The sequence below is a fragment of the Miscanthus floridulus genome, chromosome 11 (assembly GCF_019320115.1).
Source record: "Miscanthus floridulus cultivar M001 chromosome 11, ASM1932011v1, whole genome shotgun sequence".
In the NCBI taxonomy this organism is placed as follows: Eukaryota; Viridiplantae; Streptophyta; class Magnoliopsida; order Poales; family Poaceae; genus Miscanthus; species Miscanthus floridulus.
The window spans coordinates 23,863,064-23,935,152 of record NC_089590.1 but is presented as its reverse complement, the minus strand read 5'-3'; the positions used below and the strand labels follow the sequence as shown (position 1 = coordinate 23,935,152).

The 72,089-nt window shown below is 47.4% G+C and overlaps 1 protein-coding gene and 1 pseudogene across 6 annotated transcripts; one reads left to right on the top strand and one right to left on the bottom strand.

Annotated features, from left to right (window-relative positions):
* Positions 1-24,848: 24,848 nt before the first annotated feature.
* On the top strand, positions 24,849-26,542 carry LOC136491715 (uncharacterized; annotated as a pseudogene).
* Positions 26,543-27,000: 458 nt separating this feature from the next.
* On the bottom strand, positions 27,001-65,826 carry LOC136494637 (protein TRANSPARENT TESTA 9-like). 6 transcript variants are annotated; one of them, XR_010768644.1, is made up of 22 exons: positions 65,421-65,818; positions 64,336-64,387; positions 64,175-64,251; positions 63,970-64,103; positions 63,785-63,881; positions 63,646-63,703; positions 62,872-62,980; positions 62,664-62,787; positions 62,397-62,583; positions 61,993-62,306; positions 59,774-59,862; positions 59,619-59,689; positions 58,761-58,871; positions 55,947-56,009; positions 55,111-55,248; positions 47,888-47,993; positions 47,724-47,795; positions 47,385-47,431; positions 28,743-28,902; positions 28,471-28,637; positions 27,890-28,307; positions 27,001-27,331 (listed from the first exon to the last, which is right to left on the bottom strand). XR_010768644.1 is itself a non-coding variant. In XM_066490810.1 (22 exons), the coding sequence occupies exons 1-22, from the start codon at positions 65,621-65,623 to the stop codon at positions 28,005-28,007; spliced, it is 2,577 nt and encodes an 858-aa protein (XP_066346907.1). In that variant the 5' UTR covers positions 65,624-65,817; the 3' UTR covers positions 27,592-28,004. The 6 variants fall into 6 exon arrangements, 5 of the variants coding, with proteins under 5 accessions (XP_066346907.1, XP_066346904.1, XP_066346905.1 ...); XM_066490810.1 differs by lacking the exon at positions 27,001-27,331 and having other exon boundaries at positions 27,592-28,307; positions 61,993-62,052; positions 62,158-62,306; positions 65,421-65,817; XM_066490807.1 differs by lacking the exon at positions 27,001-27,331 and having other exon boundaries at positions 27,592-28,307.
* Positions 65,827-72,089: the final 6,263 nt, after the last annotated feature.

Genomic DNA, 72,089 nt, shown 5'->3' with positions numbered 1-72,089 from the left:
GCGAGATTCTTTTTAAGGGAGGTTGGTTATAACACCTCTGGTGTTATGCACTCGCTAAGCACTGAGATTATGCGCTCGCTAAGCATTGAGTTTAATTAAATGTGTTAATGAAAACTCCTAACAAAAAGAATAGAATAAGTTGTGTTAATTGTTGGCATGAAAACAATTTCTATGAACAACGGCCAATTATAACTAGAGTATAGTGTGGAAATAAAGATTTGAGGGCGAGTTACATAGCTGGGCATGAAATTTTAAATCTTGGAGAATAATAATGTCAGCTAGTATTTTTGCGAAGCTTGGAAATCAAATTGAATTTAAATCCACTCTTCATGGTTAAGTCAGCAAACAAATGATTTAAGTTTAAAGTGCTATCTTTGATAAATTATATAGTGGAGCATACTTAAATAGTGCTTTAATATTTTGTTCCTATGAGTTAGTACAAAATATGGACTAGGTCATGGTATGTTAGTTAGTTGAAATTAACAATGTTTAGACCTTTTAAAAATTCAATCAAAAGTGTTAGGGGAGGTTAGTAGTAATCGAACATCGAATTCTTATAAGTCTGAAATGATAATTGACAATGCTATTTTATCATTTAATTTTTTACCAAAATGCCAAAACACTAGCTTCATGTAAGTGTACAACTGATTGCATCAAGGTGAGTACTTGAGTATGGTATAGGTTGTAGTCACGATGGGAGTCACGATGTGCCCACAAAAATTGCCCAAATTCCCTAGAACACGCGGTGAATCACGTTTCGGTGTTCTGTTCGGGAACGGGCGTTCGGCGTGAGAAGCCCATGTTGGCATGCATATAACTCCTCCTCGAGCTACTCCTAGGCCTTGGTGATTGCTTTGCCAGATAGTTGGCACTATGGGTTTGAGGTTAAGGAAAGTAGTTGAGCTTCATCCAGGGTCATTAGCGGTTTTTGGCTCGCTTTAAAAATCATGCGTGTTGTCGTTTTGGCCATTTGGATTCCGTGGCCACGACCACCATGCGTGTGCGTATGTGTGCCGGTGTCGAGTGGGGCCATGGCCAGTTGGACGCTGTTGGTTAGCCCTCAGGCCATGCCGTGTGTCACTGAGTGCGCGCGACGTCTTATCGTCGCCTTGGCCGAGCCCCTCGGGCCAGTCTGGAGGCTAGCCGGCGACGCGCTGAGCCTGGCTTGGTCACCGTAGCCGTGCTATATGTAGGTGTGGCCGAGTCTCACACAGGGTTGCGCTCTATCCTTTCCTTTCACCTCGTTCTGCCCTATGGTGCGTTCACAGCCGCTCAACTCGCCTACCGTGCTCCTACTTGCATTATCTCTGACTGCGTCGCGATGGTGGGCTGCCACCTGCATGTGTCCATGCATTGACACACAGGCTCTGGCCTTAGGAGTGCCATCCAAACACCATTTGAGGGACCATGGTGTTGCATTGTTTCCCCTACATGTACTCAGTCTCACCTTAACTAGCTGAGAACTCCACTACCTTCACCCCCGCCATGGCCACGCCAAGCTCTGGTCGAGCCTGATGCCGCCATTCATGCTTTCCCAAATGCCTTAGCTTGATTCCTTGCAACAACGGTTGGCTATGGAGGTTGGCTAGCTAGCTGACCCTCTTCGAGCCCCTCTGTTCCCTTTTGTTGGCCGAATTCGGCATTTTCTGAGCCGACCGTTGTCTCACCGCTGTAGCAAAGCACATTTGGGGTAAGGCCATAAAGCTGGTAGAAGTTCAATTACTTGTAGCTGTGAACTCGTCTTGACCTTCTCTAGCTAGTGCTTGCGTTCTTCTGGTTAGGGACCTCGCTAGAGATGTGGTGACACGCCGGTGTCCGCCTCGAAGCACTGCCACCCCCATGGCTCGCACATGGCCAAATCACCTCGGACCTCCCCTACATCAATGGTCGCCATAGCGTACACCACGGTGATCTCCTAAAGCTTCTTTGTCATGTCTATCTCTCCATGAGCGTGTAGGTTCACTGGAATGCTCGTGCCACCACGTGGGTTGCCCCATCGTCGAGACTAGGTTAGGTACTTCACCGCTGGGCTCTTCCACTGCCTCCGACCTATGCATGTTGGTCCATAGATTCATGTTGGCTCATTGGACACGTCAGTTTGACTTTTGATAGGCCGGCATGGCCGGGCCATGCTGGCCGGAGCCACGCCGTCGCACGTGGGGTCATCGGGGACCTCCCCGTGGTGAAGTCGGCAACAATCGGGGGCCCATTTGCAAAGATGATGACTAGGAGAATAGTGTGTAGGGAGGTTGTGCTATTATGAAGAAGAACATGGTCTCTTTTGCAAGATGGCGCGCATGCGCGGTCTCCCACGTATACCCTAATAGGAACAATGAGGGATCACGGAGTCATCTAGAGTATCGAAAGGATGATCCAGAGGATCATGCCACCATGTTGGAATGCTAACTTTTGATTATATCTTACCCAGGCAAGCCCCGGTGCAAAACCCCTATTATTCTGCACTTTATTTTATGCTTGTGCATTAAGTTTAAGGAGTTGAATGAAACCCACTTTCATGTATATATCCTTATCCTATGAGTCTTACTAGTATGACAGGATCATGTAGATTGCTATGCTATTGGACTCTAGTAGAAGTCGAGTGATTGCCTGTCACTCGCGAGAGATAGGAAAGGTATTATTGTTGTTATTATATCACTATCACATGGAATATATATATATATATATATATATATATATATATATATATATATATATATATATATATATATATATATATGAATAATAATTGGAGACCGGGCAGAATGGTACTTTGGATCTGGACTTGGTTTGGTATTCGAGCGAGGCTCGGATTGCACTTGTTCCGCCTGTGTCGGTTAAGGACCGGCTATTGCATTGGGTTCTAATCAGGTCACAGACTTATTATCCTGATGCACATACTTGTTTATGGGAGCAAGGAAGACTCATTGCTCTCTTATCGTGGGTTCTGGCTCTTTCCAGATCGACTGATTGGAGGCGGGGATGGTGGATGTCTTAGCATCACACTGAGTGCGAGACTCAGGTGTGGGGGCTTGGAGTCCAAGTTTGGATGGGGACCTAGACCCCTTAACAGGAGAGTGGTGGGTTGGTCCTAGTTGTGCCTGGGTACAAACGGGGCATGTGTTTTGGGGTACCTAGCTAGGCACATTGATTCGTGAATCGCCGGGTAATCCGGTACGACTTGGCTATGATCTAGCACGATAGTAAGAACTGGAATATGAAAGATGGGAAATGGTTCTGATTGCTTACCACCTGCTTGAAAGTAGCACATGTGCTTATATAGAATGGTCATATAAATGAACTAATCATGTCTGCTAATAAAATGAATATAAGGATGCACTTTTAGTAATGCTTCCTGCAGATGCAATAAACCCACAAGACAGATAGCCATGCATATCCTTTGAGTCTTTTATTTTCTCCTATCGGGTAAGTCTTGCTGAGTACAATTAAGTACTTAGGGTTTTATTTTCCCCTATTGTAGGTGACAGGCGGATGCTAGAGCTGACTCGTGTGTGTGGATTCCTCCTGGTGGGCTCAGAGAGGATTCCTTTACACTACGATCATAGTTTTTATTTATAACTCTAACTAAATGTTTTTACAAATAAAAGTTTTATAATATGTTGTCATAGCTTATATATCAATGCTTCATCATGTCATGAATAGATATTTATTTCCGCTGTAACTCTGATCACATGTTTATATTCCGCTGTTAAATTAAATTGTTCATAACTTTGATGTTTGTATTAAAAGTGATGTAAGAAATGCTTAAGAATGTTGTAAGCTTTATTCTCTCATTTGTGATCCTGATAGAAAAATGTGGATTTTTGGGTTCTTCCTTGGGGTGTGCTCGATGAAACTATATAATTTAGTGTTATCTCTCGAGTACTTAGTGTCTAATGGGAGACAAGTACTTCTAGGAGGAATTAGATTAGGCAGTTCTGACACACCTATGGTAATCACCTAATAAATCAGTAAGCACTATGCAAGTGGAGATCACTAAAATGGTGTATCAATACCCTTGGTATGTTTTCTCAGCTCTCCACCCTTCAAATAGTTGGTTGGGTGGTCTATTTATAAGCCCCATAGAGAAAGTAGCCATTGGGGGCGAAACCTAGCTTTCTGCTACTGACCGGACGCTGTTATCATCCTGACCGGGCGCGTCTGATCATCTCGACCGTTGAGCGCGCGCGTAGAGATCGGATGTACTTCAGAGTCCGGTCATCATCGATCGGATGCGTCCGCTCATATTGCGCCACTCTAGAACCTCTCTGGATATGATCAGACGCTACACTTTGTGCGTCCGGTCATCCAGTGCCGCCGCGTTTGGTCACGCTGAAAATATTACCGTGATGAAGAACAGTGTCATCTGCGCGTCCGGTCACTGCTTCGCTCAGCGTCCGGTCACAACTGTTGACACCTGCTGTTGCCGACCAACTGACCGGATGGGTCTGGTCCTCATAGGGCCACATCTGGTCACCTCTGCCGAGCTCGTTTCTTCGTGATCTTGCATCCGGCTTGGTGTCCATCTTCGTGCTTGGACTTTTCTTGATATCTTTAGGTCTTCTCTTGTGCTTCTAGGGTCTTGCTTATGGTGTTGGTCATAGGATCATCATGTCGCCTTCATCCAAGCCACGTCTTGCACCCAATTGAACTACAAAACAATTTTTTGCAAATTCATTAGTCCAATTTGGTTGTGTTGGTCATCAAACACCAAAATCCAAAGTAAATGGGCCTAGGGTCCATTTTCCTTACATGGTGGTTGTTCACCAACTCCCCTATATGGCATGGGCTTGTCGTGGTCATCGTGGCCTTCGTCCTAGCATCCATTTCTTCGGGGAGAAGTCATGATGTCATCATATGGGGAGAGTGGTTGTCCATCGCAGGTTGCCTTCTCTCTGGGTCGCGGCCCCGTTGCCCCGACCTCTTGTGACATCATATGGGGAGAGTGGTTGTCCATCGCAAGTTGCCTTACCCACTACAGTACGATCTCTGTTCATGGAAAACATGTCTCTTTTAATTTGTCCTAAAATCTCTAAAATGCACTATATTACAAGATATGTCCACTTTGATTTTTTGAGATATATAATTTTTTACACTATGTCGTAGTAAAAAAATGTATCTGTAAATATAAACATGTCTTATAATTTGGAACAGATGTAGCACAAGATAGAGGGAGTACTCCATTTTATTTTATTTTTTTTAGTTGCCACCGTACTCGGTTGAGCTAGACATTAGTCACAAGTGATTCTCCGGTACCAGAGTTGTAGAGCAGCACTTCTTCAACAGCGCTGCTGGTAGTAGTGCACAAACGAAATGCGACATCAAGCAACACATCAGTCAGACTTTTGCGACCGCTGTTCATGCCCAAATATATGTACCATGTCCAACATAAAACCAGAGCAGAAACCATTGTCACAATCTCCTGTTTCGAGGACAATTTCCTGTTTCGAGGAAGAACATACTACTGTGGCAACAATTTTCTGTCTCGCCACTCTGGTATTCATTACCTTTACCATGTGCAACCATACAAAATCAGGGAATGGGCTCTGGTCGTGAAGCTTCCCATGTAGCTTGGGCGTCTCAGAGCCGTCTCGAGACCCAGACCAAAATCTTGGGCTTCGAGTAGGTTTGTCCACCAAAAGTCTCAAATTTCCCAAGTCAAATTCACTTTCGTGCTCATCCACATCTCTTCTGTTCATCCATCCATCCATCCATCTTTCCCACCAATTTCAGTCCCAAGAAAGCTGGGCTCCTGGTGGCATCCATGGCGCACAGTAAGGGAGCGAGGGTGGAGATGGGGAGGTTGCTATGTGGCTTCCGTCGAAAGCTAAAAGCTCAGTGATGAAGGGCTCATGGAGGTAGAATGGGGGAGGTTCCGGTGGCGAGATGCAAGCGGTAGGAAAGCTCTTTTCATATAAACTTGGGAATGCAGAGGGCATTATGAATGCAATAGGTAACATTTGGTGTCCTCGCAAAGGGATTTAGGGTAAATTTTGTTTCTCTTCACTTTTCTCCAGCCGGCTAGTAAGAAGAGAGCCATTGAGGATAGTCCCTGGGAGTTTGGCGAAGATCTGCTCATCATGAGGGAGTTTGATGAAGAACCCGTTTGGTACAGCTTCTCGCTTGGCTCCTAGAGCTGTTTTTTTTTGCTCCGCCAGCCAAATGGGTGAAGGCAGCGGTGCTCCGTGTGTGAAGCTCCGCGTTTCCCGCTGACGGGAGCCGCAGACAAGAGGAGGAGTAAAAAAAACGAGCTTCACCCGGCTCCATCCTCTGTCTTTGTGGGCCCAGGCAAAAATACCCCTCATCAGACATGGGTGCCGGAGCATCGCCGCCGCGCTGGACCATCACCGTCGGTCCACGTAGCTCCAGGACAGACTTAGACTCGAGGCGGAGTGGCGTCGGGGTCGCCATCTCGCCGAGGCGTGGGTGTGCAGTCCGAGGTGACGCTCGAGTGCGCGGGTGCCGGAGCGCCGCCAGCAGAGGTGCACGTGTCGCTAGGCAGCAGAGGTGCGCCGCCAATAGCCGAGTCGCCTTCTCACCGAGCGCACGGGTGCGTCCAGAGGATGAAGACGCTCATGCGCTCGCGTATGGCCATGCGAGCGAGCAGGTAAGGCACTCGCGTGCGGCTGTTGCAACCACAAGCGAGCCGATAAGGTAGCAAAAGAAAAAAGAAATAGAAACAAAAAGAAAAAAATAAGGGTATTTTGAAGATTCTATCGTTTCTTACCAAGCTATTTTATTAAATGGTTCAAAAAACAGCTTTAACTCCCCAAGTAAATCTGCTCTACAATGAAGCCACAATTGAAGTTGTTTTGGCCGGAGCCGGAGCTCTACCAAACGGGTCCGAAAGCTATATGCCGGAAGAAGTGGAGTTTGTATTTGTATTGACGCCTATGTGGATTAGGGTGTTTAGACTCCCAGTTGGAATGATGAATGTGGAGATAGGGGAAGAAATGGGAACTGAAGTGGGTAAAACCATTGAAGTGGACATGGATGAAGGGGGTTAGCAATGGGAAAATTCCTGCATATCAAGGTTCAATTAGATATCCGGAAACCACTACTGAGAGGAGTTACAATAGTGGTTGGGACAGATGGTAGAACCCAATGATGTCCATTGGAGTATGAATTTCTTCCCAACTTTAGCTACTCCAGTGGTTTTATTGGGGCATGTTGATCTTGAATGTCCATCTCGTCGCTGGAAGGAGAAGAAAAAAACATTTGATCCAGAACTTCGAGACTGGCTGTCACGTCGATGAAGTATGGAGGAGGCAAGAAGCCGAATCTCAAAGAGTAGGGCTCAGGGGGGCCAAAAATCAGATGGGAACTCTGTAGTGCCAGCGAAAGTGGGGCGGCGAACTGCAAACGGTCAGTCTCTGATGGTTGTGGTGAGTTTGCAAAGAAAATTGGAGGGTCTGGTGGTGCGAGGGATGTGGAATGCAGGAGGGGCTTAGAGTGAGATGGAGAGAAGAGGGCTGCAGGTGGCCCCGTTCGCTTCGCTGAAAAAAAAAATCCAAAACACTGTTCCAGCTGATTTATTGTGAGAGAAAAACACTATTAAGGCTGAAAAAAACAAACTAAAAAATAAGGATTATATATTTTTTTGATAAGGAAAGCTTTATTAATTTCAAGATCATTACATCAAGATGATACAAAGACCTATAAACACTTCTGGCCTCTGTATAATAAGGATACACACAGCCTTACAAAAGATCTTAAAACAAAAGGCACACTAATAATGCTCAATCCGAAGACTAGACTACCACCCATGTGCCCGGGTAAAAAATTCCTTGGCCACCTGTGCCAAATGTTGAGATGCCGCTACAACCAAACCTTGCGAAGGTGGCTTCTGTAGGACAGCCCATGTACGAAGCCAGTGAATAATCGAGTATATAACCTGTAAAGGAAAAGAAGTGCATTTCTTCTCAAAAACTAGGTCATTCCTACATAACCAAAACGACCAACACGTAGCTGTTGCTCCTAACAAAGCTAACGACTTCTGATCTTTACTAAGACCATAGAGCCAAGACCCAAACATGTTTGAAACACTATGTGGTTGAGACAAGCCTGAAGCCGCATGAATAACAGACCAAACAGCATGAGCGAAACGACACTCAAAAAACAGGTGCTTAATTGTTTTATCTTTGTGACAAAAGCAACACTGTTTACTGCCATGCCAATTACGTTTAGCTAAGTTATCTTTGGTTAACACTACGCCTCTACGTAGGTACCACAGAAAAACCTTGATCTTCAAAGGAGCTTTTAATTTCCATAAGCCTTTATTAATATTGGGGACATCATTATAGATCATTGCCGGGTAATGAGATTTGACTGAGAACTGTCCATTAGGATGCAAGTTCCAACGAAATTCGTCTTCGTGCTGGCTTAACACAATATGCGTGATGCGTGGAAGTAATTTGTTCCAAGCCACTAATTTGTGTCCAATTAGATCTCTTCTCCAGGATAGAGTAGGTGAAGACGTGCTTAGCACTTCAGCTATAGAAACCTGTTTATGCCATGCTATGTTGTAAAGACAAGGATATTGTTCCCGCAGAGTTGACTGTCCTAGCCACCTATCTTCCCAGAATCTTACTTGTGATCCATCCTGAATTATGAAGGTCCCAAAATGGAGAAAATCCCGTTTAACCTTCATCAAGCTAGCCCAGAAATGTGAGTCCCCATATTTCCACTGAACTTGCGAAAGGGGCTTAGATCCTAAATATTTTTTGTGTAGCATTTGTTGCCATGTACCCTCAGTTGTGAGCAATTTGAAAAGCCACTTACTCAGAAGGGTTGTGTTCTTGATGTCCAAATTGTCTATTCCAAGTCCATCTTGGTTTTTGGGTTGGCATAATATGTCCCATTTGACTAATCAGTATTTACGTTTATGTTCATCACTTTGCCAAAAAAAATCCTGATCTGAAGTAATCTAATTTCTTGAGAACTCCTTTTGGGATCGCAAAAAAGGACATCATGTACATTGGTAAGCTGCTAAGTACTGAGTTAATCAGTGTCAAGCGCCCACCAGTTGATAAATGTTTCCCTCTCCAACTGCTTAGTCTTTTTTCAAAACGTTCTTCTACTCTTTTCCAATCTGCATTTGAGAGCCTCCTATAGTGTATAGGTATGCCTAAATACCTCATTGGAAAAGCTCCTTGATTACAACCAAAAAGATCTATATATTGGGGCAAATATTCTTGTGCTGCTCCAAAGTAGAATATTTCACTCTTGTGGAAGTTTATTTTAAAGCCCTGAAAGTTGCTCGAATGCACAAAGTAATAACTTCATGTTGCGAGCTTTTTCGAGGTCATGATCCATAAAGAGTATCGTGTCATCCGCATATTGTAGGATAGATAAACCTTCATCAACTAGATGTGGCACTATTCCACTAATTTGACTATCTGCTTTGGCTCTTTTAATTATTATAGCTAGCATATCAGCTATAATGTTAAACAAAATGGGGGATAGTGGGTCCCCCTGTCGAAGGCCTTTTTTGTTTGAAAGTAAGGTCCGACCTCATCATTAATATTGATTGCCACACTTCCGCCTGATATAAAATCTTGCACCCAAGAGATCCATCTAGGAGAGAATCCTTTCATCCGCATTGTTTGCCGCAAGAAAGGCCATCTCACTTTGTCGTAAGCCTTTTCGAAGTCTATTTTAAAAATCACTCCACTTTGCTTTTTACGATGCAACTCATGAATTGTCTCATGCAGAATGACGACTCCCTCAAGGATGTTACGTCCTTGCATAAAGGCCATTTGAGTTGGACCAACTATATGATATGCTATTGAGTTAATTCTAATGGTTGCCACTTTAGTGAAAATTTTGAAGCTGACATTTAGTAAGCAAATTGGTCGATACTGTTGAATTCTATTAGCATCTTGGACTTTTGGAATCAGAGTTATAACACCAAAGTTGAGGCTAAAGAGCGACAGAGTTCCTGAGTGGAGATCATGGAACATTTGCATCAGGTCACCTTTGATGACATCCCAAAACTTTTGATAAAACTCGGCTGGGAAGCCATCTGGCCCTGGTGCTTTATTGTGTTCCATCGCAAAAACTGCATCCCGAATCTCCTTTTCCGTAAAAGAAGCCGTTAGGAATTTGTTTTCAGCTTGGGTGACTTGCGGAATATCAAATGTTTGTGCCTCATCTAAGGTCATGGTATTATCTTGTGATGGTCCAAATAAGTCCTTGTAGAAACGTGTGATATAGTTCTTAAGGTTAGTCTGACCTTCTATTTTTCCATCTTCATGGTCCAGAGAGAAAATTCTTTTCTTCCTATGTTTACCATTGGCAACCATTTGGAAGTAACGGGTGTTATTATCCCCAAGTAGAACATCAGTGGCCTTTGCTCGCTGATAGAATTTTAATTCTTCCTCTCTCAAGAGTTTGGCCAGATCGCTTCTAGCTTGATCAAGTTGGCTTCTCTCATCCTCAGTTAAGTCCCGATTTTCAACGGCAATATCAAGGTTATGGATGGTAGACTGAAGGGTTGTTTTCTGTTGTTTATATACACCATTTGTATGTGAGGCCCAACCTCGGAGATATTTGCGTAGCGCTCCTATTTTTTTAATCCATCTCTGGATAGAATTTTGGCCCCTCACCGGCTTATTCCATATTTCTACAACTCGATTATAGAAATCCTCACGATAGAACCAACTGAGTTCCATTTTAAATGGTTTTGCTATTCTCGTGAAGGCTGGTGTGCCAATGTCAAGTAGTAAAGGTGTATGGTCTGAAACACCTCTATAAAGAGCATGTACAGTCACCATAGGATATTTAAACTCCCATTCAGTCGTCATTAAGATCCTATCAAGCTTTTGATAAGTGGGGTGAGGTAGAGAATTAGCCCAAGTAAAATGTCTACCTATCAAATCAATTTCCCTAAGATCAAAGCTGTCAATGACAGCATTGAACAGGAAAGGCCAGCGGCCACTAAATCTATCGTTATTCTTCTCACTGCTATTTCTCATAATATTAAAATCCCCACCGATTAGAGTAGGAAGCGGGTTTTGTTGGCAAGCGCGTACGAGTTCAGTCAAGAAAGGCGTTTTAAACTCCTCTTGAGTTGGACCATAGACTGCCATGAGTATCCACTTAAAATTATCTGATTTATTGCAGAGATGAAATTTGATGTAAAATTCCCCTTCTACAATTAATGATAGATCAAGAAATGAAGCATTAATGCCAAGGAGGATTCCTCCAGACCTCCCCCGAGGTGGTAGACAGTGCCAAGTGAAATCTGCCCCTCAAGATAGTCGAAAGAGATTTGATTTTGACATGTCCTGCTTCCCAGTTTCCATGACAGCCACGAAATCAAGGTTATGATCTCAGATTGCTTCAGCTATGTAGCGGTATTTAGCCAAGTCCGATAGACCTCTACTATTCCAATAGAAGCCTTTCATGGGGAAACTTTTTGATGAGAAACTTTCTAGTGGTTTTTACGCTTTTTTGATGATGCCTTAGATTTTCGACCAGTAACCATAAGGTCACAAATTTTTGTGTCTAGGTTCAGATCATCCAAGCCTACATCAGTTATTTCCTTCACTAAGTGATCGAGAAGGGTACCATCATTATCAGCATCCTCGTCCTCGCTTAATGCAAAAGGATTTTCACCTGCTCCTAACCTTTTAGCCACTTTTTGATTTGGCGTTACAGATGTCCTATCAACCTCGACCCTCTTAAGAGCATTGATGGACAAACTAATTGTATTACTATTGCTACCTAGAACCAGGCCTACATTGCTCAGATTTGAAATGCATCTTTTTTTAGGTATAGACATAACCGAAATAGAAGATGGTCGTGACTTGGGCGTACCTGGGGTCATGTTGGCTGAAGACATAGCCGAAAGTGGTGATAGAGTAGTAGTCTCTCCCATTGGCTTGTCCTTTTTTGTGCCATCCATGTTCCTTGATGCTGCTCTTTTCATCGCCTTTGTTAATGTGTCCTCATCAGCTTGGCATTTGCTCAATGTTGTATGTGTACTAGTAGCTTTGTGGTCTAAGGTTGTTGTTGCAGATAACGAAGCTTTTTGGCATGATGAACCCATGAGAGGCATGGTGGTTTGTGACTCAACCATGTCTAAGGGCAGCTGAGAATTGTTGACAGCCCTAGCTTTGTCCTGCAACGATGTAGGGATCTCCATGGTTTTTCTTCCCCACTCTGAGTTGCTTTGTATGCTATTCTTTGAATGTGCAGTAACAATATGTACCATTTCTGTTGTGCTGGCCAAGGAGCATTCCATTTTTTTATCCGATATAGGTGAAGTGGCTGACAATGGAACGCCAACTACAGCCCTAGTTCCTGAAGTTGATCTAGTCAGATCGCTCGTAGAAGAAGGCAAAATCTTCTTGCAATTGTTAGGGATCCTTTTTGATCCAAGAGTACCTTTTGGACTTGTTAGAGTTGAAGCAGCCATAGGTGTCACAGCAACAGGAGGTAGTTTGGCTAAATCTTCCCATTGTAAAGGTTGCATTAGGGACCTCAAACGCTGAATACCGGAGGGTGAGATTGTGAGTTGAGCTTGCATAAGTGCTGGCCCATTGTTTTTAGATCTGGTTGCAAATTTGGATCCACTTAAACCTTGGGCATTTTTGAACTTCTTGAGCACATTTTCTGGATCATTTTCTATAGGCTTATCTTTGTATCCATCATTGCCATCATGATCCATTGGATCCTGATCCCTCGGAGTCGGTGAAGATGGTACAAAATTTGTATCTTCTAACTTATAAGTTATGTCATATCCTTCTATCCCAAAAACTAAGTCAGTGGTGAAAGGAAGCTGACTTTTGTCTAGCACCCCAACCTGAACTCAGATGATCCTTTTTTCTGTAAGTGGACATATCTACCTCTAGCGTGGTGCCAATCACTGTACCCAAAGCCCAAAAGACAAGATAGTGCCTCCATGCATGAGGGACACCTGTGATGTGCACCCAAATTTCTTCCAACTGATAAGTGGGTTGCACGTCACTAGAGCTTTGCCATGCTGAAATAGTTATCGTGACACCATGATTCTTTAGATGATAATCAATGGATGCCATCCGCTGCATCTCCTCATCTGACAGAAAGGCCACAAGGAATGAATCCTCCTCATGGGGCAAGGCCTCCCACGTCCAATCCGCCTGTGAGATTTTCACCAATTTAGACTGAACCACGGCTGCTGATAGTTTACTACCTGTCACCTTGACCAATGCTGTAGGAGCCGGATCAGGTGTCTCTAATTTGTAGTCAATATCAGGGATCCACAAGAAACCAAATTCCTTCTTACCAGAGCCAAAAAAATTAGCATGTGGTTTTGGCATCTTCAAAATTGGACATTATATGACAGCAGTATTTTAAAGGAAGCTGCTCCTTCTAAATTTTTCCATGATGTTTTTAATCCTAAAGAGGGTATTGTCAGGGAGGACGGTATGGATGTGGATGTGAGTCTAGTTTCTAACCCTGAAAATCAGCAGCGAGGAGAAATTTGGGGGCTGCTTAATGATAAGCACATGCTCCAAAGGCTGAGAAAGGGAAGGAAAATGGTGAGGATGAGACCCTTTTAGTTACATTTCTTAATGAAAAACAACAAAAGCGAAGAACAATCAGAAAAGGGAAGATATAGAGCAAGGAGACAATCACGATGGATATTTCTGAAATAGAGAGGAAGTGGAGTTGGGAGGGTAGAGGTGAAGACAATGGAGTTAGGAAGAAACTGTGGAAGGTAATATGGAGGGACGAGGAAGGGGTTGTTGTGGAGGTAGAGACTGTAACTTCTCTACTGGAGGTGGGGCTGCACAGACAACTCCGCCCGATGAAATGAAGATCATAGCATGGAACTAATGGGGTTTGGACAATGCCACAGCAGTTTGTGGGCTTCTCGATATCTAGAAGCGAGAAACCCCAGACATCCTCTTTAGTGGTGGAGCCTGGAAAAATTTATAGCTGCTGTAAGTTTTAATGAAAAAATGAACCAAAAGACTCACCGTGTTCACATGTACAAATTAAGGAAAACTGCTAGAATCAAAATTTAAAGAATAAATTTAGTTTTGGTCCCATTGATCCATACATGATACATTGCAAAATACAAGAAACCGAGAATGGATGAACCTGTAAATTGTATGAAGATCTATTAGCAATTAGCATCGCTTCTACTCTCCTCCCTCTATCACTGCTCGCAACTCCAGCTGGTCACCGACGAGTCATGGGCCGCTCTTGCTCTAGTGCCCACGCACTCACATGGCCGATGGCCACCTGGCCGGCTACACAGCCGCGTGCTGCTGAGGCCTTAAGGGCTAACTGGCTAAGGCGCTCGGCCATGGGGCCTTTGCCCTCCATCCATCTGATTAGCAGTAGGTGGTGCCACAGCGACTCCTTGCCTGATACAACTGGTCGGCCCTCGGTGCTCCGTGCTCGCTAAGTGCTAGCTAGGGTTGGGAATTGGGATGCAAGAACGGAAGATTGGGAGTGATAGCTTAGGCCTCAGGGTCAGGGAGGGGTAAAGGAGATAAACAATTCGAGATTGAAAGGTAGCCTCCTTCCCCAAGTGCTCCCCAAGGGCGACTCGGGGGTGACCACCTCAGCGCCCCTAGGGCCTCCCCCTCCCTGTCTCCCCTCTGGCCGTCGTTTCCGCCCTCTAGTGTGCGGTGGCGGCGGTTCGCGGTGGCCTAAAAAAAGGTGCCCACCGCAGCCACTTCCTCCCCCTCTTTCTCTCATACTCCTCCACCTCTATACCTTTTCTCGGTGGTTCTCCGATAAGCTCGTTGGCCGGCAGGCCAGATCTGGTCTTCCCCTCACCGAATCTGTGACGACGAGCGCTGGGCAATCGGGGCTAGGGCGGTGCACGCCAGATGGTGTTTCTTGCTCCACCCATGCCATTCCTAGGCAGCCGGGGCTGGGGCAGCGTCACTCTATGGCTAGTTATGGTTGGGTTGTGGCTTGGGGCGGTCGGTCTTGTGGCCTGTGTCACGATGGCCGACGGTCGGCTGATAGTCTAAGGCCTGCCGCTCTTGGACTGCTCCACCTAGGCGTCCTAGGTCAGGGTGGTGGCTGGATTTGGCCAGCCACGGCCTAGGCCGTCTGCCCGACCTATGGCTTGGGGCAGGTGCCGTCTATACTGCTACTATGGATGTTCATCTTTGGGTGAAAACCTTGCCCAGTTTATCTGGGCCGGCGGTGGTGGCGCAACATGCGTCACTTACCTTCTTGAAGGCGTCGTCGAAGCTCTGTTCATGCTGGCGATGAAAATCCCTCATGTGCTTCTCCCAATGTTGTTGGCATCCGTGGATGTCATCCCCTTCTTGAAGGCTTCATTTGGTGCACTCTAGCTGCCACGACTATCCTCCCCCCTCCTGTGTCGTTCGTCAGTGTTGCTACCTACTGTGCTATGCCTATGTGTGCCTCAACTCTCTCTTCGCATTACTTTTTCCTTCAGTGTTTGGTGTTGCCACAGTCATTTGGTTCTTTGGTGGATGCTTATCGCCGTTGCTGCTTGGGCGGTTGCTTCGCCAACGTTGTCGCTTTGGTCTCCATGCTCAAGTTGTTGCAGAGCGTGTGATGGCCCTCATTGCGGATGCTTTGCCATGATGGTCCTTTCTGGCGGATGCTTGGCCGCTATGGTCATTTCTTCAGTGGATGATTTGCCGTTGTTGTCATGCCAGCTCCCTTGGCTTCCTTGGTGGATGCTGCTAGAAGCTTGCTTCATCACTATTGCGGCAACACTACACATAGGCTACCAATGTATTATTGTCTTCCTATAATAGGTTCAGTCTGTTTGGGTTTTGTGGTGGAGGCCCCACCCCCCATGCTTTCTTGCTATTTTTATTTGTGCTTGTGGGACTGTGCTGGTAATCCTTGGATTACCTGCTAGTATTGTGTAACCTTAAAAACTCTGCTTCTGTTTAATGAATTTCGTGCCTAAGGTATGTTCGAGGAAAAGAAAAAAAGAATGGAAGATTGGAGTCGGAGGTGAAGGATGACCGATGCGTCCATTAGGGAAGAAACCGGTCACTTGCATTATGTGGGATGGTTGGGCCTTTAGTAGGGCTGTTGTTGCCTAGTGGGCTGACTAAATCAAAGTAAGGCCCAGGCATCAGCCTTCTTCTATCGATGTTCGGCCATTCCTCACCATATCGCTGTGTCGGCGGATGCTCGGGTTAGCACTCAGTCGTCAGAGGTAAGGAAGGAGGGGTCTCAGGTGACCACGTCAATAGTTGTGGCGGCCACCCCACCACGCTCCTTGGGTGGCTCCGACCATGATTGTCGGGGGTCTATAAATAGGATACCCCAAAGCTCGACCTTAAGAGCCACTTAGGATAGCCTAGCTAGCCACTAGCTCGACCAAATGTAGCCCACCTCGATCCCTCACCCTCGAGTGTATGAGGCCCACCTCGACCTCTCCCATCTCTTGACCTTGCACCATGGTGCCCCCGACCACCTTCAACCTTAGCCACTAAGGAAAGGGAAAGAGGTGGGAAGACGCATGTAGTACGCCTGCCCGGATAGGATGCGCACGCACGCACTCCGCTAGGTACAAGAAGGATGGTGCCCCTGTAACAAGCCAGGTTTTCGAGCATCCAAAAATATGAGCTTTTTAAAAAAAATCCTGCAAATGTGTGAAGCATGTAGTCTCTAGGTCAAATCTAAGTCAAACCCGCTAATAAATTGTTGGACTCATATAGAACTGGTTGTAGGAAAGTGCCTCTTGACTGGTTTTTGTGTCTGAGTCTTGTTGGAGTTTGGAGTGCACAAATCCATAGGAGGAATCCCTTCTCAAATTTCCCCTTTGAATTCATCTCAAATCTCTTACCTCTCGAATTCCTTTTGATTCCATCTAAAAATCATTTAGTCATAATTGGGAAATCCTCTTCTTTCCTCTTGGGCCAAGCTCCTCCTTCCACCCTACCCATAGCCCATTCCCCCCTCTCTCTTTCCTTCTCACCAGTTGGCCCGCCCCGCCTCTTCCTCCTCGCTCTAGCCCAAGATGCTAGGGAAGGAGAGTTGGCCTACCCTGCGCTCTGTCCCCCTTCAGCCCAGCTCGTCAACGGCGCAGCCCATGTCCTCCCCTTTGCCTTGTTTGGCCCAGCAGCATAGCCATAGCCCAGCTCCACCCATCGGCCCCTGTAGGCCCACCAGCACACCTGCCTAGCCCCCGCAGGCCCACACGCGCAAGCCCGCTAGACCAAGCACTGCCCTTGTGGGACCAAATGGCAAACGCTACTCCTCCAAACCCTAGCACACCTCTGCCACTGCTGCTACATGTGCACCCACGTGCCCCCCTTCGATGCACGCCATGCATCCTATGGTACGGATGCCGAGGCACATCGCCATCCATGCCCGGGAACCCGCCTCGCCGTCGAGACTACGCGCGCAGCCCATCTCTTCCTCGCCGACGGACACGACAACCATGCCACCGTGCACTGCCTCTATGATCGTGACGCTGTGCACCCTTCGCCCGTGATGCCACACTCCATCTCATCCTCGCCTTGCCTACCTCAACGCTGGCCAACTCTCCTTCCCTAGCATCCCTCTTCTTCCTCACTGAGCACGGAACCGCGACGCCACATTCTACCTCATCCTTGTTGCAATCATGCCGAGCCATCTCCCCTGCATCAGAATCCATCATCGGCGATGTGAAGCAGCACCACCCTGATTTGCTCCTCTTCCTCACCTTGTCCAGTGCCTCCCGATGAGCTCGCCATGTCCACCTCCTCTTCCTAATCGAGCCACCCTCGCCTCTATCCCACCATGCCCGACGTCGACCCAGCCTTCGCCATGAGCCCACCATGGTCACCACACCACCACCTCCTTCCATACCATGATGACCATGGCCTCCTCGACTCTGTCCACAACCTAGAGCCACACTGTCCCAAGGCTAGCGACCCCGACGCCCACCGGCCCTGCTTCATCCACAACCACTACCTCCCTCATCCCCGCTAGGCAGTAGAGCACCACCGTGACCTTCTCCGCCTCTCCGTCACCTGCTACCAATCGAGGTCACCTCTACATCACTGTCATCTCGCCGGAGCCGCTCTTCTACCACTGGTGAGGCCACAACCCTAAAAGCTTCGCCTTTTCCTCATTGTCGTTGTTCTCACCTCCGTTCTTGTCTGAGACCGACCTTCATGTCGTGTTTTCTCACTACCGCAGAGGGGCAGACCCCCATGTTAATCATCGTTGGAGAGCCAAACGTCGCTGTCGACCTCACCAGACCCCCTCCACTGCTGTTGGTGAGCCAACAGTAGCCAAAGCTCATATCTTGCTCTCTTTCCATCACTATCATGCTGAGACTGACCTCCATGCCACTGTTTTCATCATCGTAGGAAGCCGTCGACCCAGCTATGTTGACCAATGGAGCTGGATGTTGTCGCCAACCTCGCCAGCCTTCTTCCACGCCACTAGGGTCACGTCTAGTAGCAGTAGCCACCTCTAGTAAGCTTTAGCCAGCCATAGCCAGCCGCCGACCAGCCGTAGCCAGCCAGCAGCAGGCCACAGCAAGCTGTAGCTAGCCATAGTTCACTGGAACATGCTGCTGCAGCCCTTCTTCCTCATCACAGCAAGGTCGACCCTTTTTAACCTAGCCGACGCCTTCCTCGACGTCGGCAAAGCTCTGCTTTTCATTTCATTCACTTGTTCATACATCATTTTACCATCTATCATCTATACTTGTTCATGCACTTCATACATGATCAACTATCTATATCTATGACTGCCTGTCATTGTTGTCGCCGGTCTATCTCTTGTGCTTTGGATATGTGCCACTCCGTCTGTCATTGTTGTCATGTTGTGGTTCCTTTGTGTGTTGTTTGTGGGTCATCTGGGGACCGTGCCTTCGAGCCGGTCGAGGGATCGTACTTCGTTTGATCGTTTTGCTTGTGGGTTCATCTTGCCGTGGCCGTAACATAGAGTGTAACTCATTCCCTCACTTCTTAGTTGGCTTTGAAGTATTCAATGCTAGCTCCTATCCACGTCCCTAGGACATGGCCATTGTGGACTTGATGTTGATATCGACGTGGTTCTTACCCACACATTTTGAGGCCTATGTGACCTAGTCTAGTGGGATACGAATTAGGGGCAACCTTCGTAAAACCATTGGAAGCCAACTTGTTTAGGTGAAGCTCATGGCCGCAAGTTGCCTCGCCATGACCATCGGACTTTAATTCTTTTGCTCGCTTGTTTATCCTAACCACCTCGTATGCTTGTACCACATTGACCATAGCATTCCTTTGGATCAAGCAGTGACAACTGCATCGCTATGGACCTTAGGGATAGCCTTGTGCTGATTTAGTTACACGGTCATGGTGCCCTACAAGTGGGTTTGGATCATGGGATTGTGTTTCCTTTCTTCCAACCTTCATCCGTTCCATGATGAGTTGGTTGTAAGAGTGCGGATTCCATTCTTCTCTCCTCTCTTGTTCTCAATCCTTGTCGATCCAGTAAGATGTGGATTGAGCCCTTTGTTGTTTGATGTTTATTACTCTCTTGATTCCATTTCTTCAATTCCTGTCGTTTGCTATGGCGAGTGGATCAAAGGAAGCTGAATCCCATGTCCCCCTCTTTTGGTTCTGTCGTGCTTAAGACTTTGTATGCTTGTACCTATTTAGACCATAGCATTTCTTTGGTTCTTGCGGTGACAACCGCACCGCTAAGAACCCTAGGGATGCCTTAGTGCATTTGGTGCACCTAGGTCATGGTACCCTACAAGTAGTTAGGCACTTATGTTCTCTTGTGTGTCTCTCTTTTCGATGCCCCATCTCTTGCCATGGCATGTGGATTGGAAGAAGTAGACCACCTCCCTTCTTTTCTCTCCCCATTCCACCCTCTCTTGGTTCTCATCAATTATAATGGTGGATGGATTGAGAGAGACTGGAACTATTTCCTTTCCCCCTTAGTTGCTCTTTTCAATTCCCATCAATCTCTATGACGCCTAGATTGGAAGACCGCGAGCCATGGTGTTCGCTTAAGAAGAGCTAGGGTCTATGCCATTATTATTGAAGCCGTATAGGTCGACACGATCGACCCGGGAAGTACTAGCTAGGCTATGACTTAAGCTTGTGCTTAGCGAGCAATCACTCCTGTTTCTTTGGCCTAGGGATCGGACATCCGCTGAGAGGGCTAAGTTGTTTTCCCTTTGGTGTTCTTTTGGTGCAGTTGTTCTTTTGGTGTCTTGTTGCTTTTTTAGAGTATTGATTGCTTTTTGCCGTGTTTGTCGCTCTAAGCGAGGTAGATGCATCGAGGATAACATTGATTGAAACAGAACCTGTTGGAGGAAGGACATGCAGATGGTAGCAGGACCTTGGAGGAAAATGACTATGAGTACATTGAGGACCTCGGAGGACCTGTTGACAGGTGCCACGTCCCACCCAACCTCGTAGAATCCTATTACACATGCAATAATGTAGCTGCTAGTGATTTACTTTCATGCAAATGATCTATGATAGGTTGCATGGTAGAATTGCTTGAAAGCCATTACCTTGATGCAACCTTTACCCCTACACACCCGCTGATAGGATAGACGCTCGCATACTACTTACTACTTGCTTCTACTACACATGATCTATGATAGGTTGCATGGTAGAATTGCTTGAAAGCCATTACCTTGATGCAACCTTTACCCCTACACACCCGCTGATAGGATAGACGCTCGCATACTACTTACTACTTGCTTCTACTACACATTATATCTATGATGTGATGCTTGGTGGAGGATTGTTTGTGAGTGGCTAAGGCACATGGTGCCGATAATATGGTAATAATGTGATAACAACTTGGGGAGATCTTGGCGTGTGTCTTGGGTGTGTGGTGAGGGTTGAGTCGACTAGACATGATTCTACGACGAGTCTTTGGACAAGTCTTGCCAGGGGGATGCAACCTAGGCATTCACTACGAGAGGTACCTATGTGGGTACATGTGAGATGAGGAGGTCTCGGGGTGGAGTGTCTTTGTGGAATGAAGCCCTAGGATGGAGGTGCCGACGAGGCACGGGGCATTAGTTGGCCCCTTGACAAGATGTCCTGTCTGGTCCCCATAAGGACTGGTATGTCAAGAGAACTAGATCATAGGATCATACGTACACACCACTCATCCCTGGTTGGGCGAGGGACGGATGTTGACCTACTAGGGCGGTGCCACTACTACTAGGTTGATAGTGGATAGTGTAGGAAGGTACGGGCGTATGGCCCACACCCTCCTAAGATAGTGTGGTGACCTTTGGGGGCCTGGTACTACGTCTCACAGTCTTAGCGTGCCAGTGGACTCCAGGGTGGCCTAGGGCTGAGTGACAGGGTGGTATTGCACTAGTTTGGAAGGCAGTCCAAAATCAGCCTAGACGATGACGGTCATCGATGACAAAAGATCTTGTGGTTCTAGGTGTACACATTCTACAGAGTTGATCGATCTATACATATAGCCGTGCCCACGGATATGGACATTCCTACCTACGCTTCCCTTGATTAGTGAGAGGTGTTCTTCTTCTCCCCCTGGGTTTGTTGGACTTTGGCTGTTAGCCGATAAGGCAAGGTACGAGAGGGAGTTGTCCTTGCCGCCTAGAGAGTGAGAGTGTGGTGAGATGTGTGTGATGGGATGGGTGAATGTGTGGATGAGATGGGTTAAAACTTGATGAACTATTATAAAATATTGATGAACTTGCATAGGAAACCTACAACCATATATAGGCCTTTTACTCTACCCTTGCATTCCACTTACCACAAAGCATACACAAAGCATAGGGTGGGAGCCAGTTGTGCCCTCTTTGAGGATATATAGCTTGGCACTCTTGACTGCCGTTGTGCCCTCATATGTTTTTTCTAATCTCTTCCAAACCTCATATGCTCTATCAAGATCTTTGATTTGCTCAAACACTTTTGGATCAATTACACTATAGATTGTGTTGATGGCCATGGTATTGCATTGCTTGCTCTCTTGGGGTTGGTCTTGTAGGATCTAGAACCACAAAGTCATTCTCTACCACCTCCCAAACCTTCTCATTGATTGAACCCAAATACATCTTCATCTTTCTCTTCCAATGATCATAAGATGTGCCATCAAAGAACGGTGGTTTGCCCCCAACATGGTTGAACACAACTTGAGCCATCATTGACATGAAGGTTGTTAAGCCTTGATTAAACGGTGACCACGGCTCCGATACCACTTGAAAGATCCTAAATGGCTAGAGGGGGTGAATAGCCTAATAAAAATTCTACAAACCACTTAGAGCAAAATGATTAGTACAACAAATGGCGATAGCAAGTTTTGCTCTAGCTCTACGAAGTGATGCAAGCCACCTATCTAATCAATTCTAGTGAATTATGATCTCTATGACACACAAGAGTTTAGGTTGTTAATTCTGTACTAGTGTGCTGCTAGCACAAGAATTACAACTAATAACTTCTAGCTACTCAACCAATTGCAACTCTACTTAACTAGCAATACTAACTACTTCTACCACTACACAAGTATATCAAAATGTAAATACATGTGATAGACATAGTTACCAATCCATGCATGAGACAATCAATCAATGAATACCAAGTGATCCAAGGGGACAAATGACACAATGATTTTTCTCTCGAGGTTCACGTGCTTGCCGGCATGCTAGTCCCCGTTGTATCGACTGTTCACTTGGTGGTTCGGCGAGGTATTAGGCGTTCACAAGCCTAGCCCAACAATTGGGCACCGCAAGAACCAACACACACAAGTGAGGGTACTCAATGACACGAGCAATTTACTAGAGTTACCTTTTGGTTCTTCGACGGGGAAGGCACAACACCCATCACAAGCAACTGATTAGAGCCAGAGACAATCACCAACTCTGCTCAACGATCCTCCAATCATCGGGCCATTTAGGTGTCAGAATACACCAAGAGTAACAAGCGCTCAACCAGCCCAACATGTCCAACTAGTGCCACAAGATGCAACAATACAATGCAATGCACTAGAGGCTCTCAATCTCACTCACAAATGTTATCTCAAGTGATGAAGTGGAGTGGATTGCTTTCTATTGCTCATAGTATGATATCTCAACACTTAGGGGATCCAAGGGAGTGGCCATGGCTAGCCAAGGGGGCTATTTATAAGCCCCACCACAAAATAGAGCCATTACCCCTTTGTAGCAATTTCTGCGAGGGCACCGGATAGGGCAGTGCCACACCGCCATAGGGTGGCGGTGCCCTCCAACTGTCAAATCCAACGGTTAGTTTGATTAGCCATTGGCATAGTGCCTGGCACCGCCATAGGGGGGCGGTGCCCACAACAGTGCCCGATCAAGTTTTCGTCGCCCTCGAGAAAAAAAGGGCGGTGCCACCACCCAAGGGTGGCGGTGCCCATCTTCTCCAACACCTGAAAAACCAGTCTAGAAAAAAAGGGGCGGTGCACCGCCCTATGGTAGTGGTGCCACCACCCGAGCCACGGTGATGTACAACGGTCATGGCATTGACTGGTGACTAGTTGCTGGAACAATTCCTAGCACCACCATAGGAGGCGGTGCACCGCCATGGGGGGTGCCACTGCCATAGGGGGCGGTGCCACCCCTAGGTCAGGGTTGTAGAGCTTTTCATTAGCTTTCTAAAAAGTCTAAGATGGTCGGAATCGGAGTTCGGAGCTAAAAGTTATGCCCAATATACGAAACAGTGTCGCTGCAAGTTTGGTTGTTTTTCGACCCATGAACAACCCAAACTTGTCTCTGCAAGCGATACTAACTCTCAAGATGTTTTCTCAAAACATGTTTGAGGCAAGTTAGCATTTCCAAAAATATTTTCCATATATATTTTTCGCTTGGTCTCCAACGTGCACTAGACCTGTATGCAATACAATGTATTCCAACACCTAGTGGCACTAGATGACCTAATTGTCTAATAGAGCTCCCCTCTTAATAGTACGACCATCTATTCGAAACCCAGTCACACTCTTTATAGTCTTTTGACCGACAAAACAAAATTCATATTTATACCTTTGCCTTGATTTCCATAGGGTTTTATTTTTCTCTTTCTTCTTTTTCAAGTTGGAGCATTTGATCAACATTTCATGTGGCCATCTCCATCCTTGAGTGCCACCTAGCTCCATCACTTGGATTGGACCAACCTATCTCAACTTCACGCTAAGAGAATAGGGTTAGTCCAAATAGGTTTCATCAATTATCCAAAACCAAATTAGGGCTTTCACCCGGGAGCAGGCAGCCCACGACGGGACAACCATTTCTCCCGTACAGTGATATCACGACTTCTCCCCAAAGAAGCGGAGCGCAAGGACGAAGACCACGGCAACAGCAAGCAAGCCATACCGGACAGGGGAATTGGTGAGCGATCACCACTCCCATTGCGCCGCCATGGCTGGAACAGTACCGCTCGTACGCCATGCCTTTGGTGTAAGGAGCAAACTCAAGGCGACCATACCTCGACGCGACGACAAGACCAGACGGACTGCTTAACAAGCACACTAGCTTCTCCATCCCTCGGGCTCCTAGGCACTCGGGCTAGGAGAACCCTGCTCTGCATGTAACCTGGCCCCCGCAACTACATAAGGGGAGCCAGGCCTTCTTCCAAACGATCGGACTCCAGACGATCGATTTCCCCTTCCTCGAACTCTTCCTACCAGTAGGACTGTAGATTGCATACCCTCTGTTGTAAGCCTTTTGGAGTACTTTGGCATTGAGGAACACGTACTCACAGGTCTCCGGCACTGGACATAGGGCTTTGTCCCGAACCAGTATAAATCCTTTGTGTTCTGAGTGCTAGCCATTGAATGAATCCCTTGAGCAGTGCGGCGATAAATTTACTGGTTTATTCTCAAAACACCAACAATAATCCTCTTTCTTCTTTCTTCATGAAACAAAAATAGAAAGAAAGAGGATAGATCGTTTCCAGTGGATTTTGAATATGCGTAATCTTGTGGTGTGGGAATGCAAAGGGTGCAGCGGTGGTTTAGCTTTATTTTGGAGGAGGGGTATGGAGGTTGCTGTTACGAGTCTTTCAAAATATCATATTGATGCTCTTGTACAGGAAGAGGATGGAGTATGACAGGGGTGTATGGAGAACAAAAAACATAAGAAAAAGGAAGGACATGGCGTTTGCTTAGAATTCTAAACAATCAGTACGCAAATCCATGGTTATGCCTAGGGGATTTTAATGAAATCCTGTTTGGATATGAGAAGGAAGGTTGTAGGTTGCAGGACTTAGGCTTTGTGGGTAACCTGTTTACTTGGAGAAATCATCTTCATTGTGCAAAAAGTTATATCAAAGAAAGACTAGAGCCCCGTTCGCTTGTCTTAAAAATTATTTGTTCGGCTTCTTTTTTCAGCCGGAACAGTGTTTTTCTCTCACAACAATTCAGCCGAACAGTGTTTTTCAGTCAGTTTCAGTCAAGTTTCAGACTAGCGAATGGGGCCTAGATCTTGATGTGGCAAATAGGGAGTGGCGGAGCCTGTTCCCTCCTGTGAGAGTGGTAAATGGGGATCCCGACATTCAGACCATAGACCAATAATTGTTGAATGCAGAGAGAGGGAGCCAAATCAGGTTGGTCGTAAGCATGCGCCCAAGTCTGAAGCAAAATGGTTAGAGGAGGATTGCATATGTCGCGTGGAGAAAGCTTGGACTGAGGCTATTGATGCGGGAGCTGTAACCTTGGTGGATATTCAAAGGAATATCCTAGGTGATCTTAAAGAGTGGGACAGGAATGTTCCTGGGGTGCTGGAAAAGAGAATTAGTAGACTAAAGAAGGAGCTGGAGATCTGTTGAAGAGCAACATTGTCCCAGGAAAATGTGAACATGGAGCATGTGCTAGATTCAAACTGGACAGATTGCAGGAACAATTGCACATTTACTGCAAGCAAAGAGCACACTCGTTGTGGCTGACTAAAGGCGATAGAAACACGATGTTTTTTTTCATACATGTGCCTCAGAGCGTAAAAGAAGAAATTATATTAGGGCGTTCAAGGGGAAAGGAAGCGATGTGGTGGCAGCGAAGAGACTCACCTTTTGGCTCCGTTCGGCTTACCCCATATTCGACTTGTTCGGCTTCTTTTTTTTAGCCGGAACAGTGTTTTTCTTTCACAACAATTCAGACAAAACAGTGTTTTCAGCCAGAATTCTGCCAGCCGAACAGGGCCAAAAGGTGAGTCTCTTTTTTCATCTCATGTAGACGAAAGAATGGAAGAGGTACTTCAAGTGGTTGAGAGTCGGGTCTCTTCTTCTACGAATGAAACCTTACTTAAATCCTTCACAGGCGATGAGGTTGAGGAGGGTCTGAATAGTATTGGAGATCTGAAAGCCCTAGGTCCAGATGGTATACCCTCCATTTTTTGCTCAAACGCTTATGGGGGTTGATGGGGGATAAAGTGGAGGAGGTGTTGGCTGTTTTGAATGGTAATCCTATGCCAGAAACATGGAATGATACCTTCACAGTTTTTATTCCAAAAGTTCAAAATCCTGATAAAGTTAAAGATCTCCAGCCTATTAGCTTATGTAATGTGCTATACAAATTGGTATCCAAGGTCCTTGATAATCTCCTTAAAAAATTCTTCCAGAGATCATTTCTCCTTCCTGGAGTGCTTTTATCCCAGGGCGTTTACTGACAATGTGCTATTGGTATATGAGTTGACACACCACTTAAGGAATAGAAGAAAAGGCAAAGAGGGGCTGGTTGCCATTAAACCGGATATGAGTAAAGCATACGATCGGGTTGAGTGGATATTCCTAGAGAAAATCATGACTAAGATGGGATTTGCCACACAATGGGTTGATTTGATTATGAAGTATGTGTCTATAGTCACCTACAGAGTGAAGGTTAATGGTGATTATTCTGAAAACATAAGGCAGGTCTTCGTCAAGGCGACCCTCTTCCTCCATATCTGTTTATTATATGTGCTGAAGGCCTATCGGCTCTTTTTAAGAGAGCAGAGAAGGGGCAATTGGAAGGAATTCAATTATTTCGAGGCGCTGAACGGGTCAGCCATCTTTTCTTTGCTGATGATACACTAGTACTTCTGAAGGCTACTGCATCAGGAGCTCGCACAATACAAAATATTCTATAGCTCTATGAAGATGCCTCAGGCCACAAGATAAATAAGGACAAGACAACAATTATGTTCAGTCCTAATACAGAGACGCATGTCCAGAGACAGGTGCTCACAGAATTGGGTGTTTCACAGCTAGCAAGCAACGAAAGAATATTTGGGGCTGCCAGTATATATCGGTAAATCAAAAAAAAAAATCTGGGAATCATTGGTCCCTGAAACTAACCCCTGTCATCTGTTTCCATTTCTGTTGACGTTACCGGGCAGGAAACCAAACGCCATCATAGCTTGATCGCAAGTTATCTGGTTCCCTACCTTTGTAGGAAATTTACAGAATACTCATCAACCCTACACGGATGCAGAACTCTGGACATCAATTCTCTGATCAGTCAACTCATAACGCCATTACACCAGCATGCAACATGTTCCACACATAAAATATCCCCAACTAGGTGTTCCACCTCAACAGTAAAATTCAATAAATAAGAACAGCCAACAAACTGTACAAGGGAATTACATGAACCTTGATGTCTGATATATATAACCGAAAGCCCTTGGTGTTATTGGCAATAGTTATTCAAAGAAAAAAAAAAAGAGGAACCAAAAAATTATCGATCTGACATTTTATTACCACAGGCAGGGCTTGTTTTGACAACAGGTATGACTAACTGCAAATTTCTTTAAACATTTAGTGTACACAACACAACTATGCCCTGAAACTTATCAAAGAATGGGTTTTGATTTGTATATATAAGGTTACAAGCGGCAAGGAGAGAGACAAACTATTGTACAAAGAATCCTATCCAGCTAGTTCAACTCAAGATGGCCCAGAACTCTACAGTTGTGTGTTAACAAGGAGACACCTCTAATCTTCCAATATAATGTACAGAATTTTCGATGGCTTACCATGGTGGGTTTTCCTGCAGCCATGGTTGAGATGTTCAATGCTGCATTTTTGTGGCGATCTGTTGCCATGTCTCCGTAATTGAGAAGCTCAACACTGCACTTGATGAAAACTTAGTCATGATCCATCATCAGAAGGGGTTTCATGTGAAGGCTGGGGATGCTGCAATCCATCCTCAGGCATGTCAAATTTAACCAATGGCTTCAATTGTTCTCCAACAGCATCTCGTTGGAGTTTCATCTCTTCGATAACCATACTCTCTGCAACCTTACAGGACTGCTCGTCACTAAAAGCAAGGGTCCATCTCCCATCAACAAGATACTTTATCTTCGCTTTATGTTTTTCAGTGTCCAAAAAAGGCACTGAAGAAGGTCGAATGCGTAGATGTAACCACTTCTCATGCTTTGTATCTATTCTTGGCTGAAAGAAAGCAAAACCAAGGATATCCCAATGAGATACGCCTGTGACAAATAAGTTTGTTTTGGTGCACAACAATTCATAGAATATGGTTGACTCCATATAATGACGACAACAAAGCAAAATGAGCAATGAAACAGATTTTCCATGGCATCATGACACATACATCAGATCCTGCCAAAGGAGCCATGACACGGACAATTCCTCGTTCTTGCTTTAGAGGTAATTGTTCTAGAAGAAGAATCCAACCAGAAGTTCTGTGAGATATGGCCAAAAAGCAGAAGTGGCGTTCTTTGCCCCTCTCAAAGGCTATTCGACAAGGAACAGCGTCGACTGCAAGAACGTACCAGATAATTATGCTTTAACAAATCTAGAGGAACTAAGATAGCTTTGCATTTCTCATAATGCTAGCATAAAGACTTATAGGTAAACACAGACCTAAGTTGACCTCAAGCCCAGGTTTAGGCACTGAACCACCAAAATCTGCAGCATTTGCCCTAGTATTTACAGGCAAATCAACAGGAGGGTAAATAGGAGGTTGCTCTGTGAAAGTTTCTCCAAGGCAGAAGAGTATAACTTGATGCTGCAGCACAAAACCCTGAAAAATCACAATAATTCAGCGAACTTGCATAACTCATAGCTTCATCTACAAATTAAGCAGAGAAGTCCAATCAACGTAATGACGGAAAATCCAAATCAGAATATGCAGTTCAAAAAATTCACTTCATGACATTATACGCTTAACCTCAAAAGCCATCATTAATGTTTCTTATGCAAGCATGCAAGGTAGAGGAAATACAGAATATTTGTCTAATGGAGGTGCTGTAGCAGCAGCTCTGCTAAGCTAGTAAACTCCAGTTGATCTGTTAGGACTTAGGAGGGAAAAAAAATTCTAGCACAACTTATTGATGCTCACCACCAAACAGAGGAATGTTAACTGGAAATTTTTACTGGCGATCCTCCACCGAAAATAACATTGAAGAATGCAAATGAAGACTGACAATTGATTTCAAAATACTCTACTGAGGTAGAATGAGTATATTCCGGTGCACTCCTGCCATTCCCTTCCTTTCCTTAACCTCCCAACTCCTATGTGCATGAACTCAACAATACGTACACAACCATCTGTGGCCACCAATATCATTGCACCAGCAACCAGCTACCGCTGTTGTGTAGCAACCACCATGCCATCCTGTTTTCTCTGCTACAACCAAGCCAGGGAGGCCCATGGGACACCGGCGTAGGCACCACTGCTTCCACATACTTTTGTTTTCCAAACACAGCTGCTTCCAAGCCATGTGTTCACATGAAACTGCCATGTTCTGGAGCTACCAGGATCTACCTGTGTGCTAGTGCCTGCTAACTGTGCACACTCAACACATCAACCACTGCCAAATTCTAATGTCTACATTTGCTGCTGAGCCACGTAGTAAAACCAATGGTCCTGCTATCTGCCCTACCAAACTTTTGACAAAAAAAATCAAGGTAAACAATAAAACGCATTGATTTGTAAATTTGTCACTCTGGAAATGAGAATTACAGAAATTTTAAACCAGATCCCCATTTTTACCAAGTCAGTAAGTCACAGTTGCAAGTTAAGATTAAATTTTGATACAACTGTCTTAATTTCTACAATGCATTTTTTTGTGGTATTTTCAGTATGAAACTGATGGCCACATAACCCTTCAAGATCAATAGTAAAAATGTCAGCCAACTATTGTAAGCGCATTAGCTGCAAAACACTTCAAGCAGAGCATCTTTCTTTGTACAAACAACTATCCATGTTTTAAAGATGGAATATAATCGCATCAAAATAAATCCGCTGGATTTAAATATAAAGCTATACCAAACAGCTTTTTCAGTGGACACCAGGAGTAAAGGTTGATGGTTTAAGATTTAAACTAATTTAGCAAGAGACACATTGAAGTGACAATACAGTAATAATAGAGTTCCTTTCATATGTGGCAACAAGTCCCATTATAAAAAAACAACCATGGTTGAATGATAATATCACATCTTTTTAAAGCGTTTTTATCATTGATGAAAACTACCCAAAAGAATCCCGTTGGGGCGTAACCCTCTTAGCGACGCGTCATGTTGGAACCCGGGTATAGTGTTAAATGAGCAAGGGCCGAGTCGTCACCCCCGTGACGCGATCTAGACACGGTGTCAAGTGAGCAAGGATCGGGTCGTCGCATCCTTAGTGGCGCGCCACATCAGCGCCCGGGTGTGGTGCAAAATGAGCAAGGGTCTTCACACCTACCTCGGTGTGTGCGAAGGGTAAGGAAGCTAGTCGAGCCAACTAGGATCCGTTTAGGTAGCTGGAATGTAGGGTCCCTTACAGGTAAGTTAAGAGAGTTAGTGGACACAGCGGTTAGGAGACGTATAAATATCTTATGCGTCCAAGAGACTAAATGGAAGGGGCAGAAGGCGAAGGAGGTGGACAATACCGGCTTCAAGCTCTGGTACACAGGGACAACTTCAAATAAAAATGAAAAATGAAGTAAGAGTTTTGATTGATAAGAGCCTCAAGGATGGTGTGGTGGAGGTGAGAAGGCAAGGGGATAGGATCATCTTAGTTAAACTTGTCATTAGTGATATGGTCTTAAACGTAATTAGTGCGTATGCCCCCAAGTAGGCCATGATGAGAGTGTTAAGCGGCTTTTCTGGGAAGACTTAGATCGCTTGGTTAGTGCTGTCCCTAGTAGCGAGAAGCTCTTTATAGGAGATGATCTTAATGGCCATGTCGGTACATCAAGTGCAGGTTTCGAGGCGGTTCATGAGGGTTTCAGATATAGTAGTAGGAACCAGGAGGGAGAGAAAGTCTTAGGCTTCGCCATAACTTATAATCTGATGATAGCTAACACTTTCTTCCGTAAGAGACAGTCCCATTTAGTGACCTTTAGTAGTAGCCAGTACTCTAGTCAAATCGACTTTGTCCTTACAAGGAGGGATAAACGAACATGCGTGGACTGTAAGGTGATACATGGAGAATGTGTGGTCGCTCAACACAAGCTGATGGTGGCTGACTTCTGCTTTCTGGTGCAAGCTCGTAGGAACAAACAAGCTAGGGTTATTAGAACGAAGTGGTGGAAATTAGAAGGGGAGGCATCAAAGGTCTTTAAGGAAAAGGTCATTAAAGAGGGCCCTTGGAATGATGAAGGCGATGCAAACAACATGTGGGAGAAGATGGCAACATGTGTTCGAAAGGTTGCTTCAGAGGTGCTTGGAGTGACCAAAGGGAGCGGATGCGAATCGAAAGACACTTGGTGGTGGAATGAAGATATGCAAAAGGCTATTAAGGAAAAAGAGTGCTATAAGTGCTTGTATCATGACAGGTGTACAAACAACATAGAGAAGTACAAGGTGACAAAGAAGACTGCAAAATGAGCGGTGAGTGAGGAAGAGGGGCAGGCCTATGAGGACCTTTACCAACGTTTGAGTACGAAGTAAGGAGAGAAGGACATTTATAGGATAGCTAGGGCTCGCGATAGGAAGACAAGGGACTTCAACCAAGTCAAGTGCATAAAGGATGAGAGGAAGCAGCTCTTGGTGAAGGAGGATGAGATCAGATATAAATGGCAAGAGTATTTTGATAAATTGTTCAATGGTGAGAACGAGAACACCACCGTTCAGCTGGACGACTCGTTTGATGACACTAACAAGCGCTTTGTGCAAAGAATTCAAGAATCAGAGATCAGAGATGCCTTGAAAAGGATGAAAGGGGGCAAAGTGATGGGCCTTGATGGTATCCCAATCGAGGTGTGGAGATGTCGCGGGGATATAGCTATAGTATGGCTAAGCAAGATGTTCAACAATATCTTTCGATCGAACAAGATGCCTGAGGAGTGAAAAAGCATATTGGTACAAATCTACAAGAACAAGCAAGATATCCAAAGTTGTACTAATTATCGGGGAATTAAGTTGATGAGCCACACTATGAAGTTATGGGAGAGTCATTGATCACCGCCTGCGAGGAACGACGCAGATATCAACAAACCAATTTGGTTTCATGCCCGGAAGGTCAACCACAGAAGCAATCTTCTTAATAAGACAGGTTATAGAGCGGTTTAGAGAGCAAAAGAAGGACCTCCACTTGGTTTTTATTGACTTGGAGAAGGCTTATGACAAGATACCATGAAATGTTATGTGGTGGTCTTTGGACAAACATAAAGTCACATCAAAGTACGTGACCCTCATCAAGGACATGTACAACAATGTTGTGACTAGTTTTCGAACAAATGATGGTAAAACAGATTATTTCCCGATTAAAATTGGACTTCATCAAGGGTCAGCCTTAAGCCCATATCTCTTTGCCTTTAATGGATGAAGTTACCAGGAACATACAAGGGGATATCCCTTAGTGTATGTTGTTCGCTGAACTTACTTGGGACTTAAAGGCTTTGTTGTTGTTGTTATTGTTGTTGTATGTTGTTCGCTGATGATGTAGTGTTAGTGGACGAAAGCTAGGCGGGAGTAAATAGGAAACTAGAGTTATGACGGCAGACCCTTGAGTCTAAAGGTTTTAGATTGAGCTGAACTAAAACCGAATACATGAGATGCGACTTGGCGGAGTTGTACAGAAGGAGGGAGATGTGAGTTTGGAAGGTCAAGTAGTGCCTAAGAAGGATTCCTTTCACTATCTGGGATCGATGCTATAGAGGGATGGAGATTGATGCGGACGTTAGCCATAGAATCAAAACAGGGTGTATCAAGTGACGACAAGCTTCTAGCATTCTCTGTGACGATAGAGTACCACAAAAGCTAAAAGGCAAGTTCTATAGAACAGCGATTAGACTGGCTATGTTGTATAGAGCAGAATGTTGGCCTATAAAGATTCGACATGTTCAACAACTGAGTGTTGCAGAAATGCGTATGTTGCGATGGATTTGCGATCACACAAGAATGGACCAAGTTTGGAACGATGATATACGTGATCGTCTAGAGGTAGCACCAATTAAAGAAAAGCTTGTCCAACATCGGTTGAGATGGTTTGGCCATGTCCAAAGGAGATCTTCAGAGGCACCAGTGCATTATGGAGTCCTAAGCCAAGCTAATAATATGAGGAGAGGTAGAGAAAGACCGAAATTGACATGAGGGGAGGTAATAAAAAGAGATTTAAAAGCTTGAGATATACCTAGAGATCTATGTTTGAATAGGACTACTTGGAAAGCAGCTATTGAAGTGCCTGAACCGTGACTTGAGGCTCTTGGTGAGTTTTAACTCTAGCCTACCCCAACTTGCTTGGGACTGAAAGGCTATGTTGTTGTTGTTGTTGTTACCATTGATGAAAACTCAAAATTGGTGTTTTCAAAAACCCGTAAGCAACGCACAGTAGCACAGGCCCTGCATGACCAATCCTGGCCTACGGATATCCGAGGAGGACTATCACTAATAGGGCTTTTTGAGTATTTTCAATTGTTGGATGTTACTGGATATACATCTTTCCCAGGATGAAGATGTGCATATATGCAGACTGGATGGCTCGGGTAATTTCTCAAAATCTGCTTATCGTGCTTTCTTCAATGGAGCAATCCCTTTTGAGCATTGACGTCGGCTATGGAAATCCTAGGCTCCATCAAAATGCAAAGTTTTTCTTTGGCTCACCATCCGGAACCGGTGCTGGACAGTGGACAGACTTGAGTGGCGAGGCCTTCCGCATCCCCAAGTGTCCACTATGTGACCAGGAGGAAGAAGACATTCAACATCTGCTCACCACATGTGTGTTCTCCCGGGATTTCTGGTTCCGGATTCTTGCACCTTTGGGCTTACAAGATCGGGTTCCAGGACATCATGAATTGTCTTTTGCAGATTGGTGGAGAAAAGCAGTGAAAAAGGTTCAGAAAGATAAAAAAAGGGTTGAACTTGACTATCATTTTGGGCGCCTAGGTAATCTGGAGACATGGTAATGCATGTGTTTTTGATGGCACGCAGCTGAGCATCAACGACCTTCTCCGGATGTTCAGAGAAGAGCAACACCTCTGGTGTCTTGCTGGAGCTCAAAGTCTGAGCGCGTTGGGTCTGATGGATAAGTCTGGCTGGTCCATTGTGGGGCTATTGGAGGCTGTTGCACAAGGACAGCATCTAGTCTTTATGGGGCTGTTGGCTGTTAGCATCTAAGACAGTGGCTGTTAGCATCTAGGACAGCATCTTAGAGGACAGCACCTTAGCATCTTAGACTAGCATCTTGGTATATGCTTGGCTGGCTAGCAGCCTATAAATATGTAACCCCAACCCCTCAGGTTGGCATGGCATTTGTGTGAGCTTGTGTGAGAAATAGACAAGAAAATTGCCCCAACTCCTAGTGTCATCCTCTCTCGATGAGAGTAAGAATTCTCCTACTACCAAGAGTGAGAATTCAGCGACTAACAAGTGGTATCAGAGCCGTAGTATCCTGTAGCCTGAGCATCTCCTGCTCATCCCCTTGCCCAGCCTCGCAACAGCCCCAGCTGAGAGTAGCAGCAGCTCCGGCCGCTCCTGTTCACTCCTCTCCCAGCTCGTCTGAAACAGCCCTCTCCCCACGCAGCAGCCCCCCGGTAGCGCGTCATGTCCGCAGGGCAGTCTCAGCGCTCGGTCGCCTCGAGCACGCGGCGTCGGCAGGAGGCCGAACTTGCCGCAGTAGAGGAATGCGAACGAGCGGCGGCAGAGACCACTACGGCGGCGGCAAGGGCGTCGAGGTTGGCAGCGGCGGAGCTGGCAGCGGCCAGAGCGGAGGCGAAAGCGGCGGCGGCGGCGAATGCAGCGCGTGCGGCGGCAGCGGAGTTCGAGGCTCTGCGCGGCAGCATCGGCAGCTCCATTTCCGCTGACGACACCGCCGACGCGGACCTCGAGCTGCTAGAGAGGGAGGCAGCGCGAGCGCGGGCGGCGCAGTGGGCAGCCGCGCACGCCCACAAGCGTGGCGGCAGCCCAGACAGGCGCGGACGCGCTGGCGGCGCTCCTGGAGGAGGCGCGCACGGCGGTGGCGCCCCTGGGGCAGCCGCGCACGCGCACGAGAGCGGCGGCAGCCCAGACAGGCGCAGACGCGCCGGCGGCTTTCCTGGAGGAGGCGCACACGGCGGCGACGTTCCTGGAGGAGGCGCGCACGGCGGCGACAATCCTGGAGGAGGCGCCCACGGCAACGGTGGCGGACGGGTCGATGGAGAGCGCGGCTTTCACAGGCAGCGTGGCTCTCTCTCCCCGGATCGGTACCGTGGTTACCAGGGGCTCCAGGCTGTTGTCAGGGACGTCGGTCCCGGCGGTGGGTGGCCCACCCTCACCAAGACCAACTACGTCGAGTGGGCTGCGGTGATGAGGGTAAAGCTCCAGGTGCGGCACATGTGGGAGGCAGTCCGGTACGGCGACGTCGACTACGACCTAGATCGACGGGCGCTGGATGCTCTCATCGCTGCAGTCCCGCCCAAGATGCAGTTCTCGCTTACCAGCAAGCAGACTGCCAAGGAGGCTTGGGACGCCATCGCTGCGGCACGCATCGGCAGCGACCGCGCCCGCAAGTCCACACTGCAGGCACTTCGCAAGGAGTGGGAGAACCTGGCCTTCAAGCCAGGTGAGGACGTTGATGACTTTGCTCTCCGTCTCAACACTCTGTTGCAGAAGATGGTGCAGTTCGGCGACCCCGACACCTACGGCGAGGAGAGAGCTGTCGAAAAGCTCTTCCGCTGCGTCCCCGAGAAGTACAAGCAGATGGCTCGCTCGATCGAGTCGCTGCTGGATCTCTCCACGATGTCGATCGAGGAGGCGATAGGTCGTCTCAAGGTCGTCGACAGTGATGAGCCACAGTCCCTCTCGGGGCCCATCACCACTGGCAGGAAGCTCCTTCTCACTCGGGAGCAGTGGCTTGCCAGCCAGGGTGACCGGAGGAAGGGGGAGCCTTCTTCCGCGACAGGCGGCCGCAAGCGTGGCAAGCCATGCAAGGCGCGCAGAGACGCCCAGGCCGGGGCGCGAGGACGTGTCGAGGGTGATGCCCGCGGAGGCGCCCAGGGCGGCGCCGCCGGCAGGCACAAGCCGGCACGAGACGACACCTGCCGCAACTGCGGCCAGCTTGGCCATTGGGCCAAGGACTGTCGACAGCCACGACGCGGCCAGGCCCACGTCGCACAGGCGGAGGAGCCGGCTCTGTTCATGGCACATGCCAGCATCGAGCTACCTCCAGCGGCACCGGCCGCAGCGGCTCTCCTCCACCTCGACGAGCCAAAAGCACACGCCCTCCTCGGCGACAGCTCCGACAACGACAAGACTGACGGGTGGTGCCTCGACACCGGCGCCACCCATCACATGACCGGTCGACGGGAGTTCTTCACCAAGCTTGACTCTAGCGTCCGAGGCTCCGTCAAGTTTGGGGATGCCTCCGACGTGGAGATCAAGGGCGTCGGCTCCGTCATCTTCACCACCGTGTCTGGTGAGCACAGGCTGCTCACCGGAGTCTACTACATCATCAGCTTGGGACAGCTGGATGAGAACGGTTCGCGCGTGGTGGTTGAGGACGGAGTCATGAGGATTTTGGATCGTCGTCATCGCCTTCTTGCCAAGGTATCCAGAAGTACAAATCGACTCTACGTCCTTAACGTGCAGGTGGCACAACCCCTCTGTCTCGCTGCTCGTCGGGACGACGAGGCGTGGCAGTGGCACGAGCGTTTCGGGCACCTTCACTTTGAGGCCCTGAAGCGGCTCAGTGCCACGGAGATGGTGCGAGGCCTGCCGTGCCTCGACCATGTGGAGCAGCTCTGCGACGTCTGCGTGTTGACGAAGCAGAGGCGACTCCCCTTTCCCCAGCGGGCGAGCTTTCGAGCCAAGGAGAGGCTCGAGCTTGTGCACGGGGACTTGTGTGGCCCGGTGACACCGGCCACACCGGGAGGACGACGCTACTTCCTGCTGCTCGTCGACGACCTCTCCCGCTACATGTGGGTGATGGTCCTCGGCGGCAAGAGAGGGGCTGCGGACGCCATCAGGCGCGCGCAGGCTGCTGCAGAGGCAGAGTGCGGCCGCAAGCTGCGCGTGCTGCGCACCGACAACGGCGGCGAATTCACGGCGGCTGAATTCGCGTCGTACTGCGCTGACGTGGGCATTCAACGCCACTACTCCGCGCCGTACAGCCCGCAGCAGAACGGCGTCGTCGAGCGGCGCAACCAGACGATTGTGGGGATGGCTCGGGCCCTCCTCAAGCAGAGGGGGATGCCGGCTATCTTCTGGGGAGAGGCGGTGGTGACGGCCGTCTACATCCTCAACCGCTCGCCTACCAAGGCGCTCGACGGCAGGACGCCGTACGAGGCTTGGCATGGGCGCAAGCCGGCGGTCTCCCACTTGCGGGTCTTCGGCTGCCTCGCATTCGCCAAGGAGCTTGGCCACATCAGCAAGCTCGACGACAGGAGCACTCCGGGAGTGTTCATCGGCTATGCGGAGGGCTCGAAGGCCTACCGCATCCTCGACCCGAAGACACAGCGTGTGCGCACGGCGCGCGACGTTGTGTTCGACGAAGGGCGAGGATGGGCGTGGGACAAGGCAGTGGACGATGGCTCGGCTCCGACGTACGACGACTTCACTGTCGAGTACGTCCACTTCGAGGGAGCTGGGGGAGTAGGCAGTTCTTCTTCGGCGAGCGCGTCTACCCCAGTCTCCGAGCCTCCACCGACCCCGGCACCTGCTACTCCGACAGCACCACGTTCTCCAGCCAGGACCTCGGCTGCGATGAGCTCTTCGCCGGCTCCACCACAGCCGGCAACGCCACGCACTCCAGCACCGACAGGCACCACTCCGGGCACGTCTACTCCACCACCAGCTCGTGTCGAGCACGGCCCGGTTGAGCTCGCTACTCCGCTCTCTCACGACGAGGAGCGCGTCGACGCGTACCACGACGGCGAGCCATTGCGGTACCGTACGGTGGAGAACCTTCTCGGCGACCAGCCGGTGCCGGGACCGATGCCTCACGACCTGGAGGCGCAGTTGCACCTTGCGTGTGACGACGGCGAGCCTCGGTCGTTTGCAGAGGCCGAGAGACACGCGGCATGGCGCGCCGCGATGCAGTTGGAGACGGATGCGGTTGAGAAGAACCGCACCTGGGAGCTTGCTGACCTTCCTCGTGGTCACCGCGCGATCACCCTAAAGTGGGTGTACAAGTTGAAGAGGGATGAAGCCGGCGCCATCGTCAAGCACAAGGCTCGCTTGGTGGCACAAGGTTTCGTGCAGCAGGAGGGGGTCGACTTCGACGACGCCTTTGCTCCCGTGGCACGGATGGAGTCCGTGCGACTCCTTGCGCTAGCTGCCCAGGAGGGCTGGCGTGTTCATCACATGGATGTCAAGTCGGCGTTTCTTAACGGCGACTTGAAGGAGGTCTACGTGCACCGGCCACCGGGATTTGCGATCCCCGGCAAGGAGGGCAGGGTGCTCCGCCTGCGCAAGGCCCTCTATGGCTTGCGGCAGGCACCGAGGGCGTGGAATGCCAAGCTGGATTCCACGCTAAAGGGGATGGGCTTCGAGCAAAGCCCGCACGAGGCGGCCATCTACCGACGGGGCAATGGAGGTAATGCCCTGCTGGTGGGTGTCTACGTCGACGACTTGGTGATCACCGGCACCAAGGATGCGGAGGTGGCGGCATTCAAGGAAGAGATGAAGGCCACCTTCCAGATGAGTGACCTGGGGCCTCTCTCCTTCTACCTGGGAATCGAGGTGCACCAGGATGACTCCGGGATCACGCTTCGACAGACCGCCTACGCCAAGCGCGTCGTTGAGCTAGCTGGGCTCACCGACTGCAACCCAGCTCTCACTCCGATGGAGGAGAGGCTGAAGCTGAGCCGCGACAGCACGACGGAGGTGGACGCTACACAGTACCGGCGCCTTGTGGGGAGCCTTCGCTACCTCGCCCACACACGGCCGGACTTGGCATTCTCCGTCGGCTACGTTAGTCGGTTCATGCAGCGACCGACGACGGAGCACCAGCAGGCTGTGAAGAGGATCATCCGCTACGTTGCGGGGACTCTCGACCACGGCCTCTACTACCCGAGGTGCCCTGGGGCGGCACACTTCGTCGGGTACAGCGACAGCGACCACGCCGGCGACATCAACACCAGCAAGAGCACGAGCGGGATCCTCTTCTTCCTCGGCAAGTGCCTCGTTAGCTGGCAGTCGGTCAAGCAGCAGGTGGTGGCCCTGTCCAGCTGCGAGGCCGAGTACATAGCGACCTCCACCGCTTCGACTCAGGCGCTCTGGCTCGCTCGACTGCTTGGTGATCTCCTCGGCAGAGACACTAGAGCGGTGGAGCTCAGGATAGACAGCAAGTCCGCTCTGACCCTGGCAAAGAACCACGTTTTCCATGAACGGAGTAAGCACATCCGGGTGAGGTACCACTTCATCCGAGGCTGTTTGGAGGACGGGAGCATCAAGGCAAGCTACATCAACACCAAGGACCAGCTTGCGGACCTGCTCACCAAGCCCCTTGGGAGAATCAAGTTCCTTGAGCTCTACTCGAGGACCGGGATGGTTCAACTTTCCCACAAGACGACGCACAAGACTTACGGGGAGAATGATGGATAAGTCTGGCTGGTCTATTGTGGGGCTGTTGGAGGCTGTTGCACAAGGGCAGCATCTAGTCTTTGTGGGGCTGTTGGCTGTTAGCATCTAGGACAGTGGCTGTTAGCATCTAGAACAGCATATTAGAGGACAACATCTTAGAGGACAATACCTTAGCATCTTAGACTAGCATCTTAGCATCTTAGACTAGCATCTTAGACTAGCATCTTGGCATATGCTTGGCTGGCTAGCAGCCTATAAATATGTAACCCCAACCCCTCAGGTTGGCATGGCATTTGTGTGAGCTTGTGTGAGAAATAGACAAGAAAATTGCCCCAACTTCTAGTGTTATCCTCTCTCGATGAGAGTAAGAATTCTCCTACTACCAAGAGTGAGAATTCAGCGACTAACAGGGTCAAGGTCAGGGAGACGGGGCTGTCTTCGTTTGTTTCCTCGCTCTTTGTGGGACAGGTCTCATCTCTCCCGTGTTTCTTGAGAGTAAGCCCTGTTCATGTAAAATTCAACCCCTCATGGCTCGGCTCGTAGTAAGGTGGTGGTGATTGTAAGGGGCCTATTCTTTCTCTCTATAATACAAAGATAAGAAGCCATCCTTCATATTCGAGAAAAAAAATTTGGTGTCTTACGGCAAATAATCACGATTTCATAATGGAACTCAGCAAATTTCATCGTTGGTGGTGTGAACTTGCCAATACCATGTTTCTCCGTGTCACACAGCAAAATTTGCCTAATTATTTTGGGCATGTCTCTGCTCTCCGGACAAATTTGGCAAAGAGTTCAGCCTCTCCTATTCACTGCTCGGAAAATGACCTGCTACTCACTTCGGAAATTATGTCTTGCCCGGTGAAGGAATTCCCATGCACTTATCTTGGCCTTCCTCTCTCCATGCGGAAGCCTACTAAAACAGAGTTTTTACCTCTAATTGAAAAGGTTGCACATTGTTGGTACTCGATCTCCCTGCACAGGTGAGCAGCTAGCTCACCAACACACTCACAAACTCACTCGGCTAGAGCTGGAAGAAGGGGATGAGCACAGCACACACACACAGCACGAACAGCAGCTCTGCTGCTCTGAAATGTGGCTCAGCTGAACTGAATTTTCCATTGCTTGGATGTAGAGTATATACAACTACTTAGTACCATACAATGTACACTAGTACACCTACTACAATGTCCTCTAGGACATGGCTGATATCAGCCCCAACAACTAAAGATGGCTGAGCTAAGCCATGTCTACCTAAGGTACAGCCTGGTACAAGTGATGGCCTATTGCCATACTTGAACAGGAAACAGGACGGCAAGAGCTGACCTTTGCCAACTCCTGCTGGTCAGGAAAAGAGAGGGAGGGCAGCAGCAGATTATGTCTTATAATTCTTCCCCTAATCCTGCTGCTAACCCCGATGCCTTGACCTCAACCATGCCAATCATCTTCTTCAGCTCCGAGAACTGAAGTCGCCCGAGTGACTTGGTGAGGATGTCAGCGAGCTATCGGCCGGTCTCGACGAACTCGATGACAAGCTGTCCTTCACCGACGCAATCCATAAAGAAATGAAACTTGACGTCGATGTGCTTGCTCCGGCCGTGGACGACAGGGTTCTTGGAGAGGGCGATGGCGGGCTGGTTGTCCACCATCAGAGCTGGCAGACGAGCTTCCTCGCCAGTCAGCTCACCCAGCAGCCGATGCAGCCAGAACGCCTGGCACGCCACTGTGGCCGCCGCCACGTACTCCGCCTCGCACGTAGACAGCGCCACCACCTTATGCTTCAGCGACTACCACGATATTGGGGCCGATCCAAGAAAGATGAGCACGCCAGAGGTGCTCTTCCGCCCATCAATGTCGCCCGCTATGTCTACATCGCCGAAAACCGTGAGTTGTAGCCCACCTCCGCAGCCAGTCTTGGGGAAGATGACCGCCTGATCCACCGTCCCCTTAACGTAGTGCAGCAGCCGCTTCACTACAGCCCAATGATCCTCCCCGACCGCGAACGCAATGTTCGGTCGAGTATGAGTCAGGTACCACAGCCCTCTAACGATACTCCAATAGCGCGTCGCGTCCACCTTCACCGCGGTGCTATCTTTTGACAGCTTCAGCCGCTCCTCCATCGGAGTCGCGCACAACTTGCAATTAGCCATGCCACCGCGTTCCAGCAACTTCTCCACGTAGGCGCGCTAGCCCAGGGAGATTGGAGTCGCTCCCTACTTCAACTCAATGCCGAGGTAGGAGAGTTGGCCGAGATCGCTCATGTGGAAACAAGCCGTCATTTCGCGCTTGAAGCCGTTGATGTCCTCCGCGCGCGGTCCGGTGTCGATCAAGTTGTCCACGTACACGCCGACAACGAGCTCCTCCTTCCCCGTCACCACGTGTAGAGCCATGCTCCGGTGCATAGCGTGCGAACCCAATGTAGCGTCGAGCTTGGCGTTCCACGCCCGCGGTGCCCGTACAGGGCCTTGTGCAGCCGCAGCAGCTTGTGCTCTGCTCCGTCGATGGCGAAGCCCGGAGCTTGGTTGACGAAGACTGTCTATCTCCGCCAGCTCGCCGTTGATGAAGGCCGATTTGACCTCCAGGTGGTGAACGCGACAACTGTCCTTCGTCGCTGCCAAAGCCAACGACAGGCGAACCTACTCCGTGCGTGCCACCAGCGCAAAGACTTCCTCGAAGTCGATGTCCTCACGCTGGATGAAGCCGCGGGCGACAAGATGCGCTTTGTGCTTGACGATGGCACCGTGCTCGTCCCGCTTCACCTCGTAGACCCATTTCAGCCCAATCGGACGGCAGCCTGGAGGCGGATCGATGAGCTCCCAAGTCTCATTTTCTTCGATCGCCTTCATGTCTTCCAACATTGCCACCCTCCAATTGGCATCCCGCTCGGCCTGCGCAAACGTGGGTGGCTCCTCTGCACTGACAAGGAGCAGCTCCTAATCACCAAGTAGCCAGCTCGCCAAACCTAGTGCAGCTGAGTCACCGACGAGGTTGTCCATGGTGCGGAAGCGCACATCCTCGCCGTCGTGGAAGGCGTCCACATACTCGTCAATGTTGCTCAGAGGAGAGGCAAACTCGACCGGTGTCGCTGGCGGTGTCCCCTGTCATGCTGCAGCAGGGGACAGTGGTGGTGTGTGCGCGGATGCTGGTGGAGTCTGCTCGCCCGCGCCCGCCATTGCCAGACTTGGCGGCTCACATGGTGCCGCCACAGCTGCTGGACTTGGTGCGTCCGCAGCTAGCTCCTCTACTCTGCATCTCCTCCTCCATGGATGACCATGTGCTCATTGACGAACATCTCGTCGACGCCGCTGGCTTCCTCCGCGCCCGGAGCCTTCCGATCCCAGGCCGCCATTTCGTCGAACACCACATCCCGCGAGTCCACCACCTTGCCTCCACGCGGATCAAACATCCGGTAGGCCTTGCTGCCCTCCTCGTAGCCCAGGAGCACAACCGGTGTGCTCCTATCTTCCAGCTTGGTGAGGTTTGGCTTGGTCTTCTTGACGTGGCCGATGCACCCAAACGTCCTGAGGAAGGAGACGCCCGGCTTCCTCCGAAACCAGCCTCGAACAGCGTCATGCCCTTCAAGCTCTTCGAAGGAGCGCAATTGAGGATAAACACCGCCGTGTTCATCGCCTCTCCCTAGAATTCTATCGGCATGCCCTATGCCTTCATCATGCTTCGAGCCATGCCCACCATCGTCTAGTTCCACCACTCCACAACACCATTTTGTTGCGGCGAGTACGACGCGGCAATAGGCGGCGAATTCCACCGATGTGAACTCACCACCGCGATCCGTCCATCTGGTCCATCTAGCCAATGCTGACGATGCTCGAGTGCAGCTAAGGGATGCAATAGACATCCGTCAGTGCACGGTGCTCCCCGTTCTGGCATCGGAAGATCACTTTGACACTGCCTCGAATCACCACCGTCAAGCCATCACCGAACTTGACCGAGCCCATCACACCGCCGTCGAGCTCGAAGAAGGCCTCCCTAGAGCCGGCCATGTGGTTGCTGGCGCCCGAGTCCAGGTACCACCTCTGCTCCAGGCCACTGCCCACTCGTCCGAGGTGGACTTGGGCGCGCGACTCATCGAGGTAGATGGCCTATGATGCCTTCCCCTGCTCCACAGCCGCCACCCCCTCCTTCGCCTCTGGCTCTGACTCTGGCTCGACGTCGTGTAGTGCGTAGAACGTCGCCATCAGGAGAGTAGGCTCATCGTCGTCCACATGCGCGAGGTGAGCCTCTGCCTTCTTCTCCTTCAGATTCTTGAAATTCTTGGCCCAATGGCCCGCCTTCCCACAAAGCCGACAGGTGTCCCTGCCGAGAGGCTCGCCGTCCTTCAGCGGAGCCTTGCCGCGGCGCTTGTCGTCGCCAGCGCGGCTGGAGGAGCCTTCCTCGGACCGCTTCTCCCACATTCGGGCCGTCCACTCCTCGGTCATCAGCAGATTGTCGCCAGCCGCTGTCGTGGCCTCCTCCACGCGATCGTCCACCGCCCTCAACCGCCCAGTCACATCCTCAATTGTGAGGGTGGAGTGGGATCTGCGTGTACTTGGGCGGCACGACGCGCATGTACTTGGCGACCGCCTCCTCGTTGGTGACGGTGATGCTATGCGCCGCCAATTGGCTGATGAGCGACTGCAGACAGAGCGAGAAATCCTCCACTGCCTCGCCGTCGCGGAACGCCAACACATCGTACTCCCGCCGAAGCTATTGTGTCTTCGCCATCTTCGCGCGATCAGACCCGATGCGCATGGCCTTGAGGGCGTCCCAAGCAGCGATTCCACGTACTCGTGAGGCACGGTGCAGAGGATCGCATCCATCGCCAAGCAGTCCTCCTCTTCATCCTCGGTGCCCTCATCGACGGCCTTCCAGAGCTTCCATGCCCTGTGCTTGACCTTCACATGCACCACCCACCTGTCGTAGTTTGTGCGGGTGAGGAGCGGCCACCACTAACCTTCCGCACGATCCTCTGCACGATGACCTCCTAGCGCAATGGAACCTCCACCACCCTACACCGATGAGACATCCTCACCGGTCATTTCCGGTGATCAACCGCAATGACAGCCTCGGCTCCGCTACCACTTGTTGGCCCTCGATCTCGCTGCACAGGTGAGCAGCTAACTCACCAACACACTCACAAACTCAGTCGGCTAGAGGTGGAAGAAGGGGAGGAGCACAGCACACACACACGCACAAACAACAGCACTGCTGCTCTGAAATGTGGCTCAGCTGAACTGAATATTCCATTGCTTCGATGTAGAGTATATACAACTACTTAGTACCATACAAGGTGCACTAGTACACCTACTACAATGTCCTCTAGGACATGGCTGATATCAGCCCCAACAACTAAAGATGGCTGAGCTAAGCCATATCTACCTAAGGTACACCCAGGTACAAGTGATGGCCTATTGCCATACTTGAACAGGAAACAGGACAGCAAGAGCTGACCTTTGCCAACTCCTGCTACGCAGGAAAAGAGAGGGAGAGCAGCAGCAGATTATGTCTTACACACATCACCTCCCAGGATGGAAGGCATCCTTGATGAACCAAGCTGGGCGTCTGATAATGGTCCGAACGTTGCTGACTGCTACTCCTGTTTATCTTATGACCGCCCTTGACCTCCCGAAGTGGGTAATTAAAGCAATTGACAAGAAACGTCAAGGTTTTCTTTGGAAAAGGTCAAGAACAAGCCAATGGGGGGCAATTGTCTTGTGTCCTGGCAAAGGGTTCTGATGCCTTTGGAATTTGGTGGTTCAGGTATACATAATCTTAACCTGCGTGACAAGGTCTTCCAACATGGGTGGCTAAGGGGTTCGGGGCTTCTCTCGACCTGCGTGACAAGGTCTTCCTATGCAACGCCCAAGGGCTGTCTTACCCCCCACAGGTCGAGTTTTTTCTAGATAGAGGACAAAGAGGGAGCACAGCAGCGCTCTGGGCACTGCTATGTGATAGCCACATGGAACCAAGTCTGGCTGCATGGAGCTAGATTTTGGGCAGTATTGTGTTGTGCACTCCTGCCAGAGGAAGAAGAAAAGCAATGGGGCGGAAAGAAAAGGGAGGGTCATTTGGAATGGTCAAATGAATCACCAGATAGCACTTGCTCTTACGTGGCATGACCCTGAAAGGTTTTGGGGCTAGAGGCATGAGCCTATAATAATTCAAAAGGCAGAGATAAACGCCAATTGAAGCAATGGCATGAACCTAAATTTTCCAATTTCAATCAAGATGTAAAATATATCAGACATGCATAGTTATGCACTTGCATTGAGGTAATATAGGGTTGATCGAATTATCCAAAGAAGAAAACACTGAAGCACAGTTGAATCCATAGTCCTGAATCAACCCCTAGTATATGGCAACTGGCCAAGCAACCCGATCCTCTTCTGTAAGCTTCCCAAATGTTCAACTCAAGTGTTCAGCATGTTAAGCTGTTGCAATTTATAGCATTGTTCAGCACAGTAAGCAGTTGCAGCTTGTAGCTGCTGAAAGTCTGCCTTCTACAGCCTCTCTTTGCGTCATGAGTCGACATCAGCGGTTCAATGTAGCTGTGTGAGTATTCCTCCATTCTGCTAGTATAGATCTCTTCTTCCCCCATTGGTTGCTTGCACCAGCAAAATGTTTCTATGTCCTTGGAGATGCATGGAGGGTATCCTAAGTATTTGGGTGGGCTTTCCTCTTGGCAGTCTTCATCGTCTTTCGTAATTCTACAACTAGCAAGAATGCAATGCTGCATGTATGAAAATATTTAGCGTTTGGTATTGTGTTCCAATCCCAAGATTTGCTTAATAGAAATAAAAAATTAAAGTCATTATGACCATTTGACAGTTGAGGAATCAGTAATGACATTCCAAAAGAAATAGGTATTCAAAACATGTGTCGATAAATTCCTGCAGTCATGCTCCTTTGTTCATTCCAGCTCTTAAATTAAAATCTCATTTATTCACTATCCCTATAAAATCCTATTCACTTCAGAAGAGTAAAGTGTACTTTTTCCTTCAGTTTTCCTGAGTGTAAGCACATCCAATTGATTTATCGTATTTTGTGCCCAAATTTCCTAGAGTCCAGCATAACCACCAGGGAAAAGTTATGGCATTTTCTATTAAGAAATTTGGTTGTACATCTTAACCATTCAATTGAATTGCGTATTTTGTAATCAAATAAGGGATATTGTGTCACTTGCTCAATGGTCACAAAATACAAAAATGACTACAAACTTCATGCATTTAGAAGGCAAAATTCAGAAGCAGATCTGAGTAAAGCATCTTTAGAAACAATGCATGAATATGAACATAACTTGTTTCTTCTTTGACATTGGATAATGCATCTGCATATGAAGGCTAACGCTGGTAAGCACTTTCTTGTGAGATGTGCTAACAATTAATAATCTCAGTAAGGTGTAGTTTGACCATATAAGCATTAAGCACCGCTTGGAAAGGTAAGATAACATTCATTCCATTCATGATTATTATTACGAGCTCCTTATCCAATGGGAGGACAGAACAAGCTTGTGATTTGGAATGGTATACATTTTAGGGGAAAAAGCAATATGTGGGATATCAACTAATAAAGATCCATCCATACCTTAACCATCTCATAGACTCCCTCTGCGATGGCAACAGAAGAATCACCTGAAATACAGTGCATATGACTCAGTACATCACAAGTTTATGGAAACTTATCACTGTGTATTTGTAAGACATAATTTGGGCCGAGGATAATATATCAATTAGTCCTAACTGTTAGCATGTTTAATACTGTGTTTATTGCCTGCATGCTGTTGCCTGGGATTCTTCCCTGGCGTGTTGTCTGGGATTCTCCCCCTTTCTTAATTACTACCTTAGCTTCTCCTATAAATCCTTGTAACCTCTGCTGTTATCAATCAATCAATATACAGAAGCATGTTTATGCTCTAATACTGACCTCCAAATGAACACAAATCCATGGGTACAATAATAGATTTGGATCCTTTTGGTGGCGAAGATGCCTCAATTGCTAACTCCAAAGAAAAACACAAATATTAGGTGGGAATGTTACGTACAAAACACATAAAAACAGATAACATTCATATCAAGATTGAAATTTACCTTTCTTGCAGTTCCTCCAAGCCTCTTTAACAATAGGAAGAAGCATGTCACACCAGCATCCTCCAGATTCCTCAGAAAGCTTTGAGCTACAATCCTTGTGTGAATCCTACAGATAGCACTTAATAATCAGCAGGAGGCAAAGAACACTAATATGTCTACATCTCTGGTAAGGCTGATTCAATAGGATAAACATTTAAGAAAGGCATTTCACTTCTCTGTAAGACTTCTATACGTTTGGCCGTTTGGGTAAGGGCACTCTCAATGCAGAAACTACTGGATATTTTCCATAGCCTAAGAAACTACCCATGGAAACCACAACTCACAATGCAGAATTTTTTGTATGGGGCCCTTTCTTACCTCCATCCAATCCGCTCTCCATGTCCAACAAGAAGAAACTAGCAGCCCTCCCCAATGCAATGCGTGTAGTTTCTTCTACCATCGATTTGCGTGAAGGCACAGTTTTTTGTTTAGAAACTGTTTCTTCGATTTTTAATCTCTCCTCAATAAATTACTTGCCACATCAGCAAAATGTCTACCTGGCAAGGTAATTTAATAGAGATACAAACCATGCTGGTTTCTGCATTGGGAGTGCCCTAAAGCCCAGTTAGGAATTTAAATATAGTGCTTACTTCACATCTACTCCTTTCCAAATTGTAAGTCGTTTTGGCGTTTTTAGATACATTGTTTTTACTACATATCCAAACATAGCATATATCTAGATGCATAATAAAAGCTATGTACCTAAAAAAGACAAAACGACTTACAATTTGGAACGGAGGGTGATGGATAAGTCTCATGTGTGGCTGGTCTTTGTGGGGCTATGATGCTCACATGGTCATGGTCCTTGTGGCTGTTTTTCTGTTTTTAGGACAGCATCTTAGACTAGAGGACAGCATCTTAGACTAGAGGACAGCATCTTAGCTAGGACAGCATATTAGCATCTTAGACTAGCATTTTAGACTAGCATCTTGGCATATGCTTGGCTGGCTAGCAGCCTATAAATATGTAACCCCAATCTCTTGGGTTGGCATGGCATTTGTGTGAGCTTGTGTGAGAAATAGACAAGAAAATTGCCCCAACTCCTAGTGTCATCCTCTCTCGATGAGAGTAAGAATTCTCCTACTACCAAGAGTGAGAATTCAGCGACTAACAAGTGGTATCAGAGCCGTATTATCCTGTAGCCTGAGCATCTCTTGCTCATCTTCTCTCCCAGCCCCACAACAGCCCCAGCTGTTGGCAGCAGCAGCTCCTCCGGCCGCTCCTGTTCACTCCTCTCCCAGCTCGTCTGAAGCAGCCCTCTCCCCACGCAGCAGCCCCCCGGTAGCGCGTCATGTCCGCAGGGCAGTCTCAGCGCTCGGTCGCCTCGAGCACGCGGCGTCGGCAGGAGGCCGAACTTGCCGCGGCAGAGGAACGCGAGCGAGCGGCGGCAGAGACCGCTGCGGCGGCGGCAAGGGCGTCGAGGCTAGCAGCGGCGGAGCTGGCAGCAGCCAGAGCGGAGGCGGAAGCAGCGGCGGCGGCGAATGCAGCGCGTGCGGCGGCGGCGGAGGTCGAGGCTCTGCGCGGCAGCATCGGCAGCTCCATTTCCGCTGACGACACCGCCGACGCGGACCTCGAGCTGCTAGAGAGGGAGGCAGCGCGAGCGCGGGCGGCGCAATGGACAGCCGCGCACGTCCACGAGCGTGGCGGCAGCCCAGACAGGCGCGGACGCGCTGGCGGCGCTCCTGGAGGAGGCGCGCACGGCGGTGGCGCTCCTGGGGCAGCCGCGCACGCCCACGAGCGCGGCGGCAGCCCAGACAGGCGCGGACGCGCCGGTGGCGCTCCTGGAGGAGGCGCGCACGGCGGCGGCGCTCCTGGAGGAGGCGCGCACGGCAACGGTGGCGGACGGGTCGATGGAGAGCGCGGCCTTCACAGGCAGCGTGGCTCTCTCTCCCCGGATCGGTACCGACGGGTCGATGGAGAGCGCGGCCTTCACAGGCAGCGTGGCTCTCTCTCCCCGGATCGGTACCGTGGTTACCACGGGCTCCAGGCTGTTGTCAGGGACGTCGGTCCCGGCAGTGGGTGGCCTACCCTCACCAAGACCAACTACGTCGAGTGGGCTGCGGTGATGAGGGTAAAGCTCCAGGTGCGGCACATGTGGGAGGCAGTCCGGTACGGCGACGTCGACTACGACCTAGATCGACGGGCGCTGGATGCTCTCATCGCTGCAGTCCCGCCCGAGATGCAGTTCTCGCTTACCAGCAAGCGGACTGCCAAGGAGGCTTGGGACGCCATCGCTGCGGCACGCATCGGCAGCGACCGCGCCCGCAAGTCCACACTGCAGGCACTTCGCAGGGAGTGGGAGAACCTGGCTTTCAAGCCAGGTGAGGACGTTGATGACTTTGCTCTCCGTCTCAACACTCTGTTGCAGAAGATGGTGCAGTTCGGCGACGACACCTACGGCGAGGAGAGAGCTGTCGAAAAGCTCTTCCGCTGCGTCCCCGAGAAGTACAAGCAGATGGCTCGCTCGATCGAGTCGTTGCTGGATCTCTCCACGATGTCGATCGAGGAGGCGATAGGTCGCCTCAAGGTCGTCGATAGTGATGAGCCACAGTCCCTCTCAGGGCCCATCACCACTGGCGGGAAGCTCCTTCTCACTCGAGAGCAGTGGCTTGCCAGCCAGGGTGACCGGAGGAAGGGGGAGCCTTCTTCCGCGACAGGCGGCCGCAAGCGTGGCAAGCCACGCAAGGCGCGCAGAGACGCCCAGGCCGGGGCGCGAGGACGTGCCGAGGGTGATGCCCGCGGAGGCGCCCAGGGCGGCGCCGCCGGCAGGCACAAGCCGGCACGAGACGACGCCTGCCGCAACTGCGGCCAGCTTGGCCATTGGGCCAAGGACTGTCGACAGCCACGACGCGGCCAGGCCCACGTCGCACAGGCGGAGGAGGAGGAGCCGGCTCTGTTCATGGCACATGCCAGCATCGAGCTACCTCCAGCGGCACCGACCGCAGCGGCTCTCCTCCACCTTGACGAGCCAAAAGCACACGCCCTCCTCGGCGACAGCTCCGGCAACGACAAGACTGACGGGTGTTGCCTCGATACCGGCGCCACCCATCACATGACCGGTCGACGGGAGTTCTTCACCGAGCTTGACTCTAGCGTCCGAGGCTCCGTCAAGTTTGGGGATGCCTCCGGCGTGGAGATCAAGGGCGTCGGCTCCATCATCTTCACCGCCGTGTCTGGTGAGCACAGGCTGCTCACCGGAGTCTACTACATCCCCGCGTTGAGGAACTCCATCATCAGCTTGGGACAGCTGGATGAGAACGGTTCGCGCGTGGTGGTTGAGGACGGAGTCATGAGGATTTGGGATCGTCGTCGTCGCCTTCTTGCCAAGGTATCCAGAAGCGCAAATCGACTCTACGTCCTTAACGTGCAGGTGGCACAACCCCTCTGTCTCGCTGCTCGTCGGGACGACGAGGCGTGGCAGTGGCACGAGCGTTTCGGGCACCTTCACTTTGAGGCCCTGAAGCGGCTCAGTGCCACGGAGATGGTGCGAGGCCTGCCGTGCCTCGACCATGTGGAGCAGCTCTGCGACGTCTGCGTGTTGACGAAGCAGAGGCGACTCCCCTTTCCCCAGCAGGCGAGCTTTCGAGCCAAGGAGAGGCTCGAGCTCGTGCACGGGGACTTGTGTGGCCCGGTGACACCGGCCACACCGGGAGGACGACGCTACTTCCTGCTGCTCGTCGACGACCTCTCCCGCTACATGTGGGTGATGGTCCTCGGCAGCAAGGGAGAGGCTGCGGACGCCATCAGACGCGCGCAGGCTTCTGCGGAGGCGGAGTGCGGCCGCAAGCTGCGCGTGCTGCGCACCGACAACGGCGGCGAATTCACGGCGGCTGAATTCGCGTCGTACTGCGCTGACGAGGGCATTCAGCGCCACTACTCCGCGCCGTACAGCCCGCAGCAGAACGGCGTCGTCGAGCGGCGCAACCAGACGGTTGTGGGGATGGCTCGGGCCCTCCTCAAGCAGAGGGGGATGCCGGCTGTCTTCTGGGGAGAGGCGGTGGTGACGGCCGTCTACATCCTCAACCGCTCGCCTACCAAGGCGCTCGACGGCAGGACGCCGTACGAGGCTTGGCATGGGCGCAAGCCGGCGGTCTCCCACTTGCGGGTCTTCGGCTGCCTCGCGTTCGCCAAGGAGCTTGGCCACATCAGCAAGCTCGACGACAGGAGCACTCCGGGAGTGTTCATCGGCTACGCGGAGGGCTCGAAGGCCTACCGCATCCTCGACCCGAAGACACAGCGTGTGCGCACGGCGCGCGACGTTGTGTTCGACGAAGGGCGAGGATGGGCGTGGGACAAGGCGGTGGACGATGGCTCGGCTCCGACTTACGACGACTTCACTGTCGAGTACGTCCACTTCGAGGGAGCTGGGGGAGTAGGCAGCTCTTCTTCGGCGAGCGCGTCTACCCCAGTCCCCGAGCCTCCACCGACCCCGGCGCCTGCTACTCCGACAGCTCCACGCTCTCCAGCCAGGACCTCGGCTACGATGAGTTCTTCGCCGGCTTCACCACAGCCGGCAACGCCACGCACTCCAGCACCGACAGGCACCTCTCCGGGCACGTCTACTCCAACACCAGCTCGTGTCGAGCATAGCCCGGTTGAGCTCGCTACTCCACTCTCTCACGACGAGGAGCGCATCGATGCGTACCACGACGGCGAGCCGTTGCGGTACCGTACGATGGAGAACCTTCTCGGCGACCAGTTGGTGCCGGGACTGGTGCCTCATGACCTGGAGGACCTGGAGGCGCAGTTGCACCTTGCGTGTGACGACGGCGAGCCTCGGTCGTTCGCAGAGGCCGAGAGACACGCGGCATGGCGCGCCGCGATGCAGTTGGAGATGGATGCGGTTGAGAAGAACCGCACCTGGGAGCTTGCTGACCTTCCTCGTGGTCATCGCGCGATCACCCTTAAGTGGGTGTACAAGCTGAAGAGGGATGAAGCCGGTGCCATCGTCAAGCACAAGGCTCGCTTGGTGGCACGAGGTTTCGTGCAGCAGGAGGGGGTCGACTTCGACGACGCCTTTGCTCCTGTGGCACGGATGGAGTCCGTGCGACTCCTCCTTGCGCTAGCTGCCCAGGAGGGCTGGCGTGTTCATCACATGGACGTCAAGTCGGCGTTCCTTAACGGCGACTTGAAGGAGGAGGTCTACGTGCACCAGCCGCCGGGATTTGCGATCCCCGGCAAGGAGGGCAAGGTGCTCCGCCTGCGCAAGGCCCTCTATGGCTTGCGGCAGGCACCGAGGGCGTGGAATGCCAAGCTGGATTCCACGCTAAAGGGGATGGGCTTCGAGCAAAGCCCGCACGAGGCGGCCATCTACCGACGGGGCAATGGAGGTAATGCCCTGTTGGTGGGTGTCTACGTCGACGACTTGGTGATCACCGGCACCAAGGATGCGGAGGTGGCGGCATTCAAGGAAGAGATGAAGGCCACCTTTCAGATGAGTGACCTGGGGCCTCTCTCCTTCTACCTGGGAATCGAGGTACACCAGGATGACTCTGGGATCACGCTTCGACAGACCGCCTACGCCAAGCGCGTCGTTGAGCTAGCTGGGCTCACCGACTGCAACCCAGCTCTCACTCCGATGGAGGAGAGGCTGAAGCTGAGCCGCGACAGCACAACGGAGGAGGTGGACGCTACGCAGTACCGGCGTCTTGTGGGGAGCCTTCGCTACCTCGCCCACACACGGCCGGACTTGGCATTCTCCGTCGGCTACGTTAGTCGGTTCATGCAGCGACCGACGACGGAGCACCAGCAGGCTGTGAAGAGGATCATCCGCTATGTTGCGGGGACTCTTGACCACGGCCTCTACTACCCGAGGTGCCCTGGGGCGGCACACTTCGTCGGGTACAGCGACAGCGACCACGCCGGCGACATCGACACCAGCAAGAGCACGAGCGGGATCCTCTTCTTCCTCGGCAAGTGCCTCGTTAGCTGGCAGTCAGTCAAGCAGCAGGTGGTGGCCCTGTCCAGCTGCGAGGCCGAGTACATAGCGGCCTCCACCGCTTCGACTCAGGCGCTCTGGCTCGCTCGACTGCTTGGTGATCTCCTCGGCAGAGACACTAGGGCGGTGGAGCTCAGGGTGGACAGCAAGTCCGCTCTGGCCCTGGCAAAGAACCCCGTGTTCCACGAACGCAGCAAGCACATCCGGGTGAGGTACCACTTCATCCGAGGCTGTTTGGAGGAAGGGAGCATCAAGGCGAGCTACATCAACACTAAGGACCAGCTTGCGGACCTGCTCACCAAGCCCCTTGGAAGGATCAAGTTCCTTGAGCTCTGCTCCAGGACCGGGATGGTTCAACTCTCCCACAAGACGACGCACAAGACTTAGGGGGAGAATGATGGATAAGTCTCATGTGTGGCTGGTCTTTGTGGGGCTATGATGCTCACATGGTCATGGTCCTTGTGGCTGTTTTTCTGTTTTTAGGACAGCATCTTAGACTAGAGGACAGCATCTTAGACTAGAGGACAGCATCTTAGCTAGGACAGCATATTAGCATCTTAGACTAGCATTTTAGACTAGCATCTTGGCATATGCTTGGCTGGCTAGCAGCCTATAAATATGTAACCCCAATCTCTTGGGTTGGCATGGCATTTGTGTGAGCTTGTGTGAGAAATAGACAAGAAAATTGCCCCAACTCCTAGTGTCATCCTCTCTCGATGAGAGTAAGAATTCTCCTACTACCAAGAGTGAGAATTAAGCGACTAACAGAGGGAGTACAGTGTTTTCTTTATATGCAATTTTGAACAGAAAAAGCAACATCTAGTGAAAGATAGAAAGCTGGGTTGCAAGAAACCGAAGAGAAAATATCAATGTGGAAACCCATCTCTAATATAGTTTTATCTGACAGGTTCCAGACACATTTCATGGCATTCAAAGAAAACTGCTTAAAAACATAAGTGAGATGAGGCAATGTTGCTTCAATGCAAACAAGCAAGAATTGTCACTACAACACCAATAACATAGAGACCACAGAAAGTTAAAAATCTACTGTATTTTGTTGAGGCACCAATATGAACTGATTCCAAGAAAAGTGTTCTCACAGCGAAATTTGATAATAATAAACAGGAAAAGAATCGTAGTTCTCCCCTTGTATTTTGCTGGGAAAGAAATCAAGGAAGCAGACTACTATTATATCTCTAAACCCCAGCATAAGTATTACAGGAATGATAAGGCAGTATGAATGTACCTTTAGTCGCCTTAGATGAAAAGCAGTGAATTCTTCCTCTCCATGAGGCAGCAGTTGCCGGAAAAGCCAGCCACCAACCAAACGAACATCTGCAGAAACCTTTGATCTGCAGAAAAGGTCGACTAAAGCATCGAGCACCTACAAACAATCAAGGTGTATAAATGGCAAAGAAACACGTAAGCATCCCACGACATCATAAAGCATCACGTGTTCAGAAAAAAGGCTCATAAAGCAAAAGGTCAATATTTTAATGTAAGTTTAAAGTTGATAGCATGTGTCACAATCACCCTCCAAACATTAACGAAGAACTATAACTAAAACTAGCGAGCAGATACAATATCATTAACTAAGTCCAGGAGATCAGCATCTGTGACACAGATAGGTCTGGATAAAAATTCTAATGCTGCAAACAATTACTTAAAATAACCTTTCTAGGTTACTAACTTACAAGATAATCCTAATAAAAGAATTAAAATACAAGTTATATCAGTTACTGGGATGCCCAACATAGAGATGCCCACAGTGGTAACACAAAATCTCAATGGATGAACTGTAACATTAGCCTAGACGAAAAGTTGAAGTAATTTGGAGAAACATCACATCCAACACCTTAGGATACACTTTATTAAGGTGCCTAGAGGTGTTTGGTATATGCACATGCTCTCAATGAAAGCAAAGCAATAAAGATTATTTCTGCATTGATACAAAAGCAATGTTATTTTCTGATTCAAAGTACACAAATGAAGGATGCCATAATTATTTCAAGAAAACACACTCCAATACTCCACAGATAAAGGAACCAAACAGGTAATTTGTGTGAGGATCAACAAATAAACCTGATATCTGTGAGCTTTGGAAGTCATTTGCCGTGGATGGTGACACTGTAGCCCATATTTATCCTGTAGAGAGGAAAATAGTATATTAAGGATGTCCTGACAAACTAAGAATCTAAAGAACGATAAAAAAAAATAAGATAGCAAGTGTGAGAAACTAAATAAAACTGCTATCAGTATTTCATATATGAAATCGAATTAGAGTAAATTTTGGATAACCATACTTGATCTAAATTTCACAAACCTACACCGTTAGCTTGGACATCAATTAGCATTCAGTCCCGCACGTCAGACAAAATAGTTTATGATGTATTCCAGAAGCTGTGGTTTTTAATTCAGACCATGTGTAGTTCTCTTAAATTTACTCAACTAACTCACATGTTCCACATACAGTTGCATCAAGCAAAAGTTTATCACAGCAGTGCACATATTTATAATAAAAAAAGATTAATGCAGTTCCAGAAACTACAGATAGTTGAACAGAACTTCAGAATTAATGTGATACATCTTTGTTTAGGTTGAATGAATAAATTACAACCATGAGCTGTGATGGTATGAGGTTGAAATATCACTAATACCCCACCATTAATGTACAGAATTGAGTAGATATTTGTACTTATATGCCACTCAATCTATTTTGAATATTCATATTCGCTTACAAAATATGGATGAGTGGTGCAACCACACAGTTCACATCAGATTCACTTCATCCCTATTATTCAGAAAATAAATATGAATTTCCAAAAACAAAGAGAAATTGAATAAAGTTGTGGTAGTCTACCACCATACAAAGTCTATATATAACAAAAGTCCATTTATCTTCTTATTTTTAAGTTTCTTCAAACAAATGTGGACTCAGAATGTATCTTCTGCTCCAATATGATCAGAATCTAAGAACAGAATGTAATGGATGAGTGATAGACATTGCGCTCTATGCATTGCTAAGGGGCTGAGGTGCAAATGTACAAGAAGATGCTGAATCCCACTTCCACAATCACATTAATTTGTTTTTCATCCAATGGCTAAATGGCTTCGAGCACTTGATACGTTTTACCATAGAGCCAGGACTGCAATAGTTGGTAGGTAACTCAAAGCACTTATTCTGTTCTCTTTCTAGAAATTCAAGTATATGGCATGATATGCCAATTTGTGAGACATAAGAGGGGATTTGCGGTCAAATTCCTTTTTTCTTATATGAATAGCGTGTGTTACCAGACAGCCAATCAGAAACATTCGATACCCAGATACCCCCTTTCTCTTTCTGATGTCTTAGGAAGCAAGCACCTTTTCAAAATTCTCCCACTAGTATGTTATGAAGGTTCATTTGGGGATAGGTAGAACCATTGCCAGGAAGATAGCTGGGAAAAGCCGGCTTGGAGGGAGACTAGAGAGACTAGAGTATTTAGGGGAATTGGATTGTTTGTTCTTTCTTCATTCCTTTCCTTGGTACATCACCTCCCTTTATATAGAGAGCACTCCTGGCCACCTAAGGAAGGCCCAATCAAATAATAACGGCCCCGTTCGGCTTACCCAGAAACCGGCTTGTTCGGCTTGTTTATTCAGCCGGAACAGTATTTTTCTCTCACAACAATTCAGCCAGAACAGTGTTTTTCAGCCAGTTTCAGCCAAGTTTCAGCAAGCCGAACGGAGCCAACAAATCATATCCAATCCTATCACTAATTGACCCAAATCTAATCCTGTCTCTAACTGATCAAATCCCTCTAATTGATCTAACCTAATCTCTTTCCTAATCCTTATTCCTTCCTTAACAAGGGTGCTATAGGCCGCGCTACAGTACCATGGGTACTGTTCACACCAGCCCAGGCTGGGCCATCCTGGGCCCAACACCCATAACATAGTATGTGCATTATGCTGCTGTAGACCATGTTGATGTATAAAACAGGAGTTTGAAGACGCATGAAACTGGTGCAAGTATTAAATAAATTGTATTACGATAATAGTCGCTGGGTGATTCATATAAAAAGAGCTTTGGCAGTACAAGACAAGCCATTGAGGAATATCTACTGATTTGGGATTTGGTCGAGGATGTGGTCTTGCAACATGATGTGAAGGATCAATATATTTGGAAGCTGTCTAGTTTGGGCGTATACACATGCAAATCTGCTTATAAGGCCTTCTTTGTGGGCAACATCAGGATTGCACCATAGAAAAGAATTTGGAAATCGTGGGCTCCTCTATGTTGTGGATATTTCATATGGTTGGCTGTTCTTAAACGATGTGAGACAGCCAATAGGTTGGCGAAAAGAGGTCTCCCTCATCCTCCTTGCTGTCCTCTTTGTAATCAAGCTGTTGAGACCATGCAGCACATCCTTATATGTTGTGTTGTCTCAGCAAATTTGGTTGAATGTTCTCCAACAGGCTGGACTTGAGAGGATTTCTCCTTTTAATGCTGCTGGGAGTTTTTCTAGTTTTGTTGAGTCAGTCTCTCAAGTGGATAAACAACAAAGACAAGGGTTTAAATTCACTAATTATCCTTGTTGCCTGGGAGCTTTGGAAACATCACAACAACGCTGTTTCAGTGATGCTGTTTCAGAAGAAAACAATGTCGTGAGGGTGATCAAGGAAGAAACTTTGTGGTGCATGGCAAGAGCTAAGGAGCTCCGGATTCTATTATTGGGAATAGGCTATACTTATTTTCCTTAGCATGTTTTTCCAGCCAGATTGTTCTTTACATTTTAAAGTAGACGCTTATTATAATGTGTGTGTAAAGACCTGTACAATTTATTTCATCTAATTTAATGAAATAATATGCGTATTCGAGAAAAAAAATTGTAGGGATAAAGAGCAGCAGTGTACCTGAAGCTTCCTTACATAAATATCAAAATCACTACAAATGCTGTCATCAGTTAGACCGCTGCTTGACGAAAATAATTGTCTTTCAGCAAGGTCTTCACCTACTAAAGCTTGCTGCAGGTAGAGAAGACAGGTGTCAGAAAATCAAAGTAAAATGTAGTACCATGATCAAGTTTTCAAATACAAAGGAGGTAATACTAAGACAACTAGAACAAAGGAACAGCGGACTGCAAAACAATGAAGGGCCAATAAATCTGCCAAATCTTGTTCATTTTGTAAGGTTTCATGCACCAACCAGATGAACCCAAAGCTTAAGCCTTTGGGAAGAGGTGGGCAATCCACTTTATACTTCAACACTCCCACTCACGTGCAGCCACAGACAAGGTGCAAACGTGGAAATAATGGAGCGGAGGACTTAAATGACGCCTCTGCCGGGACTCGAACTCGAGACCTCTGGCTTTGATACCATGTAAGGTTTCATGCACCAACCAAACGAACCCAAACGCTTAAAGCCTTTGGGAAGGGGTGGGCAATCCACTTTATACTTAAACACATTTAACGCCAATCATGACTACCCATAAAACATTATACTAGCTGCCTTACGTGATTTTTAATGGGAAGAGAAACCCTGCACATGGTATAGAACAAACTGTAGCTACTAAAAAAATAAGAAAAATATAGCACAATAACCATTCACATAGACATCTACAAACAAGGTGTCAGAATTTTAGGATGCTAACAACATAGTCGACTAATGTTGAGGAAAACATGGGTGCATTCTACAACTGACCACACTAGAGTAAGCAAACAAGTAAAAGAACTGTTTTTTCTCTCCAAGTGGGAAGGTGACAGTATACTTACTAATAGAAGTTTCTTATGCTGCTTTCTTTGAGGGAGGATTCCAAGTGCATCCAGCATTGATTCATCAAGTTCTATAAAGCCAATAATTACTTACAAATATTTTCTGGGAAAGACACAGTGAAAAGCATAAGCATATGAGAAAATGTCAAGCACACCTTTCGTCTGCAATAATGTAGCGAATAAGCACAATGAACCCAAAGCTTGTGAATCATCTCCTTCTGTGATATAGGACAGCAAGTGTTCCCTGAAATTGCAGGAGTCAACACGCATGTATACAATAATCTGATATGTGAACTGCGGAAAGCAATACTCCAATATCAAAATAGTATGCTAGTTGTGATGAGGAACATACTATTTAGATGTATCATTGGAGGAATTCTTTAGAGTCATTGCTACTTTTTAGGAATGGAGCTTGCTTTGATGTAGTTGTATTGCTTTGTGCAAAGTTCGTAGTTCTTGTACTAGCCAGATCTGGAGCCCTGGGTGCTCTCAGTCTGGTTTCAGCTTTATTCTAGTTGTGTAATAGTAGTTGATGCCATCGTTTAAGTGGTCGTTTGTTGAACTCTGAAGTCTGAACACAGAATCTTGCAATTTTGTAGCATTTAAATTAATAAATTCAAGATTGTCCCATTAAGGAAAAAGAATATTAATAGTATGCAGATTTAAACCAACCAACAACCAACAACCAACAACAAAGCCTTTAAGTCCCAAACAAGTTGGGGTAGGCTAGAGTTGAAACCCAACAGAAGTAATCAAGGTTCAGGCACGTGAATAGCTGTCTTCCAAGCACTCCTATCTAAGGCTAAGTCTTTCGGTATATTCCATCCTTTCAAGTCTCCTTTTATTGCCTCTACCCAAGTCAACTTCGGTCTTCCTCGGCCTCTCTTCACGTTACTATCCTGACTTAGGATTCCACTACGCACCGGTGCATCTGGAGGTCTCCGTTGCACATGTCCAAACCATCTCAACCGGTGCAGATTTAAACCATTTTTAAAAAAAATGTAAGCCCACAGAGAAAGGTAGATATTGTTATCTATTATATTATCAACAACGGTACTGCTGCTTCTGCTCAAAAGAGGGGACATTCTGGAATTTCTCTAGTCAACTTACTAAATTTAGACAGACAACATATCTATAAATATTTAAACTAGTGGATTTGCCATTTTTCTCGAAAACAGTTTCATGAATTCAGAACTCTATCAGGTTTTGATAGGATATCAAAGTGCAAATTAGTCATTTGAAATTCAGGTTGGGGACAGCAACCAAAACGTTTCAGGGACCAGGGAGCACAATCCCTTGTCTGTCACACAAATGCCCAACAAACCAGATCTAATGAAACATAGGTCCCAAAACTTACAACTACAAGTGGGTTCAAGGACACAATTTACATAAAGGGCGTACTCAGTGCAGAGAGCTCACGCTCTGTGCGGGGTCTGGAGAAGGGTGTTAGTGGCAAGCCTTACCCTCGCCTGTGCAATGCGAGGAGACCGCGACTCGAACCCGGGACCTTCCGGTCACAGGCAGTAAGACTCTACCGCTTGCACCAGGCCTGCCCTTCAAGGACACAATTTACATATAAAAAACAAATAAATATGTAAAAGACAACTGCACAGTAAGGGATAGATGAGTTCTTTATAGCTCTTATTATAGTTACTTCCAACAAACATGAGCTTAACATGACACCATTATGCCATAACCACTTGTACACATTTACCTAAGACACCAATCTTTACTCTACTACCAAATCATCAAAGCACATAATCATGAGAAATGTCCTGATTTACACGGCACAATGTTCAAATTAAGGGGCCTGCCAAAATAAGTTTGATTTCAAAGTTTAGGGACCAACATGGAAAACTGCTGAGCATGCCTAGGGAGCTGAGGCACAGCTGTGTGTGCCCATAGATCATAAAGCCCAGTTTGACAGAGCTCCAGCTCCACGAGTTCTTGAAACTGGGAATTCATATCTCCAATAACTCATGGAGCTCGAACTGGGGGTACAACAAAATCTTTAGGTGGTTCACTTTCTTTACATTTTAGAGATCTAAACCACTTTATGTTAGGCTTTTAGCATACAAACTCCAGATCTTACGTAAAGGTGAGAGCTGGAGCTCTTTGAAATAGGGCTTAAGTAGACATTTTCACTTTGCAGCATTGTTAGTAAGGCATAAAGCATGCCATTAGAATATTGCAGCACTCGAAAATGTAACTGCAGCACTCGAAACAAAACCGAACAAACCGAATGCCCATTCCTATAAAAGCATGCATTTTGTTATCTTACATATGGCATTTATCCTCTATCATTTTGAACAAATAAAGTATGAATAGGACAAACTTGCATAATGGAAGCACCTTTTCAGCTACAGTAACATACCTTGGTGTGTTGCCTTGGCAGCAATCACTTGGCGGTGAATTGTTGGGCAAGCGTTTCCAACTAACAGAAGACAAAGAATGTGGCTCATCCTCATTTGATTGCTCGACAGCAGAGGCAGTAGTGCAATGATTCTCAAATTTGGAATTATCATGCTCAGATGTATACCCATTAGGCGTCCCTTGCTTCCTATCATGAGGGCCATCAGGTTGATGAAAAAGGGCAGCAGCTACAGTACTTGCCATATCCTTATTCTTAAAAATGTGTAGTATACAACAAAGTAGATACATGGATGTAGTGACACTTAAGTCCAAATCCTAAAGAAAAAAATTATAATAAAATATAAGAAATAAGAAGCCAACGCAGAAGTAGATGAGATAATATGTAAAATGTTTCTCAGCACTTACTGTGCTCTGCCTCTGCAATGATGGGAGTAAGAACCGAAACACCAGAACTTGCAAGATATTTTCAGTGATGAACCTTTCAAGATCAGGAATACCAGAAGACATAACATCACTGAAATAATACAGTGTGTCTTCAATTTGCACAATTGCATCTTCAACAGAAGACATTGGCAAAGAAGAATTCGCATTTCTGTAATAAAATAAATAATCCAGCATAAGGAATATAAATTTAACACAAAAAAACCCATTCTAGTGATGTCACTAAGTTACTGTGAGGAGCGTGCAACCAACTTATCCAAGTCAATGCACTGCTTCTGAAAATGCTGAACCATGTCCGAAAAATAATCTGATAGAGGCACACGGGAAACGAATCTGTTAACAGATTCATCTCCAACTGAAAACAAAGAATTGCCCAATAAGCAAAAGTGGATACAGGACACAAGCATTCATAATGGACACCAAGGGCTTACCAACTTACCATGATAGACATTGAGTGTCAAGGTACGTATAGCAACTCGAATCATGCTATCCTCGTGAAAAGCAAACTTTAAGGCCTCAACATAAAGAGGAAAGGAAGTGACCTCATCCTGCATAGAACAAAGGGGATGAGAGGAAGCTAGTAAACAAGGGATCTGCGATGCACAACAAACCTCTAAAGCTCAACTAGTCCAAACTTTTAGTGGGCAAACAAATGAATGATGCGATTAGAGTAGCCGCGTGAGACAAGCAAATAACTATCTTTAGAATATGCCTATATTTCAATATGGGTGGCACACCCCTAGCAAAACAGGGTAAGCACAATATGGGTGGCACACGTAACAACAATATGGGTGGCACACCCCTAGCAAAACTGGGTAACAACAATATGGGTGGAACACCCCTAGCAAAACAGGGCAAGAACCAGATCGCTAAACATTGCCCACAGCACAGTCGTATCCCAAACTTAACCGCGGTAGTGCCATGGTTCTTATTTGGGCATATTTGTCCTTAAAGTGATAAAATGCTGCTGCTGACCTCAATAACATGGCAACAGTTTTTTTTTTTTTGGCAGTCCACTCGGTGAAGCTGCATTACATCTGAGGAGTCACAATTGTTGGTTGGATACAGAAAAAATGTTGTGCTACACTAATTGTACACATAAAACAAACCAAGAAGTATGAAAGGGAACAGAATAGAATATACTTAGCAGTCCAAACAAAAGAAGCAAGGAACAAGGCTAGAGTATCTGTCTTCCAGAAGTTCAGATATATACATTTTTCGTCTTCACGAGCAAAGAAATTGTATTCTTGTTCAACTTCCCACTTATCGCCCTTCACAAAATGGTACCAGGTAAGCCGATACATATAATGGTCAGTACTAAAACTAAAGTTATATAGGAAGGTATTACGAACCGCAGAAAAGATATGTAGTACGATAACATCTCATCAATTCGAAAGTCAAATGGGTATGTAATCAAGAAGTTGATGTGCTCATTGCTAAAAATGTAATCTGCAGAAAACATAAACACTTGCATATTAGGCCTTTCAACTATCCGCATTGCAAAACTGAGTGGATGCTGCAAAGTAGGAGAACATACAAATTGAATGTTCATTTCTCAGATTTTGGATCATGATACCCATTGTCTGTAGCAGTTGGAGTGACACTCTTGACAGCTTAGAGATCCTTAGGACACGAGCGAATTCACCCATGATCTGTTTCTCCATAAAATATCTGAAAGAGAAAACAATAAATAAATAGAACCAGAGCAAATTTCCTGCAACACTTGATTGTTCAACACTTACTCAAAAAACGAAGGATCATGCTGGTCACCATATATCATAAGTTCCGCAATTGATCTCAATGCTTCAATCACGAAATCCTATATGACAAACATCAGTATCAATGGAACAACTGTGAAGTCTAAATGAATTTCAAAAATATTAGGATGGCCAGCTAAACCTGCCTTGTTAGCTTCATTGACAACATGAACCTTTTGTAGCTGGTCTGTTAGATACCTGAACAAAAAGATCTGACTTATCACAAAATATGAAACAATTATGATCATGATGAAGAATTTGAAATTCTAGCACATAACATGAATACAGAATCAAATTGCAAGAACTTTTTTACATCAATCACATTGAGGAGGGTAGAGTAGAAAGGTAATGGGATCTTAGTTTCTGAAAAATTGAAATTGACCATAGCAACATAGGATCTATTTTGATATTTTTGGCAGTGGATTGTCTTCTTCAACAAACAATTTCAACACTGACAAAATACGCAATCAAATGCACAAACCAAAAGATAAGAAGAATATACAAAACCAAGATTAATTTTTTGTCCTAATAAGCTCATAAAAGGGTATTAGCTAGCAGAAATATTTGAGTTTATGTGCTATGTACAGACTGCTGTTGCTGATTAACAATAAAATGGGCATAATAAAGCCAGATTTTTTATGCCCACAGGTAAAGATTATTGCAGATGAAAAGTACACAGTTACATCATGTACACTTCATATGTGTTTAGTTTTTATATAATCCCTTGGCCTCAATTTGTTTTTGTACACAGGAGACACATTTCAGAATAAATATTTGTGAATAGAAGAAATCAAGCTGGTAGCTATTGCAACACTTTAACTCCCTACCACTACTACACTCATGAAGCAAAAGAGTTTTGAGTGATAGCATGGACCTGTGGTCACTTATCAACTTCTTTCTTTCGGTAAGAGTAAGATCCTCTTTCCATTTGTATTGAATGAAAAATTACTAGTGAAATACACTTAATCTTATCTCTGGGGTTTCATAGTCGCTAGGCGACTTTTGCTGCATCTGCTTTGGGTCATGTTTAATAAATTAAGTGGAGCTTCTGTAATCCTCTTCTAGTTGGCGGGGCTTAATGCAATGATAGCAGCTCTCGTGCATGTTCTTTGAGGGAAAAAAAATCCGGGCGAGCAACCGCGCGGATCTACGGGCGGCTCCATCCTGTGACCTAATTCGACCACGTCGGCCGTCGAGCCAGGGAGGGCTGCGCAAGGGGTACGTGACTCACCGGAGCTCCTCAAGGGAGAAGCGGTTCCTAGTGCGCCAGAAAAGCCACATGTTGGTGAATCCGCTCCGCCCCGCGGCGATGGCGCGGGCGCGGGGAGCGAGCCCGGACTCGGAGCCACAGGAACCGGGGCGCGTGGCGGAAGACCCGTCACGAACGTGCGCGGGCCACCACGCTGCCGCCGCCGGAGGGGGAGCGCATCGCATCCGCGGCGGCGGCGATCGCCGGCGGCCGGTGTGCGGGGATCGCGGGTCGAGGGGGCTCGCCTTTTGCCTTTTCGATTCTCTTCTTTTCTTTTCTTTTTCCCTCACCTTCTCCTTGCTGTTGGGTTTCGCACTTCCGCAATCCTTTTCGGCGCCCGGTTGCTTCGTTGGGTCGTCACCTCATTTTGGCCGCGCGGGGATGCGCTGCAGCAACTGTAGTGGAGGGCTGGAGGCAAGACGGATTGGGCGGCCTTTACCTACGGCCTACCGGTTTGTGTTCGGCTACACATCGGGACGGTGGGGGACTGATACGTGATCTACTCTTATCAAGCCAGCTTAGCAATAGCAATGGACTGATATGTGGGCCTGGTTTAGATTGCAAGTTTTTTCACTCTTTTTTCGTCACATCAAATCTTTGGACATATGTATGGAGTATTAAATGTAGATAAAAAAATAACTAATTACACAGTTTGATTGTAAATTACGAGACGAATCTTTTGAGCCTAGTTAGGTCATGATTAGACAATAATTATCAAATACAAACGAAAGTGCTACAGTACCAAATACGGATTTCTAACCACAATATAAACAAGGCCGTGATCTACTCTTATCAAGCTAGCCGACTTTGACTGCCACTGAGCCCGTCCACGTTAGCAAAAACAATTTACATCATTTGATGTGCTTTTAACACTTCAGATTTATCCACCGCTCAGTAAGTGTGTGCTACTCCACGTGTTAACCTCCCATAGGCTTTGACACAAAAATATCTTCCTCGTCTCCTCCACTTCTCCTGTTGCCTCCTCGTCTCCTCCGCTTTTTCCTCCCCCAACGGCGACTCCTCCTGCTCCCTCCGCACTGGGCCACATTGGGCGACCACCGGCCCTAGCAGCGTGGCCGCCCCAGGGGCGTGCAACGCCGGTCACCCGGCGAAGCGACCACAATGCCACAGCTGCTGCTCCGCCCCTCCTGACACGACCAAGCACTAGCGCAGCGGCACGGACGACGACCGGCCCCAGCAGCGCGCCCGTCCCAGCGCACGCGACGCTGGCTGCACCGGCGGCGTGGCCCCAGTGTCATCGCTGCTGCTCCGCCCCTCCCGACACGAGCAAGCCCTAGCGCGGCGGCACGGATGCAGCCGTCTCGGTGCGAGAGGCCTCAGTCGCGACCAGCCCTAAGTGAGGGTGTGTTGCCTCCTTTGTTCCTCTCCCCTTCCCTCGCCGACATCGGGGACGGGCGATTTGTTGATGGAGATGACTATTGGAACGAGGGTCAGGCCACCACGATGAGTTTTTCTGAGGTTTGGTTCTGCTGCCCCTTTGTCCTTCTTTCTTGTCACAAGCAAAGAGATAAGAAGCACACTCAATGTTTGTTCAATCCGATTTAGCCAAGTTGCAGACCACTCAAATGTTGGAAATTATGAGGATGTTTATTTTGTCCTTAAATTTTGTGCTGCAGCTTCGACCAACTAACTTGCTATAGATATCAGTTTTGTCTTGCTAATATCGTAGAGTTAATGAAAGGGATACCTTCTCAATGCTACCAGCTTGCAACTAATTTTAGTTGGGGATTCTCTTTAGTTTTTGATTACTGTCATGCTTCTATTGTCTAGAAAAAGTCTTAATTTTATTTGTAAAATCTTTGGAGTAATCTATCCTTGAAATTGAACTATATTAATGCACCCTTCTTTTTCTTTCAGATGCGATCCCGTGATTTTCATGTTTCTCTTTTGTAACCACTATTGGACAAGGTGATCTGGGTTTTATTTAATTTTTTATTCCCTTTCAATAGTTGTGTACGCAATTCTAATGTTCTTCACTAATACGAGTGAGGCATGTTTCCTATATCAGAAAATACAGAGCAACACACAGTAGAAGATATTCTTCAAGATCTGCCAAACTTGATTACGCATTTTGAATTTATGTTGCCAATTCCCTGGCTGGACACAAAACTAATACTGTTGGACCTTCACTTGAATTATGCTTCAGGCGCTCCATAGGAATAAACCCTGGGAGGAGATAGCCTAGTGTTTTAGATGAACCTGTCTTTGCCACAGCTACTATATCGTGACCCTTTATACCCGTTGTAGATGATTGAGCTTGGATACAATTTCCCTAAAACAATATGCTAGATATTCATTTGGTATGTCATTCCTATCAGAATGTTCAAGCATCTTTATTGAGCATGGACATTAATTAATTTAGAGTTGTTGTAGAGAGGCCTAAAAGCCATTCATTTCTGGTAGATTAGTTTGCACAACAATCAGAAAGAAAAATATTAGACCTGCTCTTGTTTCAATCATAGGGTCAGGTGACCTCTTTTCCATTCCATCTTACAAGAAGTTCAGGACATCGGTGTCAGCTTCACTTTTTTCCATGTGTTCTCGGTTTTCACAGTATTAGTTGGTCCTCATGGATGTGAAGCTAAATAATTGTGTTCTACATATAGACCCAGTATAGAATTATCAATGCCTACCTACATTGTCCATGCTTGATATTCAGTTTTGTTTTACTCTTTCTGCTACTACCATGAATTGGATGAGATTTAGATTTGAACGCATAAATGAGTCCTCCTACACTGATTCGTGACCTAGATACAGGGATTCTAAAGTTTCCAAAAGTCTTATCTAGATATTTTTATATTTCTTTGCAGCTCATCCAATGCCTACGATGAGTTGACTGCAATCACGAACATGGCTTCGCGCGGCCTATTAGTCCTCACTGCCCTCTCCACCAGCATGGTTTGCTAACCAACAACTTAGAGTTGGTACCATTTTTTCTTGTATCTCCTGCTACTTTGTCTTTGCTTAATTTCCAACTATATATTAATACCACAACTGCTCCTTAGTGCCTTAGTGGTTGCAGTTATAGGCTTTTCAAGAAATTTAGGAGCAGACTGCCATGGTGACCTCTTCCATTGAAAGCAAGAAAGCTTATCCCATCAAGGTAATCATTTTAGGCCCTTGGACTTCCTTCATGTACTGAGTTGTAGTATGCGTAATGTTCATGGGACATTTAATTCCTGAATTTACATTTTATTTAGTTGAGAGCAATATAGTGAATCGTTGTGACAGAATAAAAATGCACCAAATAAATTGAGGGTCTAGAGTTTAGCAGTCCTAGAACCCTCAATTTATCTTTGCTTGGTTAATTTATACCATAAGCGATAACCCAGTTCCTAGAACCTTGAATTTATCATGTTTTCAAATTGGTAGCAGTCCCCATGGTCCCACTGTCTTGTAATAGTTCCAATCTCTTTGAAGAGACATATATGGACACTCTCTCAAAAGTTTCTCATTATCCATCTGTAAACTTTCAGTGCTGACAGTACAGTCGTTGCAAATGCAGGAATGAAAGGTGTTATGAGCACTCATAGTACCTATGCTCAGATGGATAATTACTTCCACGAATACCGTGCTGAGTACCTAGCAAATTGTGCATTAGAAGAGAGTTATGCAACTCCAATCCATTAGGTATATCATGGCCTTCATCTGAACCGTTTTCCCCTTTTATCCATTATTAGAATCCTCTGCTTTGGTGATGTTGTTTTCTTGTTTTGTGTGGTGGCCATAGGCCGGCAATGATGACCTCACGTTGTTACAATAGATGCTGGCAGGAATTGTGCCATTAGACCTGCCTCACTCACCCATCAGGGAGGTTGCTTAATGATCCTATCCATTGATAGAAGAGGCTGCGCCGTACTAGAGCGCTCCCTCAGTTCCGTGTAGGTTATGCCAATAGGAGCGATCCAGGTTTGCATCTGTGGCCTTCATCCATCGTTGCTTCTAGAGTTGTATTAGTATGTGTTGTTATTCAACTCCATTCTATAGTCAGTTTTGTTGCTAGAAGAGGCTGCGCCGTACTAGAGCGCTCCCTCCATCCAGAGTTGTATTTGCATCTATGGTTTAGAATGACAATGGATCAAACCAGATAAGCCTCTCTCCCTTTCCGTCCCCTCCCTCCGCTTTTGGTGTATGACAGGGAACCCGTTTAGAGGTCATGCAGTTTTGATGTGTACTTCTTTTTGTGACTATTATTTCTTTCCCTAGAAACACACTGAGAAAAGAAGCACGGAAAAACAAATGTACACTTGATATTTGAACATCATTGAAGTACCTTGCATTTGACACAGGGATGATAATTGATATCATAGTAATGCAGGTATAACTTAGGCTTTTCCATGTTGCAGCAGCCTGAAACACATCAGAGAACTACAGGATGCATTAGAAACCAGATCCCGATTGACCTTTGCCGGTGCCAAAAACTTTCCTTCAAAATTGTTACATCCCTTTTTGACACCTTTTCTTAGTAGATAGAGATATCTTGGCTTTGGTTATCTAGCAAACCATAGTAGATATATCTTGGTTTTAGTTATCTAGCAAACCATTGCTATGCCACTAAATCACTTGACAAAAAAAAGACGTACCCAGTGCAGAGAGCTCCTGCTCTATGCGGGGTCTGGGGAAGGGTGTCAGTAGCAAGCCTTACCCTCGCCTGTGCAATGCGAGGAGACCGCGACTCGAACCCGGGACCTTCCGGTCATAGGCGGTAAGACTCTACCACTTGCACCAGGCCCCCCCTTCTCATTGAATCACTTGAGAGCAAGACAAAAAAAACTGATACTGCTAAATGCAGTGTTCTCTTTTTTCTGCTTTTGCACTTTGATGTGAATCATCAAGCACAAATTATCTCCAGCACATGACATGGAAATCATGATTCTTTGTTTTTATTGCAATGTCTAATCTGGAGACTGATTATACATATAGACAACCAAAATATGTTTGCTTCCTTTTAGTAAATTACATATAGCTCAAATATTGGTTACAATCTATGCATGCACAGGACGAGGAGCATCCTTTCAGCCATCGCAGCTCGGCACACCTTCTCCGCGGTGTTTCGTGTCTCCCTAGTGTTGTCCCCTTGCTGTAGTGTGCCAGGCAAGGCCAACTAATCATGGGAGGTCTAGCATGTCGAGAGAAACATGAACCCTTCACATGAAAAGATTGGTTTGGACCCGATCTGGCCCTAAGAAATCGAGCTTCCCTTACCATAGAGCCCCTCTCTTTGTTCCCATTTATTACATGGGTTGTGCAGCACTGCACGGGTTAGACGATGATCAGCATCTGATGACCTTTACTAAACAAAACTACACAGATAAGACACTTTACTAATTGTACATTACTTATATACATAATGGTTTTATACATAAACTAACAAACTGCTTTCATAACCAGATGATGAAAACGTATCAGTATTTTATTCCTCAGGTCCATCACATATATTACTTCTACGCTTTTCCAAGCACTCCATATCAGTTTCTACTTCACTAATTATTTCTCAGGTTGTAGTCACCACACAGAATGCATGTGCCACTACCAGATCTCTGGTAAACATTCTTATCCATGCAGAGCACCCATATTCTTTTCACAAACTCATAGAAAAAAAACTAATATAGCATCTATAGACAGAAGACTCCAGCAGGCCGAGCTTATTGTCCATCAACAGCGGCCTTTTAGACCGTGAACCAGAATACTAAACAGCTGAGCCGCACTGCCGCATCGTGATCAAAAGATGCATCCATATGTACAGTTTGTCCAGAAGGAACCGTTTCTACAAAATCTGTATAATTATGCTCTATACCGTGTACTACTAATCATAAAAGGCATTGTACAAAACCGCTATGCCTATCCGGTACTATGTTAGCTCTAAAATGCCACCATGTACCATGACGTAGACATATTACTAAATTTATACATGATCCTTATCCTCTTAATCCTCTTGCACTCCATTTATTCAGCATGTATGTTTCACATAGACATCAACCATCCTCATATTACAATGCCGGATATTTATTGTGTCTATGCTCCGATCTTAAAAAATATATATATGCACACGATTAGATTTGTGATTATATTTCCAATCTGAGTGCCGATGCGCGTGAGGGCACGCGCCACGGACTAGTGTTATATTAGGCCATGTCATATAGGTGAGCTGGCTCAAAAAATAGAGAAAACAAAAAGTAGTTGTCGATGTTTCTAGTGCGATAACATTTGTACAGAACCTTTTTATCTCTATACAGTGATTATCCAAACATTTCAATAGGAGTACTAAATAATGCATAAAATGTTTAATATAGTTGTACGATAATCCTTGGCAAGCCAAAATCAAAATATTAAGGGTTCATCTTTCAATAGGTTTCTAGGCATGTAACTTGTTGTTTTTTAGAAAAAAAACACCATGACACCCAAATATGCCCCAATTAAACGTTATGCTGACTGAGATTTAGTCCAAGGCTAAACTATATTATAATTCTTGTGTCCTCAACTCTCTTATCACCAACTTAAATTACTTTTGTATCAAAATGTCAACCTATTTCCATGCAACGATCAACTAATTATCATAATTATTCCTTCATAACTATTGTTGGACGTGTTTGGGACCGCTTAAAATCGTATTTGTGGTCGCCTCACCAC

Excerpts from the sequence above, each read along its gene's own strand:
- LOC136494637 (XM_066490807.1), bottom strand. The coding sequence starts at position 65,623 with ATGCGATGCGCTCCCCCTCCGGCGGCGGCAGCGTGGTGGCCCGCGCAC. Across the intron at positions 59,690-59,773 it reads TACATTATTGCAGACGAAAG|AACTTGATGAATCAATGCTG; the intron begins GTGTGCTTGACA and ends TTGGCTTTATAG. Across the intron at positions 56,010-58,760 it reads TTTATGTAAGGAAGCTTCAG|GATAAATATGGGCTACAGTG; the intron begins GTACACTGCTGC and ends TCCTCTCTACAG.